The sequence below is a fragment of the Pelobates fuscus genome, chromosome 2 (assembly GCF_036172605.1).
Source record: "Pelobates fuscus isolate aPelFus1 chromosome 2, aPelFus1.pri, whole genome shotgun sequence".
Classification (NCBI taxonomy): domain Eukaryota; kingdom Metazoa; phylum Chordata; class Amphibia; order Anura; family Pelobatidae; genus Pelobates; species Pelobates fuscus.
In genome coordinates this window covers 137491051-137563139 of record NC_086318.1, presented here as the reverse complement: position 1 = coordinate 137563139, position 72089 = coordinate 137491051, and the positions used below count along the sequence as shown (strand labels likewise).

General features: G+C 43.6%; 1 protein-coding gene across 1 annotated transcript; it reads right to left on the bottom strand.

Moving 5' to 3' along the window:
* Positions 1–40376: 40376 nt before the first annotated feature.
* On the bottom strand, positions 40377–65655 carry PPP1R2 (protein phosphatase 1 regulatory inhibitor subunit 2). Its single transcript, XM_063442759.1, has 6 exons — positions 65384–65655; positions 50503–50610; positions 48903–48989; positions 48301–48395; positions 46495–46650; positions 40377–41834 (listed from the first exon to the last, which is right to left on the bottom strand). The coding sequence occupies exons 1-6, from the start codon at positions 65500–65502 to the stop codon at positions 41794–41796; spliced, it is 606 nt and encodes a 201-aa protein (XP_063298829.1). The 5' UTR covers positions 65503–65655; the 3' UTR covers positions 40377–41793.
* Between the last annotated feature and the right edge of the window lie 6434 nt (positions 65656–72089).

Here is a 72089-nt window from a genome sequence, read left to right as displayed (position 1 = left end):
GGGAGAATGGTGTTTGCAGTAGCTGCCTGTGCATCTAGAAAGGGGATTATCGCCTAAACTGGGTTTTACCCTCTTGTAAGTGAAACGGTCCGTTACAATTCCATTCAGGCCTTTTGCAGTAAACACTGTCTTTTCAGAGAAAATAACTCCACTGGACACTCCTTAGATGGCTGCTAGAGGTGCTTCCTGGGACAGTACTGCCTAGTGTGCAGCACTGTCATTCAGTGTCTCCACCCTCTGCATGCAGACACTGAACTTTCCTCATACAGATGCATTGATTCAATTTATCTTTATGAGGAGATGCTGATTGGCCAGGGCTTGTGCTGGCTCTGCCCCTGATCTGCCTAGTTGACAGTCTCAGCCAATCCTATGGGGAAGTATTGTAATTTGCTCAGACCACCACTTCTGATGATGTCAGCAGACAGTCAGTTCAGCGGCAGAGCCAGCAGCTGCAGACTTGAATTCAAGTTATATTTTACTATACTTAGGGAGGCAAGAAGGGGCCAGGGTGGTGGTTTTAACATAATAGGGTCAGAAATACATGATTGTGTTCCTGACCCTATAGTGCTCCTTTAAGCAAGAGTATGTGAAGAGTAGTTAGGGTTGCCACCTTTCTTGGAAAAAAATACCAGCCTTAATCATTTGTATAATCACAAAGAGTGACATCAGAGAAAATTCTGTAAAATCACCAACAAACTACTCACAGTTTGATTCTGCTGTATAGATGGATTGCTCCCAGTGTCTCAGTCTCGCAAGTCACCCAGTGTCTCAGTGTCCCTATGTATCACAGTGTCAGTGTCCCCATGTCGCCCAGTCCCCTAGTCTCCCAGTGTCTCAGTGTCCCCATTTCTCCCAGTGTCCCAATGTCTCAGTGTGTCCCCATGTCACTAGGATACTGGGGACACAGTGAGACATGGGGACACTGAGAGAAATGGGGACACTGAGAGACATGGGGACACTGAGAGACCGGGGGACACAGAGACATGGGGACACTGAAATATTTGGGGAAACTGGGAGAAATGGGGACACTGAGACACTAGGGACACAGACACTGGGAGATATGGGGATACTGAAACATTTGGGGACACTAAGACACTAGGGACACAGAGACATGGGAACACAGACACTGGTAGACTAGGGGACACTGGGGGCACTGGCTGGGAGACAGACACTTGGGGACACTGGGAGACATGGGGACAGTTGTGGACATAGACATGGGGACACTGGGACATATAGGGACACTGGGAGACATGGGGACACTGAAACATTTGGGGACACTAAGACACTAGGGACACAGAGACATGGGGACACTGGGAGACATGGGGACACTGGGAGACTAGGGGACACTGGGAGACTAGGGGACACTGGCTGGGAGACAGACACTTGGGGACACTGGGAGACATGGGGACAGTTGTGGACATATAAGGACACTGGGACACATGGGGACACTAGGCACACTGAGAGACATGGGACACAGACACTGGGAGACTTGGGGACACTGAGACACTAGCAACACTCGATGGTGGACATGGGGACACTGGGAGAAATGGGGACATAGTGTCTCTGTGTCCCAATGTCTCATTGTCTCCCGATGTCCCTATGTCTCACAGCATCCCCATGTGTCTCAGCATCCCCATGTGTCCCAGTGTCCCCTAGTGTCTCGGTGTCCCCATGTTTTCCAGTGTCCCCAAGTGTCTCAGTGTTTCCAGGTCTCCCAGTGTCTGTGTCCCCATGTGTCCTAGTGTCTCAGTGTCCCCTAGTGTCTGTGTCCCCATTTGTCCCCTAGTCCCTCAGTGTCCCCATATGTCACCTAGTGTCTCAGTGTCCCCTAGTGTCTCAGTGTCCACATGTGTCCCCTAGTGTCTCAGTGTCCCCATGTGTCCCTGCTGCCTTTCCCCCCATCCCTCTCTTACCTGAGCTGTAGAGCTGCTGTCTGGACTCTGTGCTGTGTTGCTGCTCCCCCATGGATCAGTAAGTAGTAGAGAGAGGCAGGGATATGCTGTAACTTCCTATCCCTGCCTCTCTCCACACACAGTGACCCCCTACTGGCCGGTGCTGGTATTGCAGAGTAATCTCCATTTATTCTGAGAAAAATACCTGCATTTGTATTGCCGGTATTACTGCAATACTGGCACGGCCAGGCAGCCTCAAATACCAGTCAGGTGGCAAACCAGTAAAATACCAGTCAGGTGGCAAACCTAAGAGTAGTGTGTAAAAAAAAAAATATATATATATATTTTTTTTTTTAAATGGGCCTATTCCATGGGCCTGGCCTGGAGCTGCAGCTCCTTCAGCCCCTATGTTAATCCGGCCCTGCACAAGGTGAGGATGAATATGTTACAGGTCTACCCTTTGATAACTTATCCTTGCATATGTGATGAAAACCATTTAAAATACAAATAAACAGAATCATTGGAGAACAAACACTTATAAGGAATGCATCAAATATACAGTCAAAATACAGTCACAACTTTCTAACCTATGAAAAAAAATTGATATACAGATCTAAATGGCTAATTGTTTGCAATTTGCTAATTTGAATAATGCATTATACAAATCATATAATTTTTCAATTTCACCAACAGATGGCACTGGAGAGTCATCACATTTACGTTTTCCCCTAATCCTACTCCTGATCCCACCTCAGAGGGATTCCTTCTCCTGACATCAGTATTGACATCAGCAGAGGGATTTCCCAGCTTACACACTACATATGCTTATGATTGTAGCGTAAGAGTGTGAGTGTTCCAAGCACTGATCATGCTGGACAGCTGTCATAACTCAGTACTGATCACTAAGCAGAGTCTTTTCAGATTTTGAGGGTCTCCCTGATCCTAGTGGCACACTCATAATAACACGGCTGAGCTCGATAGTGCAACAGCGGTATTTGAATTATTCTAAAAGTCCATGTGTGGTGCTCAATGTGGACCCAGCTGACAGAGGGAAACCTCAAGTATCCAATGGTATCTGGGGCTCCTTGGTACCAGCAGGGATTTTGTCATTCTATGTTTTTATTGAGGTAATGATAAAGCCTTGACATGCTTGAGAGAAGTTAAAATCAAGATATACATGCGTTTTTTTTAATAGATTACAAACGATTGCTCACACCTTATTTTCTGGAAAAAAATAACAGGCCACTTAAACATGCTAGCCATACATGTCTGAACGTTAAACAGAAGCTAAACTTGTAATCAAATCAGACTTGCTAGACATGAATATTTTAGGTAAATATATTGAGCATGCAGTGCTCAAGCTAAAGCATGAAGCCGCTGGTTCTAACCACTACTAAGAGTATAATGCAATAATGCAATATGGCTTCAAAATATATAGCTAGGTAAGGATGCAAGGCCTAAGCAGTATGCTGTCACATTATGTGGAGTAGAGAGTCACCCAACTTCTGTAGTTGGTAAGCATGAGGGACAAGACGGCCTCCCGCTGGCAGTGTCAGCACTCTGGCTCCAAGGTAAAGTATCTTGCCAGTCCCAGGCTTTGTGGATGCGAACCACTTCCATCTGCAGACTTGAGGATACATTGAGACCAAGTCCTTCCCCAATTGGGGACAGCAAAAACTCCCGCTTGACTGTAGCCTCCTGTTGCTGGCTGTCTGCGCTGATGTGGACTGAGTTGCAGGGTCAAACCCCTGAATGCCCTTGGCCCAGATGAACATGTGCTGTGTGGGAGAAAGCAGTGGGGTTGGATCCTTGCCCAGCGTTGGCTCTCTCATGCTCTGCCGCTCGTGCTCATAGTTAGACTTGCAACTTGTAATGCTGCCGCTGCTCTTTCCTCTAATTTTGCCCAAAAGCGATTGAAATATCCTCTAGGTACAGCAAGGAGTGCTCTATTGGTGCCTTTGGACACCTTGCCTTCACTCGAGGCTTTGCTTCTCTGCCATCTTGAGAAGCGTGACTGCTGTACAACGAGGGGTGGTAGCAGGCGTCTAGAGCTTAACTAGATAGGCAGGTCAGTCCAGTGGGGACCGGGATAACCCCCACGGGTCCTGAGGCGAATGTAGGCCGCAACTACTGCTGTGGTTCAGGTGCCTAAAGGCTTCAAGAAAGGTCTCAATAACAGTGTGGAGACGCCCCCCTCCCCCGAGTATTCAGCATCAATGATAATTTCAGCACTGTAGGCCGGGATATCCCCAGAGAAACAGCGCGGATCGCGGGAGCTTTAAGAAAGACACGTCGGTCAGCTAGAAAGTCAAGCTCTGCCCCCGCTACTTTTAATGCATGACTGTCTATGCCGTCAATGGACGTTAAAGTCCTGCACTGCATGACGGTATATAGACCTTCAGGTGATCCTTAAGGGGTTAAACAACTATGCATGGGATTACAAAAATAAATTAAGTAATTGATATCATGCGAATTCTGCATGCTATCAAGGAACACTTTTACCTTTCATTGCTCAACAGAAATCATAGTTCTGCAAAACCTGATGGATCTGGCAATCCCTGACTGTATGCAATTTGAGCTCGGTCTTTGAAATAAGGGTTTGCATGAGCTATACTTATTCAAAGTAAAGTCTAGAAGAAAAATGATAGTATTGCTGTTTACGAACTTTGTGGTGTTTTGCATTAATATTACATAGAATGGCTGAGTCTAGGAGCTCTAGCATGTGTTCCTGATTATTTGTAATGCAGGAAATCTGACTACAGAAGATTGCAAAGATCATTGTTATAAGTGGATAAATCCCTCACTCCAGGGCACATGGAAAGTAAGATACAAAGTCAGCAATCCTCTGCTCTATGGAAAATGTGGTAGGACAAGGGTCATTTAAAGAAAAGTGTATCCAAAGTGCAGATTCAGAATTAACTGTTAGAACAGATTTCAAGTACTATCATACTCTTACTAAAAAATGGTAACAATGTAAATGTTGTGTAGTGTACAAACTATTGCCTATAAAAATATACGTTATATACCGGTAATTATAAAATATTCTCTCTATAAATCACACCGATAATTAAATAAAACATAGAAAATTACCTATAATTCTTGTCTGCTTTTTTGTTTATGATTCGGCATGGATTAAAAAGTTAGTGTTTTTAACCCCTTAAGTACACATGACATGTGTGACATGTCACGATTCCCTTTTATTCCAGAAGTTTGGTCCTTAAGGGGTTAAAAAAAAAAGCTAAAGGGACGGGGCCGGACCGCCGAGCTGGCTGGCCGCAAGTGGGACCAGCTCCCGCAATCCAAGGCCTAACAGGCAATAAAACTCCAATATCTGGCACAAAACCGACCGGCAACGGTGGCCCTCAGCGGGCGGAGAGCCCTGGTTCCAGGGTGAGGCTGGCCGAACAGGCTTCAGTCCCCTGGAGGAGGAATCACTTTTGAGGCCTGCTCTGGAGGCGAGCGGGGCGGACGGACGCTGCCCTGCCGCACGCCATGCAGTACTCCGAGTCAGACCCGCGGGGAACCGGCCCCGTACCCCCCCCCCCTCTGGACCAGGGGGGTGATCCCGGTCCCCACTCTCGGGACCCGACAGCCGCAAGCTCGACAGGCGAAGCAACAGGGCCGCTAAGACCCACGCTCCAGGCACTGTCACTAAGGTGGCGGTGGCGAGGCGAGCCCAGAGCCTCCACAAGGTACCCAACGGTAGCAGTTAAATGAGCGGACTGAACATGCCAAAGGTACAGTCCCCGACTGCAACCACCCACTTGCACACATCCCAGAACCCCAGCAAGCCACCCACCTCCACTAACACTGCACCCTCGGAGGTCCCAAGCTGGGCTCCGGCATTTCCTCCCTCTGAACGGAGAAACAAGACGACCCACAGAGGCATCGGTAGCCTGCAACCACCGCCGCACTGGGAGACAAACCAGCATGTGGAAGCCGCACTGGGAGGCAAACCAGCATGCGGAAAAGCAAAGGAGCCATCACCCACATCCCTGAAAAGGAGATCCTCACATGCGACTAGAACATGGTAGAAACTCTACCCAACGACTGGCAGCAGACAGGGCTTCCTGATATAACACACCAGCAGCTGCGGAGGACGTCCCTTACTCACCTAACAAAGGACTTTTTCAACCAGAACTGTCCTGTCATTAAACTGTCACCGTCTCAACCAAAAACTTATTTTTGTGACTATAGTGTCCCTTTAAGGACTACAGGATATTATATATGACTCTTTGTCTTTCTGTTCCACAGGAAAGTGACTTTTGTTATGGTGTGCTAGATCCACATGCCAATTTTGTAGTGATATAAAAAATAACACCTGCACTATTGAGAACAAGAAAGCATAAATTGTAGATTCCTGTGATATAGGGGGACGTCGGCTCCGAAGAGGACCCGCCGGGTGAAGATGGCCACACCCACAAGGGACGGGCTCAGGTGAGTAAAGCTCATCTTTACCTGCCTACCCCGCCACTGGACCCCCAGTGGCGATATCATTGTCGGGGGCCTTTACGAATTCATCACGACAGTGCCTGATAATAGTGCCGCTTTTATGTATGTGTCCTGTAGCTGACAGATAAATCCCTTGTAATGTTTCATTTGGACAATTCCAAATAACTAAGTATTAAAACACTGCTGTGTGCACTTCCTTCTGTGAATGTTGTTTGTTTTATGTTTTTAGTGAAAGGTTCAGTGATTTTAATGTAATTACACACCCTTCCTCCCATAAATAGACCGTTATAGTAAAGTGTTCTATCCTGATCCTTTGCATTTCTTAGTCCCTCAACAGCCAATAGTCCAGCTAGCATATTGTTATCTCTGCCCCTCTTGGGTATAATTATCTCTTGTCCAACACAAATATTCCCTGTAATTTAGCAAAGTGCAAATTTATGGCCTTTTTGCAAGATATCCTAGAATTTCTCACGTAGAAGTGATTTGTTAAAACATTAATGAAACCACATTTGCAAACATGAAAAGCTGTGGGGGGGGGGGGGGGGGGATTTTGCAGAGCTATTCTTTGAATTATGAACTATCAGGAACTCAACACAAATTTTTAACAATATAGTGTCAGGTATACAAACATGTATTCCTGACACTATAGGGCTAATTGCAATGTTTACACCACCGGCTCCCCTGTCTGCTAGGTAAAATGTGATTTTACTCAACTTTTTTTCAGTGCCCTGCGACTCTGCCCCCGCTCTAACACCTTGACTGAGATCATCAATATCACATATGAAAGCATTGGGAGGCTATCGCGCATGGATGGCAAAATGGCACTCTGCGCCAATCAGCATCTCGTAGAGATGCATTGAATCAATATATCTCTATGAGCAGGGCCGGCCTTAGGGGTGTGCGAGCTGTGCGGCCGCACAGGGCGCCATGGAGCAGGGGGCGCCGTGGATTTAAAAAAAAAAAATTTTTTTTTTTTTTTTTTTTTTAAATTTGCAGCGGAGGCGGAGCTTACCGTGCGGCGGGGCGGAGCTAAAAGCGCCGGAAAACTGCTGCAGGGGAAGCAGGAAGGAGTCCCTGCTTCCCCACCAAACAGTCACCAGGAGCTGCACTGCCTCCACAATGAACTCCACAGGTAACTGTGGGATTGTCAGGTGAGTGTGACTCTCTGCCTGTGTTTATTACTGTCTGTGTGTGTATGACTGTCTGCCTGTGTGTGTCTGTGTCTGTGTGTGTGTGTGTGTGTGTATGACTGTCTGCCTGTGTGTGTCTGTGTGTATTACTGTCTGCCTCTGTGTGTGTGTCTGTGTGTATGACTGTCTGCCTCTGTGTGTATGACTGTCTGCCTCTGTGTGTATGACTGTCTGCCTCTGTGTGTGTCTGTGTGTATTACTGTCTGTGTCTGTGTGTATGACTGACTGTCTGCCTGTGTGTGTCTGTGTGTGTGAGACTGTCTGCCTGTGTGTGTCTGTGTGTATTACTGTCTGCCTCTGTGTGTGTGTCTGTGTGTATGACTGTCTGCCTCTGTGTGTATGACTGTCTGCCTCTGTGTGTATGACTGTCTGCCTCTGTGTGTGTGATTGTGTGTATGACTGCCTCTGTGTGTATGGCTGTCTGCCTCTGTGTGTCTGTGTGTATGGCTGTCTGCCTCTGTGTGTCTGTGTGTATGGCTGTCTGCCTGTGTGTTTCTGTGTGTATGACTGTCTGCGTGTTTGTCTGTGTGTATGACTGTCTGCGTGTGTGTGTCTGTGTGTATTACTGTCTGTGTCTGTGTGTATGACTGACTGTCTGCCTGTGTGTGTCTGTGTGTGTGTGTGAGACTGTCTGCCTTTGTGTGTCTGTGTGTGTGTGTGTATGACTGTCTGCCTGTGTGTGTGTGTGTGGATGTCTTCCTGTGTGTGTGTATGGCCGTCTGACTCTGTGTGTGTGTGTGTGTGTGTGTGTCACATACAACCAATACACGCATATCACACACTGTTAATACACCCATTACAAATATCACACATAGCATACATATCACACACAGTCATCACACCTACTATCACATACACAGACAACACAAACATTACAGCATACATGGATGACGGGGGGGGAGGGGGAGGGGGGGGCGCTGTGAAGATTTTTCGCACAGGGCGTCAAAATGCCTAAGGCCGGCCCTGTCTATGAGGAACGTTCAGTGTCTCCATGCAGAAACTCTAAATGTCAGTTCTGTTCATTGTGCAGCACTTATCAAGGAAGCACCTCTACTGGCTGCCTGAGTGACTGCCACTAGAAGTGTCCCTAGGCAGTGTTTTAATTAAAAACCTGCAGGGACAGGCTATGGACACCAAAACAATTACATTAAGCTGTACTGATTCTGGTGGCTATAGTGTCCTTTTAAGGCCAAGATAGATGAACTGGAGGAATTCTCCATTTTTTTTATGGTTTAATTTTTGCTTTGTAGGGCTGACATTTGAAATTCACTTTGAATTCCCTGAGGTGTTTATTCACTAAACTCTGCATTGTAGCAAATTAAAATCCAAACAACATAATTTAGGATAAAATAGCCCAGGTGTGACTATAACAGAGGTGTGACTATAACACTCATCATTCCAACTGTGAGAAAGCCGTGAAGATTTACTTATCTGATGTGCCTGAAAACCACTTCAATTTTGTGAGTGAAACATATTAACAAGGGGCAATTTATGTTTTGACGTTAATCCCCTATGAGCGCATTTTCTTTTGTTTTATAGGTTTAGGTATATCCTATTTTTTCTAAAGTTGTATTGAGGATTGAGAGGAATCCTTTGCTATACCTTCACCTAACAAACTTTGTATACTGCACCTGGGTGGTCTAAACTTGTATTTTCGTGACTATAACAGAGTTTGAGATATTTTTTCCAAATCAGCTCATTTAGCCGAAATGTTGTCATGTAAACGTCAATTCAATACAATTCGGAGTTTAGTGAATATATTGCCATATGTGTTTCCATGTGAGTCCTGAATCAAACCTTTTTAGATAATAGGATTTTGATAAATAGATTAGACTAACAAGGGCTTTCTCTTTAGTCTCCTAATAAACAACTGGGACTGAAACTAATAATGTGAAAATCAAATATCTGCTTCCATCAGTCTTGTTTTGTGATTTGTACTGATGTTTCTCAGAAGATTACTGCACTTCCTCTCAACAAAAACACTGGAAGCAGTAGTGGCTGTAAAGGCAATTGGGAAAATCAAGACAAAGAAAAAGGGAAAATACTCTCTAAAAAATAAACATTAAATGAAGAGTATACTGTTTTTTTTAATACAATGACTTGTTATATAATTGTAACTGGACATTAATCTCCTAATGATCCTCAATGCCTAGATAGTGGATTACATCTTGGTTCAGTGAAATCTCCCATGAGTCAATGCTTTCATATAGGGAGAGCCTAATGCGCACACGGCGCTCGCCACGCTTTAGATCCTCTCCCCATTAGATGACATTGAAGGAGGCGTAGCACCGGTCCAGCGCCGAGGGACATCAGTGTTGGAATTGGGTTAGTAAATAAAGGGTTTTTATAAAGTTTATATATAGATTCCCTTTAAGCTGCATATTTGACACTTTGTTTACCAATGTACAGTATTTTAACATGAGTATCATTACTGTTTATTAAGTGGAATTTTAGAATTTTGCTCATTTTCTTTTCTTTTTTTTTTTAATGAACAGTTAAAATACGGTATCAGAATAATGTGTTTAAATGACAGATTTGTTCCTTTGGGAAAGATTGCTGTACTTTTCAGAAGTTATATTTTGTAATTCAGAAGCATTTACTGTTTTGCTCAAGTCTTCCCATACTGAATGTATAGATGGAGCTCATGCCAGTGATATTTTGTGTACCCAGAGAGATAAAAGGGAATTGTACTTTGATCTACAAGAATAGACAGTCTAGTGTCACATTTGCTGTGGACTACAATTCCTATGATGCATGCACTGTAGTTTGACTTGAGATATAGTCAAATTAGAAGTGCAGATTGCCTACCCACAATCTACAGGAGCCCTGCACATTTTATTAGTGTGCTTACAGGGCAGTGTCAGGTTAACTTACTATCTCAATGGAACTCCTGACAAAAACAGAGCAGAACTTTAAATAATTATATTTAGAGTATGATATGTTTTAGTTCATACATCATCTTATCTTGAAAAAAAATGTTTATTTTGAAGTTCCTGCTGTAATCAATAAACGGTTTCATGTTTAAAAAATAAAAATAAAATACGGTATCAGTAGAGATGTTTTGCCCCTTTGTAGATCCATTAGCTTTGTAAATGTGTCAGTTAGTGTTTCCTTGTAGTGTTACTCGGCTTGTCTCTTTATTACTTTGATCTCTGAAACCCTGTGTGACGGAGCTCCCTGTACACTAAATGATCATCCAAGCTCGCTTCCTAGCTGGAACCAGGAAACCTTCTGGAGTTTTTCCGCCCGATTAGGCATCAGCTCTCCTTCCAGGAAAGTATCGCCCTCTCTGCCTATTCCTCTGCAGCCTTTCTTCCAGGCAGGTATAGCCCCATCTGCCTATTCCGCTGTAGCTCTGCTTACAGTGATTGCTATTGATTTATCCAAGGGCTAGAGGGATTGTGCTGCCAGCCAACAGTTCCGAAGACTCTGTCACTGGGATCCCTAAAAATCCCCACAGGACACTTCTAAGAAGTGGTAATAAGTCAATTCACCCCTCTCTCTCTCATGATTGCCGATCTACTTACCTGTCCCAGATTTCTTTGGATGCCTTGGAGGCTGATCCACACAGTCTTAACTCCAGTGGTTCCTGCTGGCTGGCCAGCTATGGAACTACCGGCAGCTGCTCCATTTTAACAAGATGCGGGGAGCCCAGCAGGGGATGGAGAGGGAGGGGGGTTGACTGGAGTCCCACACTTTGAGTTATAGACCCATGGTAACCCCACTGCAGGAAAAACTGAATAATGTAATCTAGTAGCCCTTTCAATCCGGTGCACACCCTTCAGCAAGTGCTTGCTTAGTTGTATTGAAGCCTGTTTCTAGACTCCTAAAGTTATTATTCTTTATTCTATTTTGATGACTTGCTGAACTGTGTTTTTTTTTTTTTTTTAACCTTTGGGCTACCCTGACCTATGGAGTCTGGACCACCTGACTCTTCCTTCTGCCATACCCTCATTTGGATACATTGCCATGGATTCCATAACAAATCTGTATTTACTACATTTCTATTCGATGATTAGGACTGTAGCTATAAGAATGAAATGTTGTGGTCTCATTTGAATCATACAGGGAGTTAAAATTCATGTAACCACTACGCAATCAGGACCTCATTCTACAGTTGAATGTAGGCTCTGTATGTACAGACAAAGCGCAAAATTGTCCCAACATTTTTTGGGGAAATATCTGTTTATATCAACAAGAGGTTCTGTCGTCATACATTTGAAAAAACTTTTTTTTTTGAGTCAAGCATAACATAGAACGTCAAAGTACACGACACGCAGGTCTGTGTCAATTAAGCGTAAAACCATGGAACTTGCAGGTTCTGTGAACATTTAAGCAGCTTGTGAGACACGCAGGTCTCCATTATTATTGGGTTAGTTGCATGCCAGTTGGTTGCTAGTTAGTGAACAGTTGCAATTACTGTCTAACATCAAAAGAAAACAGTGTTTCAATAACAGTGTTTGAAATTAACATTTAGGTAAGGTTACGTAATGTCCTCTATACAATCTTCTCCTATACTATCTGTTTATACAATCTTCTCCTATACAGTACTGTAATATCTGTTTATATAATCTTATCATTTACTGTAATGTCTGCTATATAATCTTGTCTTATATAGTCCAGTATAGCTATATAGTCTTCTAATATACAGTTATGTCCTCTATACGTTCTCATTCTATACTGTAATGTTCATTATTCTGTCTGATCCTATATGGAGATGTTTGCTAAGCAGTCTTGTCCTTCCTCATTGCAATGCTTGCAATTGCTATATAGTACAGTATTGTCATTTACTGCAAGGTCTTCTATACTATAATGCACAGAAGCAGGAAAAACCATAGACTGGGGAAGACTAAATGTTGGTCTTCAAACACTGTCTGACCCAAGGTCCATGCATATTGCTGAAGAATCCTGTCATATACTAAAGGTAGGGATGAGATTTTCTCATTTTAAATTTTTTTTTTTTTTTTTTTTTTTACATATACCGTACTTCATTAAAAATCTATTTCCTTTCAACGCTTAATGAAATAGTTTTAATTTATTTAATTTTTGTTTGTTTGTTTTTGTGGGGTTTTTTTTCTTCAATTTTTTATTTTTGCAGTGCATATAGGTCTTACAAGCAGGCATGAGGTGACCCGAAAGCAGTCCTCAGGCATTTTCCTTGCAAAACATGCGGGACAAGGATTAACAGGCACATTTTCATATTTATAGTTAGCTTATGTAGTCAAATTTAAGAGTAAGTTTAAACTGTAGTTAGGCTTGAACAAAGGTTAAGCTAGTCTATGGGCAACACAGCTATGCATATAAATGACAGTAGTTATACAGACAGGCTAGTGTAGTTGAATTATAAATGGTAGTTTCATGCAGCAGTGGGTGAGTGTCCACCAGAGCAGGCAGCTGATCACAGTCCAACTGTGCCGCTCTCAGAGCTTCTCGACGGTTTCCCTGGGGCCGCAGCTGTGGTACGGAATGCTTGGTCCTCTGAGGGCCGGTGTCAGCCGCGATGGGGGCTTGATGTCATCCGTATGTGGTCGACGTTTCACAGGTCGTGTTGGTGCAGGCTGTGTGGGAGGTGATTAGAAGGTCTGTCTCGCTGCTGTGGTATCCCACTTGGTGACAGACTCGGCCCCTCCATGCGGCAACGGCTGGTCTTTTTTGAAGCTCCATCCCCCCATGGCAGCTGCAGTCATGGCTGGCTTGAGTTGCTGCGGTGGTGAGTATGAGTAGTCTCGCTTCCCTGTATGGCAGGGTCTGGAGGTAGGGGTTGCTGTGATGGCTATGAGCACGGGGAGTAAGCTGGTCTTCTTCATGACTCCCGCGCACATGGCGCCCGCCATCTTGGACGTAGCTGGTTTTTGTGTTTTTTTATTTTTTTTATTTTATTCTTTATTTATTACAAGGTCAAACACCATATTTAACAGAAACGATAATATATGCAAGCCAAAATGGACAGAATCATACACCAACATATATAGGAAGCTCATAAAATTGAACGTCATAAAATCCTTTGTCAGCCTCGTAGATAACGATTGCAAGTTGGCCATGAAAGTCCATACAAAATTATGGTGTCCCACCTAATTTTAAGATATACGTAAAACTAAGAAACATGAATGACTGTAGCACATGAGTTATTCTAACAAAAAATTCAAATGCACGAAGTCGTATAACTCACGTACCACTTTGTTACATCACCCATCCCCAGCCCTGTGGACGAGTTCGCCTATTAGGATGGTTTTACGAATCTAAGATAATCTCTAGGCGCTCGCAACTCACTACAATTAGGGTGAGGATGTTGCTGTTAAATTAGTAAAGAAGAATGAGAAGCCAGTCGGAGTGAAAAGAGACGATACAAAGAGAAAGTAGGAGTGACAGAGGAAAGCAGAAACGGAAAAGAGTAAAAGGACGGGACCGGGGGGGGGGGGGGGGGAGGAGGGAGGGTAAATGGGAGGAGATGCTGTTTTTTGAGGTAACAGTTGGCCTCTATCAAAGTCCCATTGTAAAAATAACATTGAAGGCTCACTACAAATGCTTGTGAAGAGTAGACTGGAAGCTGGAACTTACAAGTGTTTGTAATGAGCTTTTGGGCAGAACGTGCAAATATTTTATATTGCGGAATATAAGAGAAGTCTTCAGTGGATCTAACCCCTCTCAGTTCTTATGCTGTGCATACCCAGAGCTGATTTGAAGTGGCTCTGGGATCTGTGGTTGTAATTTATTTGACTATTTGGGTTGGGGGTGCTACACTCAACATATATTATGCAAGATAAAGTTTTGTTTTGCATTTTAAAGCTATATATTATAATCTTTTAAGATATATCTCTGCTGGATGTTTATGTATTTACGTAGAAGTGCACTTGTGTAAACGTTGTGTGACTAAGTAGTGCAGGCACTGTTTGTGGTGGTTCTGTTAATATTCCATTTCAGTTTCTAAGCTTATTTACCCACACTCAATCAGTCAAAAGATCCCACAGAAGGGCAAACTGCAGACTTGGACAGAGAGAATGTACTATGTTTGTGTAAGGGCTTGAGAGAGAATGGGTGGGTGGGCACGGGAAAATTTAGTGCATTTGTGTGTAGGGGATGCAATATGTGTAGAGGTGTGTTTTATTATAAAAAATTCAAAGATATAATTTTTACTATGAACATAAAAATAAAACCTTGGCAGGGGAGAAGGGACAAACGTATCCATGTTGGTCCAGTGTAGAGAGATTCTGGTCTACACCATCTACCAGACCTGAGGTAATGGCTCTTGCATTCTCCGGACTCATAGTATCAGACTGATGCCATGGAAACTAATGGCAAAGCTCTGGACGGCCCAGGCTTGCAGGTCCCTTACACCATGTGTGCACCAATAAAGCACCTCTCTGCTTGGGCCAGCCGGGGGTTCCCTAAATCAGCCATTTGTGATGCCTTAAAGTAGCGCCAGTCACTCCTGGACTTGGTTTTATTGTACTTAAACACAAATATATTTTAATGTACTAACTATATAATGTAATAGAAAATAATTATTTAGTTTGGAGGTTACTGTTAAAGGGACACTATAGTCACCAGAACACCTATAGCTTAATGTAGTTGTTCTGGTAAATATAACCTGTCCCTGCAGGATTTGTAATGTAAACACTGCCTTTATAGTGAAAAGGCAGTGTTTACATTGCTCCCTAGGGACACCGCCAGTGGCCACTCTTCAGATTGCTCTGCATGGAGGCGCTGATTCAATGCAACTCTATGAGGCGATGCTGATTGGCCAAGCCAGCGTATGACCTTGCCCCACCTCCTTGATGATCTCAGCCAATCTAATACTTTTCCTAATTCTGATTATGTCAGCCAAGGAGGCGGATCATGGGTGGGGCCACTGCCAGCGGACCTTTGAGGCGCCGGAAATAAAGTGAGTTTTCTTACCTTTTATTTATCTTATATTTATCTTGACTTCTGTATTAGTGAATACCAAATATCATTATAATAATTTTTTCAACCTATTATAATTTTTTCTGTGGATATTTTTTGCAGATATGCTGCACATTTAGGATCAGACGTTTTAATTATTTATTAAAAGCTAAGTTTTATTTGATTACTTTGGGGTTACTCCTGGTAATTTAGGGTTTACCTTCTAAACGGTTTCCCTAGGTGCTTTTTTCTTCTTTCTTACTGCTGCCAGAGATATGACATTCTCATTCTGGGCCAATAATGGCCACACACCTTAATCCAGAAAAACAGGATCATTTGTAAACAGCCACTACCAGTACAATCTCACGTTTATGCACGTGGATTCTCTTTACTACAAACAACAAAACCTAGATAATCCTATAAAGAATGAAAAACAAGTTTGAACTTAAATTGCTGCTTATCAGGACTTACTATTTGGACTGAAATCAAATATGCCATGTATAGATTAGATTAGAAGATGGAAACTAAAAGTGACAGGATCCTTCGAATGGATGGTCTTAATTTCCAAATGACCGCCAGGGGGGCATCGTTACTTTCCCAACAAGACTCCAGTGGTGTTTACTACCCTGCTTTTCCGTTGACGAGTTGTCACTAAGCCTGTCTTATTCCAAAGCATTGCCTAACATGAGATTTGCTTTTCATTTATCTAAGCTATGTCTCTCGTAACTAAACTGCCAGTCTGAACACCCTGTTTTATTGCTATGAGTATTGCTTTGTGCATTGGACCTGCTGCTTCTGGTGGGTACCACTATTTATTAGACATGGGCACGGCCAAAAATTTAATTTCAGATGAAAAACATTTTTGGTTTGTTCAAACTAAATTTTGATTGTTTGTTCATAGATTTTCAGATAGAATTTGCCCATTATTTTTGTTTCTGAATTTCATCCAGACATATAGTAGATAACTCCCTTAACCCCTTAAGGACATAACTGCTGGAATAAAAGGGAATCATGACGGAATATATCCGTCATGTGTCCTTAAAGGACCACTATAGTGCCAGGAAAACATACTCGTTTTCCTGGCACTACAGGGAGTGCAGAATTATTAGGCAAATGAGTATTTTGACCACATCATCCTCTTTATGCATGTTGTCTTACTCCAAGCTGTATAGGCTCGAAAGCCTACTACCAATTAAGCATATTAGGTGATGTGCATCTCTGTAATGAGAAGGGGTGTGGTCTAATGACATCAACACCCTATATCAGGTGTGCATAATTATTAGGCAACTTCCTTTCCTTTGGCAAAATGGGTCAAAAGAAGGACTTGACAGGCTCAGAAAAGTCAAAAATAGTGAGATATCTTGCAGAGGGATGCAGCACTCTTAAAATTGCAAAGCTTCTGAAGCGTGATCATCGAACAATCAAGTGTTTCATTCAAAATAGTCAACAGGGTCGCAAGAAGCGTGTGGAAAAACCAAGGCGCAAAATAACTGCCCATGAACTGAGAAAAGTCAAGCGTGCAGCTGCCAAGATGCCACTTGCCACCAGTTTGGCCATATTTCAGAGCTGCAACATCACTGGAGTGCCCAAAAGCACAAGGTGTGCAATACTCAGAGACATGGCCAAGGTAAGAAAGGCTGAAAGACGACCACCACTGAACAAGACACACAAGCTGAAACGTCAAGACTGGGCCAAGAAATATCTCAAGACTGATTTTTCTAAGGTTTTATGGACTGATGAAATGAGAGTGAGTCTTGATGGGCCAGATGGATGCATTGGTAAAGGGCAGAGAGCTCCAGTCCGACTCAGACGCCAGCAAGGTGGAGGTGGAGTACTGGTTTGGGCTGGTATCATCAAAGATGAGCTTGTGGGGCCTTTTTGGGTTGAGGATGGAGTCAAGCTCAACTCCCAGTCCTACTGCCAGTTTCTGGAAGACACCTTCTTCAAGCAGTGGTACAGGAAGAAGTCTGCATCCTTCAGGAAACATGATTTTCATGCAGGACAATTCTCCATCACACGCGTCCAAGTACTCCACAGCGTGGCTGGCAAGAAAGGGTATAAAAGAAGAAAATCTAATGACATGGCCTCCTTGTTCACCTGATCTGAACCCCATTGAGAACCTGTGGTCCATCATCAAATGTGATATTTACAAGGAGGGAAAACAGTACACCTCTCTGAACAGTGTCTGGGAGGCTGTGGTTGCTGCTGCACGCAATGTTGATGGTGAACAGATCAAAACACTGACAGAATCCATGGATGGCAGGCTTTTGAGTATCCTTGCAAAGAAAGGTGGCTATATTGGTCACTGATTTGTTTTTGTTATGTTTTTGAATGTCAGAAATGTATATTTGTGAATGTTGAGATGTTATATTGGTTTCACTGGTAAAAATAAATAATTGAAATGGGTATATACGTATTTGTTTTTTGTTAAGTTGCCTAATAATTATGCACAGTAATAGTCACCTGCACACACAGATATCCCCCTAAAATAGCTATAACTAAAAACAAACTAAAAACTACTTCCAAAAATATTCAGCTTTGATATTAAATTTTAAGTTTTAATATTAAGTTTTTTGGGTTCATTGAGAACATGGTTGTTGTTCAATAATAAAATTAATCCTCAAAAATACAACTTGCCTAATAATTCTGCACTCCCTGTATAGTGCCCTGAGGGTGCCCCCACCCTCAGGGACCCCCTCCCGCCGGGCTCTGGAGAGAGGAAGGGGTTAAACACTTACCTTTCTCCAGCGCCGGGCGGGGAGCTTTCCTCCTCCTCTCCTCCTTCCTCGTGACGTCATTGGCTGAATGCGCATGCGTTTTCACAGTGAGAAGCACGCAAGCGCCTCTAGCGGCTGTCAATGAGACAGCCACTAGAGGCTCTGGAGGCTGGATTAACCCTCAGTATAAACATAGCAGTTTCTCTGAATACAATTTCAAATAAAAAGTATACAAACATAGACAGGATTCAGCTGTAAGCATTTGCAACACTTACAACAATCAAGTAACATACATTCATATAAAATGTAAGTTACTAAGCCAGGAATGAAAATGTAAGTTACTAATGACAGGAATGAATAAGTAGATAACTCCCTAATTCCCACGGTATTAGGGAGCTATCTACTACAAGGCTGAAAGACCTAAATTGGTCTTTCAGCCAAATTTAGTAATACTAAGTAAAGATTCAATAGGTCCTCCCCCCCTTTTTTTTACTTTAGGGCCCCCACAAGCCGCTCAGGGGTGGGGGCCGGTGGGGAGGACAATAGGTCCTCCCCCCTTTTTTAACTTTAGGGCCCCCACCCGCTCAGGGAGGGGGGACCCTTTTTTATTTATTTTTTTAACAGTGAGCAGCCACAGGCTGCTCACTGTTTAATAGACATGCCCCTATTCACGGTATTGCGAGTAGGGGCACAATTTACTAATACTAAGTAATGTTTACTTAGTATTAGTAAATTTGACTGAAAGACCAATTTAGGTCTTTCAGCCTTTTGGTAGATAACTCCCTAATACCGTGGGAATTAGGGAGTTATCTACCAAGCAGCTGCAACAAAAGTCCCAAAATGCCGGAGTTCCGAAGTTGCCAAAGTTCCCTAGTTTCCGAAGTTCTGAAGTGCCGAAGTTGCCAAAGTGTCTAAGATCCGAAGTTTCCGAAGTGGCCGAAGTCCCGAATTTCTGAATGCCGATCCGAGCCGCATATTTTCCCCATGCACATGCCTATTATTTACATTTAATTGCATTCTCCATTCAGCTTGCATCAAGTATTCTGCCCAACATTTAGTATTTTTTTCTAACTTCTTCATTGTGTATAGAAATCTTTCCATGAAAACCTGCTGTATATATTTCAATAAATTTCGTGTAGATCAAAAACACTATAGTCACCTAAATTACTTTAGCTAAGTAAAGCAGTTTTAGTGTATAGATCATTCCCCTGCAATTTCACAGCTCAATTCACTGTCATTTAGGAGTTAAATCACTTTGTTTCTGTTTATGCAGCCCTAGCCACACCTACCCTGGCTATGATTGACAGAGCCTGCATGAAAAAAAAAACTGGTTGCACTTTCAAACAGATGTAATTTACCTTAAATAATTGTATCTCAATCTCTAAATTGAACTTTAATCACATACAGAAGGCTCTTGCAGGGTCTAGCAAGCTATTAACATAGCAGGGGATAAGAAAATCTTAATTAAACAGAACTTGCAATAAAGAAAGCCTAAATAGGGCTCTCTTTACAGGAAGTGTTTATGGAAGGCTGTGCAAGTCACATGCAGGGAGGTGTGACTAGGGTTCATAAACAAAGGGATTTAACTCCTAAATGGCAGAGGATTGAGCAGTGAGGCTGCAGGGGCATGTTCTATACACCAAAACTGCTTCATTAAGCTAAAGTTGTTCAGGTGACTATAGTGTCCCTTTAACCCCTTAAGGACCAAACTTCTGGAATAAAAGGGAATCATGACGTGTCACACACGTCATGTGTCCTTAAGGGGTTAAGGGCGTGATTGTCATTTTCAAGATATTAAATAATTTAACTAGGGAGGATACATTGGCCTTTTCTTATATTCAAGTGTGTTGTGTTATTTGATAACTCAGTGGTTCTCGTTTGATAAAACCTCCAAACGTTAGTGTTAATCCTCCTGGGTTCCAATCCTGTAACACTGAAGTATGAATGAACACTAATAAAAAGACCTGTGGTTAGTTCTTCAAATTTATTTATTTTAAACATATAGTAACCCAATGGAAGAATCGGGCAATTGTTTGCATAAAATGGAAAGAAAAAGGGCAAACATGCCAACCCCCTCACCCCCCTCCTCAAAATAAACAACCACTGTACAATTATTCTGTAGTTTTCTCTTTTTATTGAACTTGAAAAATGCTGTAGAATAGATAGTACCAAATCACTTGCTAAACTCTACTGCCACCTTCTGACCATCTCTGTCCTTGAGGCTTTTTGTCAAACCCAGAACGTCTCATTCACATACCAGATTCTTAAAGGGACTCTATAGTCACCATATAAAAGCAAGAAAGACAGGTCCCCCAGCCTTCCTTCTTGCTTTTATATGAACTTTCATTCATTAAAAAAAAAAAAATCGGTGTTTTTATATTAAAAACTTACCTCCGTTCCAGCGCCGAGCTCCCCGCTAGGCCGCGCCCCCTTTTTCGTCAAAATGACGAAATCGCGGGGCCCAATGGGACGGCTTCGCGCTGGACCAATCGCGTTCTTCATAGAGCGGCATTGAATGCCGCCCTATGAAGAACCTGAGCGCTTTACCGCGCATGTGCGCGGAATGCGCGTTCGCGAGCTGAGCTGTCTGACTGACAGCTCAGCTCGCTTTCTAAAATTATCAATAATAATTTAGGGCCCCCACCCGCCCTGTGCGGCGGGTGGGGGCCCTAAAATTATAAATGAGGGGGGGACCTACTGTCCCCCCCCCGGCCCCCACCCCTGTGCGGCGGGTGGGGGCCCTAAAATTATCAATGAGGGGGGGGACCTACTGTCCCCCCCCCGGCCCCCACCCCTGAGCGGCGGGTGGGGGCCCTAAAATGATCAATAAGGGGGGGGACCTACTGTCCCCCCCCCGGCCCCCACCCCTGAGCGGCGGGTGGGGGCCCTAAAATTATCAATAAGGGGGGGGGACCTATTGTCCCCCCCCGGCCCCCACCCCTGAGCGGTGGGTGGGGGCCCTAAATACAAAGGGGGGGGGGACCCTAGTTAACCCTCCCCCCCCCAAAAAAAAATATCTCCCTACCTACCCCCCTCACCCTAAAAATAATGAGGGGGGACCATTAACTAAAAACCTGTAAAAAAATGAGATAAAATCAACTTACCATTCGATGTTTTCTTTCTTCTAAAATCTTCTTTCTTCAGCCCCAAAAAAGGCCAAATAAAAATCCATAATAACCGACGCAATTAAAAAAAAAAAAAAAAAAAACCGAGCGCAAAAAAAAATAATCCATCTTCACCCATGGAGGGCTCCGCGCAGACTGAGCTCCGCAGGGCGGGGGAAGGCTTATAAAGCCTTGCCCCGCCCTGCAATTAGGCTAAGAACACTCTGATTGGTGGGTTTAAGCCAATCAGAGTGCTCTTTGTCATTTTACAAGCGTGGGAAAGTTCTTTGGAATTTTCCCACGCTTGTAAAATGACACAGAGCACTGTGATTGGATGGATTTCAAGCCATCCAATCACAGTGCTCTGTGTCATTTTACAAGCGTGGGAAAGTTCTTTGGAATTTTCCCACGCTTGTAAAATGACACAGAGCAATGTGATTGGATGGCTTGAAATCCATCCAATCACAGTGCTCTGTGTCATTTTACAAGCGTGGGAAAATTCCAAAGAACTTTCCCACGCTTGTAAAATGACAAAGAGCACTGTGATTGGATGGATTTCAAGCCATCCAATCACATTGCTCTGTGTCATTTTACAAGCGTGGGAAAATTCCAAAGAACTTTCCCACGCTTGTAAAATGACAAAGAGCACTCTGATTGGCTTAAACCCACCAATCAGAGTGTTCTTAGCCTAATTGCAGGGCGGGGCAAGGCTTTATAAGCCTTCCCCCGCCCTGCGGAGCTCAGTCTGCGCGGAGCCCTCCATGGGTGAAGATGGATTATTTTTTTTGCGCTCGGGTTTTTTTTTTTTTTTTTTTATTGCGTCGGTTATTATGGATTTTTATTTGGCCTTTTTTGGGGCTGAAGAAAGAAGATTTTAGAAGAAAGAAAACATCAAATGGTAAGTTGATTTTATCTCATTTTTTTAACAGGTTTTTAGTTAATGGTCCCCCCTCATTATTTTTAGGGTGAGGGGGGTAGGTAGGGAGATAAGTTTTTTTTTTTGTGGGGGGGGGGGGGGTTAACTAGGGTCCCCACCCCCTTTGTATTTAGGGCCCCCACCCGCCGCACAGGGGTGGGGTCCGGGGGGGGACAGTAGGTCCCCCCCCTTATTGTGAATTTTAGGGCCCCCACCCACCGCTCAGGGGTGGGGGCCGGGGGGGGGGGGCAGTAGGTCCCCCCCCTTATTGTGAATTTTAGGGCCCCCACCCGCCGCACAGGGGTGGGGGCCGGGGGGGGACAGTAGGTCCCCCCCTTATTGTGAATTTTAGGGCCCCCACCCGCCGCACAGGGGTGGGGGCCGGGGGGGGACAGTAGGTCCCCCCCCTATTGTGAATTTTAGGGCCCCCACCCACCGCTCAGGGGTGGGGGCCGGGGGGGGGGGGCAGTAGGTCCCCCCCCTTATTGTGAATTTTAGGGCCCCCACCCGCCGCACAGGGGTGGGGGCCGGGGGGGGACAGTAGGTCCCCCCCTTATTGTGAATTTTAGGGCCCCCACCCGCCGCACAGGGGTGGGGGTCGGGGGGGGGGGCAGTATGTCCCCCCCTTATTTTTTATTTTAAGGCCCCCACCCACCGCACAGGGGTGGGGGCCGGGGGGGGACAATAGGTCCCCCCTTATTGATAATTTTAGTGCCCCCACCGGCCGCACAGGGGTGGGGGCCGGGGGGGCAGTATGTGCCACCCTTATTTTTAGGGCCCCCACTCACCGCTCAGGGGTGGGGGCCGGGGGGAGGAGAGTAGGTCCGTCCCCCCCCCCCCTTCAACCACTATTGTGGCCAGACAGCATCCCTGTGGGTTCGGGCTTCAGCTGTCAGCTGAAGCCACGCCCACAGCAGTGCTGACAGGCTGTCAGCACACAAAGCGCGTTCACAGTGCTTTGTGTGCTGATAGCCCGTCTGATGCATTCACCCAGAATGCATCGGACGAGAGGCCTTTTTAGGGCCTCTGAACTCGGAAGTCCCTCTGGTGGCCGTCTGATTGACTGCAACAAGAGGTGTTCCAAGCTTCCAATGTAAACACTGCATTTTCTCAGAAAATACAGTGCTTACAAGAAAAAGGCTCCGGGTAGCTGTAGCACTCACCTAAACAACCTCATTAAGCTGAAGTTGTTCAGGTGACTATAGTGTCCCTTTAAATTATAACAAAAAGTTGAAAATCTCTGTTCTGTGAATAAAATTTAGCGAACCAGTGTGAATCAGGCTTGACATGTTTCCAGTGTGATGCCAAAGCAATACGCGTTTGGCTATAACTTTGGATAAGTGATTTAGGAAAACTTAGTTATCCTCTATCATGCAGAGAAAGTAGCATAGGATTAAATTATAATCTTTCATCATGTATTACCGGTATGACCTCAACGTGAATTTTCAAAACTTCAAATTTCGAGAGAGAACATAGTTTATTAAGGGGCTGCTGGGATAGATAGAGAATATAATACACTTACTCTCAAACTAGCTTTAAAACCCCAAAGTTTTTTTTATAAACCACTTACTTGGGTGAAATATTAGGGATTTAGATACAAGATATGATCATGTGACAAGTCACCAAAACCTAATAACTCTTCACCTCATCTTTTCAAAGCTTTGATCGACTTGTAACCTATCACAATTTTTACTCTTTTCTCATCATCGTCTCCTAACTATTGCTTCACACACCACAGCAGAAACGTAACATATCTCGGCCTATCGGAAACCTAAGCTCACTGAGATGCTTCAATTTTCCTCAGCTCCCCAGTCTCCATTTTTAGCTCTCACCTTTATCCTGTGCCTCTCAAGCATTTCCATATGCTCTCTTGTTCTGGATACGGCTGCACCAATTAAAACCCGCTTTCAGCCGCAATCAGGCTTTCAACCCTGTCACGGTAAGCTTGCCCACTATCTCCAAAATGTTCCTGTACTGCAGTATGCTGATGGAGGAAGTTTTGCACATCACCCGATTTCCTCAATTACAAATCTATGCTACATTCTTACGGCAGTGCCATGTTTTTTTTTTTCCAAACTAGAGTAATTTACCTCCATCACCCCCAAAATGCCTATTTAACACATTTAACTCCTTCCCCAACCCAGTAGCACCCCTCCCAACAATACCCTCACAGCCAGAAATTTTACATGTCACTTTACTGGCAACATAGACCAGATTAGGAATGATATCTACTTTTCTAGCCTACCCTTACCGTTTGTGTCACTTTACCCCACTACATCTACAATTTAAGCTCGTTTGAGCAGAGTCCTCAACCTCATCTGTTCCTGTTTGTCCAACTCATCTGGTTACAAAGACTTTTTCTGTTAGTCCATCCATTGTACAGCATTGCGGAATGCGTTAGTGCTTTATAACTATTAATAATAATATATCCTGTCTTTCTTCCCCAACCCCCTCAAATTAACAGAAACTCTGTTTCTTCTTCCACTCTAAATCCTTGTGTTTAACGCTCTCCAGTCTGAATTCCACTCTCTTCGTTCTACTCAAACAACCCTAACTAAAGTGACTAATTGTTTACTTCCTGATAAATATTAACGTCATGACTCTCTTTTAATTCTCCTAAAAAAAAAATAACCCCTCTGCTGCTTTTCACAGTCGAAGACTCACATTTTACTTTTACAGCCTTAACCTCTGTGACTCTATACTTTCCTGATTCTCAACCTATCTTTCTCAATGCTCATTTAGTATCTCCTTCACTGGTACCACCTCCTCCCTACTAACCGTCTTGGTTAATGTCCCCCAAGGCTTAGTTCCTGGCCCATTTTGTTCTCTACTTCCATTGTCATGTTCAGCAAGCATAATACATTGTTGCACTATATAGAAATATTGCTATTAAATGTGAGGTGCGTAGTGTATACATGAAATGGTAACCTAATAGAGGAAATATTGCTGATTTCAGCATATAGGTTAATTTAGTTATATAGTAATTAATGCAGGGGAAGGTTTGCAAAGTTAATTCTTCCTTTTAAATCTGACCTCCAATGTGCCCCTTTGTCAGGTGTGACTTGTACACCCAAATTTATAACTCACAATTCCAGCTTCCTGAGAATTAGGACACTGATGTGAGGGAGGTAAAGGGGGTGGGTCAGTGATGCAATGATGTCACTAGCTCCACATACTAAAGGGGAAGATCTCTCCATAAAGGGGGCAGGTCCACCTCGTGTGCATAAATACCAGACTGCCTGTCCATCACTGAGGCCGGCCCACTGAGAGCACAGATGCAGTGCTCCCTGCAGGGTCCTTGTGCCCTGAACATAGTGTGAGCAGATCATATGATGCACTCGTGCTATGAGTGTTTTGGAAAGTCTCCTGTTGTCCCCAAAAGCAGGGCACCATGCAATTAAGGCTGGACAGGACCCGAAAATCGAGATGGTTCAGAGCCTTGCATCTTTAACTAGATCTATCTATCCATCTATACATATATAATACACAGTTGTGCTCAAAAGTTTGCATATCCTTGGAGAATTGGTAATATATGTACCATTTTTTTTTAAAGAAAACATGAGTAAGCAGGCAAAACACATTTATTTTATTTCTTATGGGATTCATATTCAATGCTTGGTAATAACAGAATGACACAATCATAAAACAAAACATGGCAAAAAAGAAAAAAAATTAAATGACCCCTGTTCAAAAGTCTGCATACCCTTCCTGTTCAAAAGACTGCATACCCATAGTTCTTAAAACTGTGTATTGCCCCCTTTAGCGTGCAGTCTTTTGTAATAGTTGTCTGAGAGGCCCCTAATTCGTACAGGTGGTATCAGGGCTGCCATCAGAAATTTTGGGGCCCCTGACAAAGTTCAAGGTCTGGGCCCCAGAGCCCACTCACGAGTCCGCCCACAGGGCCGTCCTTGAATCTGCCCACAAGGATGCTGTATGTGTGTAGAGTGAAAGCAGAGTCTCTGTGTGTGTGTGTGTGTAGTCAATGCACAGTGTGTGTTTAGTGGATGCAGTGTGTGTAAAGTGGCCAAATGTAGTTCTGAATCTGTTGTAATTCCCAGAATGCTTTGCTAGCTGAGGATCTACAATTTGCAGGGCTGTATTTAGCACTCAGCTGTGTATGTGTGTTTGAATATAAACATGGTATTGAATGGAGCATGTGTGTATTTGAATATTGGTGTTTGAATGCAAGCGTGCATTTGTCTGTAGTGTATACACACACACACACACACACACACACACATACATACATACAGATACACACCCTGACATACATGCAAATACACAGACACACAGTTACACATATTGGCACATAGTTACACACATATATACACTCAGGTTCACACTGACACAGATACATAGACATATACACAGACACATTCAGGTGCAAACTGACACACAGACACATACACACACTGATATACATACATGCACACACATAGGAGATACAGGCACATGCATTGACATACATGGAAATATACAGACACGGTGACACCCAGATACAGACACACAGATACACGCACACAGAGATACAAAAGTGCAATCTGGCACCCATATATACACAGATACACACATGCACACACTAACACTCTGATACATACATACACACACACACACACACACTGAAAGATACAGACACACACACTCAGGTGCACATTGGCACAGATACATACAGACACATAAACAGATACACGTAAAAACTAAATATAAATAAAATATATGTGTAAAAATGTAGAGAAACAATAATAAAGTAATCAATTCTATGGGCAGATTAACACCAAATAAACACAGCTTTAGTTGAGAATCTCAGAAAACAAAAAGCGTGAGCACTCCAGCAATATATATATATATATATATATATATATATATATATATATATATATATATATTAAAAAAAAAATGATGTATTGCACTAATTAACACACTTTAAAAAATAAATGCAAACGACCGAAAATGGGCCATGCACATAATAAAATATAAGACAGGCTATGCAAGATAAAAACGTACACAACATGGACAGGCAGCGCCAATTAGAAAAGATATACATTACAACAAAGTTACCAAAACAAACTAACAATCTGTTTAAACATTTAAATAGAGCCACAACTAAAACTAAAATAAATGGGGCATATCAACTAAGTAGTGAAAATGATTGTGGACAAAAAGTGTACAAAAAAAATCAAAAGCACAGACACTAGAAAACCATGAACATAAAAGCTGCAGCACAGCTATATAAAAAAAAATCACAGAATAAAACAATAACAAAAACATACACTCAGGTGCACACTACCAACCAGATACAAACAAACACATAGATACACACCCTGATAGATACACAGATACAGACAGACACCCACACATTTAGGTACACATAGATACACACACTGATAGATACACAGATACAGACAGACACACATTTAGGTACACATAGATACAGACAGACACACACACACACACACACAAACACTCAGGTACACATATACAGACAGACACACACACACTCACTCAGGTACACATAGATACAAACACTGATGGATACACAGATACAGACACACACACATTTAGGTACACATAGATACAGACAGACAGACAGACACACACAAACACTCAGGTACACATATACAGACACACACACACACACAAACACTTAGGTACACATAGATACACACACTGACACACTTTTTTTAACCACCCTCCTGTTTCTTACCTGCAGGAGGGTGGACTCTGCTGGCTGGGGCTGATGTGAGTGTGGGTCTGACTCTGTCCTCCTCTTCACACTCCCCAATGCTTCCTCCCACCCTCCTGTTTCTTACCTTTAGGCTGCAGGAGGGTGGACTCTGCTGGCTGGGGGCCTGGGGCTGATGTGGGTGTGGGTGTGGGTCTGACTGTCCTCCTCTCCTCTTCACACTCTCCGGTGCTTCCTCCCGCGCGGGTGTTAGCTGGGAGGAAGTGAGCTCACTTCCTCCCAGCACTGCCAGTGCCAGGATCCTTAAAGGGGCCCGGACTAGCTATTAAAAATCCACGGCACTGATCGGGCCCCTTCAGAGATATGCCCATCGGGTGGCCCTAAGTGCATGGGCCACCCGATGGGCCCCCTCAGGTAGTTCTGCCACTGCCAAAACACATGTATATAGCGATAACTGCTATATATATGTATGCACATTGGGAATGGGGGGCCTGGGTGCCTGGGCCCCCCAGGACCGCCGGGCCCATGACAACAGTCATGGTTGTCACCCCCTGATGGCGGCCCTGGGTGGTATAGCTGTCCATTCGTCTTGGCAAAATGCCCCCAGGTCAGGCAAAGTCTTTGGTCGTCTTGCATGAACTGCACGTTTGAGATCTCTCTCCAGAGTGGCTCGATGATATTAAGGTCAGGAGACTGTGATGGCCACTCCAGAACCTTCACATGTTTCTGCTGTAACCACTGGACGGTCAACTTGGCCTTGTGTTTAGGGTCATTGTCATGCTGGAAAGTCCAAGAGCGTCCCATGCACAGCCTTTGTGCAGAAGAATGCAAATTGTCTGACAGTATTTTCTCATAACATGCTGCATTCATCTTGCCATCAATTTTCACAAGATTGCCCATGCCTTTAGAGCCACCACCATGCTTCACAGTGGCGATGGTATTCTTTTCACTATAGGCCTTGTTGACCCCTCTCCAAACATAGCACTTATGATTGTGGCAATAAAGCTCTATTTTGGTCTCATCACTCCAAATTATTGTGTATCAGAAGCTGTGAAGCGTATCAAGTTGTTGGGCATATTGTAACCGGGCTTTTTTATGGCATTGGCACAGTAAAGGCTTTGTTCTAGCAACTTGACCATGCAGCTCATTTTTGTTGAAATATCGTTGTATTGTGCTCCTTGAAACAACCACACCATCTTTTTCCAGAGCAGCCTGTATTTCTCCTGAGGTTACGTGTGGGTTTTTCTTTGTATCCCAAACAATTCTTCCTGCAGTTGTGGCTGAAATCTTTCTTGGTCTACTTGACTGTGGCTTAGTATCAAGAGATCCCTGAATTTTCCACTTCTTAATAAGTGGTTGAACAGTACTGACTTTGGATGTGTTTTTTTTTATATCCTTTTCCATCTTTTATAAAGTTCCATTACCTTGTTACACAGGTCTTTTGACAGTTCTGTTCTGCTCCCCATGGCTCGGTATCTAGCCTGCTCAGTGCATCCACGTGAGAGCTAACAAACTCATTGACTATTTATACACATACGATAATTGCAATTTAAAAAGCTATAGGTGTGGGAAATTAACCTTTAATTGCCATTTTAACCATTGTTTGTCACCTAGTGTGTCTGTAACAAGGCCAAACATTCAATGGTATGTAAATCAGGGCCATTTGGGTGATTTTTGTTATCATTACGATTTAAAAAGACAACTATATGATAATACATGGCTTCATATGAGCACTATCCTTCAATAAAATAAATTTTTTGCACATTCATATTTTCAAAATCTAAAATTTCACAATTTCTGCCAGAGTGTGCAAACTTTTGAGCACAACTGTGTGTGTGTGTGTGTGTGTGTGTATATATATATATATATATATATATATATAGTGATCACATGGCCCTGGAGTGCCGGAAGGACGGAGCTGCTGCAGCGGGACTGCTGGGGTCTCAGGCAATGCCCCCGACCGGGATTGCCAGTCCAGATAAGTACATGGGTCATTTTAGCCGCGGACGTGCAGGTATGTCTGCGGTCGTTAACAGCTGTTTTCTGTTGGATGCACCCTGCACGTCCGCGGTCGGAAATGGGTTAATATAGCCACTGGAGTCCCTTATTCCTAGGCCTCTGCTGGGCCTTTTTATAGCCCCTGAATTCACTTGTTCCTAGGCCTCTGTTAAGCCTTTTAATCTTGCAGCTGGTTCACCTAAGTGTGGTTTCTGTTCAACCCTTGGGGCTTGCAGGTTCAATTCCCAGCATGGCTGACTCAGCCCTTTGAGGTAGATAAAATGAGTGCCATTAAATTAAGTAAAAGTAACATCCCCAGGATGCACTTGGAAACCAGAAAATATCTGAATGTCTCTTTCCTGGTTAGACATTTCGTTATAATTTTTCCTAGTGCCTTTTAATACAGCTGCTGGGTTCACTTATTCTATGTGCCTTTTAATATGCGTTTGCCACTTTATTCACTTTTTCTTGGCCTCTGTGATTTTAATACCTGGAATTCTGCTTCAAGGAAGTTCAGCCTCTCTTCCTTAGGAAGTCTTCAGTACATGGCCCTTTGCAAAGGTAACCCCCTGAAGATACCCCTTTAGTGACCAGGGTTTTTACTTGCTGTGACCCTAGGGGTAGCAAGATCATGCCATCACCATGATTCCTGCAGTGACCAAGGTGTAGCAGGCTGGACGTGCACATACAGAGCACATGGATTGCAAGATTTAATATGACAATAAGTTTTTCATTTCCAATGTCCTTATGTGGTGTGTGTTGTCAATTTGCATTCATATTTTGGAAGTCTTGTGTACTACTTTCCCTCCCTTGGTTATTGCTTGGGTATTACCCATTGTTGTGCTGCCATGGATATGGCCAGGAAAAATTAATACTTATTCCTACTTCCCGTTATTTTATTTTCCTGGTCATAGGCCATGGCAGCACAAAGATCCCGCCCTGGGATATTACTGGAAACAAGACTGAGGGTGGGAGGAATAGGAGGGGTTACTTATAACTTCTGTTTTAATTAGTTTCTGTCTAATTAGGGATAGGGAGGAGCTAGCCATTGTTGTGCTGCCATGGCCTATAACCAGAAAAAGAAAATTACGGTAAGTAGGAATACATTTCCTTTATATCCCTGCTATGCTGAAAACAGGTGTCAGATGGAGTAACATCTCACTTTCTACCGTTTTAACTTAGAATTCCTTTATCAGTATGAATATTAGCAGAGAAACTCTTGGGGTACATTTAAGGATTAATATTAGGGTTAGGATTAAAATTAGATTCACAATTAGCTTTAGGATTAGAATTCAGATTAGGGCCAGCATGTGACTCATTCAAACTGCTAGGGTTAGGATTAGTTTATGATTAGGAATTAGTTTAGAATAAGGGATAGGTAGGGCCGGCACTACCATTAGGCGAATAAGGCATTTCTGTCTCAGAGATATCTTTGCCAGAAGAAGGTGAAAGGTTAGTGTAGGGCCCACCTAAGAGCTTTGCCTTGGCAGGTGGGCTAAAGTCTCTCATGGCCATTGGAGAAACTAAATAACCTCCATTTGTTTAAATATGCATAGGGTTTTGGAAAGAGCACGGATAACTTTTTTCTTTGGTTTTTACTGTATGTATTGGGGCTGATGTGTACTATGGTCATTGCTGCTGCCCAGCAGTTATGGGAGTTTGAGCGCAGGACTTGTTCTTTTTAATAAGGCATTCCCTAGGGCACCGGCTTGTTGGGGGCGCCCCCAGGAGGCTGCCCTGTTGCTTTCTGAGCTGGTGTATTGGGTGAGCAGCTCCTTGGCCAACCCCCAGCGCACCCATCCAGGTGCTGGGCTCCCTCTGCAGCCCATTACCTGCTCAGGGAGCTGGGTTTACTGTAACCCCAGCACTTGAGCAGAGCACGCTGCTTTCAGCGGACAGGAGAAGCCGGGACATGACTTCCCGGCTGCCCCCTGCCTGTGAACACCGGAAGCACTCTGATGGGAACAGGAAGCAGCTTGTGCTCACAGTGCACGGCTCTCCTGCTCCCCCACCAGGAACAAAAAGGCTTCCTGCAGGCTGGAGGCTGCTCCTCTTTCCTTCATTCACATCACCTAGGTGTGGCCCATCTGCAGGTAAGGGGAATTGAATATTTTGTAGATGATTGTAAATTGGTGTGAGTTTGTGTTTGAGTGACAGTGTGTATGTGTGCAAGTGACACTGTGTGTGTTAGTGACGTGTGTGTGACACTGTCTTAGTGATAGTATGTGACATTGTGTGTGTTAGTGAGTGTGTAAGTGACACTATGTCAGTGAGCGTGTGTAAGTGACACTGTGTGTATGTCAGTGAGAGTGTGTGTGTTAAAAGTGTGTATGTGACACTGTAGGTAAGTGGGAGTACAAGTAACACTGTCTGAGATTGTGTAAGTGACACTGTGCATGCCAGTGAGTGTGTGTTACTGAGTGTGTAAGGGACACTGTGTATAAGTCAGTGAAAGTGTGTTACACTGTGTAAGTCAGTGAGTGTGTGTGTTAGTGAGAGTGTGTAAGTGACACTGTATGTCAGTGAGAGTGTGTAAGTGACACTGTATGTCAGTGGGAGTGTCTAAGTGACACTGTATGTCAGTGAGAGTGTCTAAGTGACACTGTATGTCAGTGTCACTTACACACTCACTGTATGTATTAGGCTGCACGTGTGTATGGATATATGTATTAGGAAGTGTGTGTATGGTTGATTGTATGCAATTGTATTATGTATGCATGGATAGATGTATTAGGCAACGTGTGTATATAGATGTATATACTAGATGATGTGTTTATATTGGGTATTGTGTCTGTTTCCCTAAATGTCTGCTCACTGTGTCTCTTTCTTAAAGTCTCCCGAAGCCTTTTCTGTTCTCTATATTTCACACTTAAAGGGATACTATAGTGCCAGGAATGCAAAGCTGTGTTCCTGGCACTATAGCTACCTCTGCATCCCCCCTCCATCGCGCCTTCCCCCACTGCAATGAATAAAGGGTTAAAGACCCTTGGCGCTGGGTTGTTTTACTTTGCAGCGCTAAGTGCAATAGGGACACAGCACCCAGACCACTTCAATGACCTGAAGTGGTCTGGGTGCCTACAGTGTACCTTTAACATCTTATGCGTCTCTTTTCCTAAATATCACTTCTTTGCAATTCAGCATTTAGTGAATACACCTCTGAAAGAATGTAGTTGCATTCATGAGGAGGCGGTGAAGTGGATTGTTGCCTAGGGCGGCAAGAATCCTTGCACCGGCCCTGGGGTAGGATTAAAATTGTTACTTTGCAAAAGGTATACGTGTGAGGTATTGTTGTACTCAGGTGATGTTGCTGAGTATAGTTAAGGAAATTTGGCAGGTTATAACTTCAGCCTTGTATTTCATTTGATAAAAACTTGACAATGCAATTCACTGACTTGACAATGGTATGCAAATAGACTCATTCATTCTGTTCTCAGGAGTTGTACCCAAGTGCCATTTATTATTTTGAATTTGTATTTTTTGTAGTAACACACATACAGTTTAAGTAATAAACCCCTAAATTGCAATGTGCATTTTTTTATTTTTATTAAAAAGCAAACTATAAAATACCAGCTAAAATGGCTGTACAACAATGACATACCCAATGGTGTTAAGCCTATAAATACATACCATTTATGAAAGTAATTTGAACTGTCAAACAGCTATAATGCCCCAATACACAGAATAGTCCATCTATCAAAATTCTAATAGTAAAAACTGAAATAATTAGGTCATCATTGTGGCATGTATCAAATATGCAATATGCCTAGCCAAATTTATGTATATACAAAAATGCATACACACAAAAACCACAATTTGTAATATAAACTGGGAAAACAAATGGCAGCACATATACACATTGCCCCAAAATGATATACAGGCCCATCAATTCCATCTGTCAAATGTAAAATCTGAAATGATCGATTATATACCACTGCTTCACAGGATAGTGGCAAAGGCTTAAATTTGGAGGTATTGTTGCCCTCAGAAGATGCAGCTCAACTAAATATTGGGTTTGGTAACGGAATACCACACGAGAGGTGTATGAAATTAATAAAATAAAAAAATAAAAATGTGAAAAAAACCTTGTTTTAAGAGTGTATGTTAAAAATTTGAAAAAACAAAATTTTACTACAATAATTAGCAGATATTTGCAGTTTAATGTATAAATAAGAAGTGTCAAAATACCAATAGGTAATTAGCATGTGATGTCCACTTTATATGAATATATACTTTTGTGTCGCAATTTAGTTTTCTGTGATGGCTATTAAACATAGAAGACAAACATACCAAATTCTAAAATTGCTCCACATTGAAATTGTATTTTGCACTTTGTATTTTAAGACCTGTAACTGTGTAAAAAAAAACAAATTCTAGATTTGTCCTCTGTAAATCACGATAATTAATACTTTTCTAAAGCTGCATTAAAAATCATTAAAATAAACAATCATTATTTCCAAAACTGTGAAATATATGTTACATCAAATGAAAGCCCCATTAGCATTTTGAAAAACTGTATATTTATTTGAAAATAATAAAGAACAAGTTATAAAAACAAAACAAAACTGTATATAATATGTGTTGGTGCAACAAATGAGAAAGATGGAAATTGCGGTTGAACACACACTTTGAAAAAATGCATAAATTGCTTTGGACCTTAAAGGAACACAAATGTCTATTACTATATTATTAAACACTATTTAGGTGGCTAGACCCCGTTAAATAGGATAACAACTCACCTTTATTCAAACATAATTTGTCCTGTGAGTGTAATTCAGTCTGTGCAGTGCATTTATCTGATATATATTGGTAGAAATCTCACCATGCCTGCTGACTAACCAGTGACTGTCTTCTGTGACTCCTACATGCATTGATCTATTAGTTGAGAGGCCAGTGGCAGATATACATTAGCTATTCCTGTGCTTTTTTTTTTTCTTATTTACATTTTTATGAAAATTGAAGCAGCACAAGGAACATGTACCACAATCACAAATACTGAGCAATCACTCTAGCCACAAAAGTGTGACAAAAGTGTGAGTGGATAGACCGGTCTAATGCACTTTTGCTACTTTGCAAGCTTGCTTAGACTCACCCAGAACACCACCCTAACAGCTTTAACCCCTTAAGGACACATGACCTGTGTGACATGTCATGATTCCCTTTTAGTCCAAAAGTTTGGTTCTTAAGGGGTTAACCAACTTCTCTCCACTGGCATATGCAGTTTGCATATACAACAAACCATCAGGTTTCCTTTCATTTTATTGTAATGCTTTGCAACACCAAGTGGCATTTGCACCCTTGTCTAGTCCATCTCTTGACAGCCCATTGCTGGCTAATAGGGCTTACCTTCACCAAATGAGTGGAATGGTGTGAATTTACAACTTCGATTCTGAGGGATTTCAGAAAGTCTATTCATATATTCCATATTTCCTGGTTTTACCATTTAATATGGTCTTTAAAACTCCTTACATACGGGGGGCGGGGCCTGACAGCTAAGATGGCCGGACGTGCTCCGTGTGAGCTTGTGCACCTGAGGGATCAAAAACGAGAATCCTGCAGAATTTACCCAAGCCAATAGCCCGTGGTGCCAAGAGAACGATACTGGATCACACCAGGATCACAACTGAACCAAACACGCACCGCCACGACACACGAGCATACGATCCGGCCACGCGGCCTACACTGAGGCGGAACCTGAAGCCTGAAGGAGGCGGCCTATCGCCCGGCACAGGACCCGCTTATATGCAAGAAACGTACGGAGCCCTGCTATCCCCCCCTATGGACCGGCGGGGATATCACAGTACTCGTGGGGGACGAATACCCCCAAAGCAAGTCATGATCAAGCAATATCACCGACGGGAAAACGAGGCTATCAAGGCCCACACAAGAAGGCGCCACAAGCACAACCCGCGACTAAACGCCTCCTGGTTAAACCACCCAACTGCACCGGCCTGTGGACCAAGCTCTGCACCAAGAGATGGCTCTACAAATAGGCGATAAAAGAAGCGGCGGTGTGGATTCACCCAGCCACCCGGCGCCAATTGAGCGGAGACCCGCCCCGAGCCCCTAGAGAGGCCCTCAGACGGAGGAGAGGTGAAAGACCAGGATGGCAAGAGACGAAGACATACCCGCTGGGCACTAATACTAGCCCTCCTACTCACGCCGACAGCAAAGAAAACAATCGTCCGTTAGAGCAGGTACACAAAGGGATCCGAACCGGGCGGAGAGCCTACTTGAGAGATGGAACCCCATCAAGCCACCTACCCTGCCACCGTACCAAACCCACATGCCAAATCCTTCGAGCCAGCATCGGCTGACTGAGGTGGACTGACCCAGGGGTAGACTGTGTCCCTACAGGACTAAACGTAGTGACATTGCAAGAATCCACCACACAGCCTATGCCAAAGTGCGGTAAACAGTAGCACCTGGGTCTGCAGCTATAAGGACTCTCTCCGCCACAGTTGCGTTTAACACATAAGAACAGCATTGTAATTCCCTGGTGCTCTGTCTTGACTAACAGCTATCTTATGTCAGCAGTCTTTTATATGCATTGCCAGTTGTTTAGAGAGGGAAATGCAGTTTAGTATCATTACTAACTCAAAATGCATGTGTATTAGCCTGCTCATCCACAACCCATTTATTCACATGTTCTATCTTAAATGCATCCATCTTTGCTCTCCCTCCCCGAATATTAATAACTTGCTTGGGCAGCGCCGACTAGGCAACAGCTCAGATAGCCTTGAACTAGCTCATCTCATAACGACATACCTGATACGGTAGAATTAACCCAACATAATGTGTCAACCTATACTAACTACTGGAGTTAACTTAAAGCGCCTGAACCAAGCTTGCTATTTTCCCATCTATAAAAACATAAGCGCAATTTTAGATGCTATAGTTATGTTAATATGTGAATTTAATCTTCTCACACCAGCTGTTATGGCGGTGCAGATTCGCATGTCCACTACGAGCACGAAAAATAAAGAATTATATAAAAAAGTTAAGCAGACATAGCTAGGAGATAATCTCTTGTATTCTACTACTTAATCCCATATCTAGAGGACCATCCATACATTGACTGTAGTTGCCATAATCTCCATCTAGAGAGATCTTTTAAAAAAAGCATGTTTATAATCCTGTTATACCTACTTAAACAAAAAAAATTGTGCATCTTAAACGATATGCCTTCATGCATGTAAACTATGTATCCTAACTCTCTTGTTAATTGCTATTGGGGCATGACAAGCTGTATGTTCGTATCTGCCAGGGCCGGCGCCACCTGTAAGGCGACCTAGGCAACCGCCTAGGGCGCAACTTATCAGGGGGCGCCGGATCCCTGTCCCCGCTGCGCCTCCTCATGCTGCGCCGCCTGAGCGCTTTTACAAGCGCTCAGGCGGCGCAGCACTGCTGCATGGAGGGCGGCCGGGTTTGAGTGACCGGCCGCCGGCCTGTACCCGGCCGCCGGCGGAATGACAGCAAGTGCTCACTCAGTGAGCACTTCCTGTCATTCCACCGGCGGCCAGCGGGGGGATAAGGACTACTAGGGGAGGGGGGGATAAGGACCACTAGGGGAGGGGAGGGGGGAGTAAGGACCACTAGGGGAGGGGAAGGTAAGGACCAGTAGGGGAGGGGAGGGGGGAGCAAGGACTACTAGGGGAGGGGAAGGTAAGGACCACTAGGGGAGGGGGAAGTAAGGACCACTAGGGGAGGGGAGGGTAAGGACCACTAGGGGAGGGGAGGGTAAGGACCACTAGGGGAGGGGTGAGTCAGGACCACTGGGGGAGGGGGTTGAAGGAACACAGGGGGAGGACTACTAAGGAGGGAGGACTACTAAGGAGAGGGGAGGAGGGTAAGGACCACTAAGGGGGGGGGGGAGATTACCACTAAGGGGGTGGGGGAGTAGGGGAAGGTCTACTAAGGGGTTTGGGAGAGGGATGACCACTAAGGGGGGGAGGGGGGAGTGAGAAGACCACCAAGGGGGGACTGCAGAGGGACAGGGGGCCAAGGGAGAGCACTAAGTGACAGAAGGGGAGAACACGGAGGGACAGAAGGGAAGGGGAAATCAATAATTGACCGGAGGGGAGAGCACTATGAATTTAAAAAAATAAAAATAAAGAGCTGTTCCCCTCTCAGTCCCTATCCTACCCCACAAACCCTCTCTTTTACACTACACACATACACAATGCATCCCCCCCCCACACACACACACACAGAAACATACAATGCATTCCTACTCACACACAGACACACCCGAAACACACAATGCATCCCTTACGTTCTCTTACATAATTAATGCACCCCTTACAGACACACACTGCATTTAATTACATACACAGAAACAAACCTTGCACCCCTTACACACACACACACACACAGAAACATACAATGCATTCCTTACACGCAAACACACACTACATCCCTTACACAAATTGCACACATAAAACATCCCCAACTCATGGATGGGCCATGTAGGTGGATTTATGGGTGGGCATTGTAGGCGTATGCCCCCTGGGGGCCCAGACCTTGAGCTGTGTAAGGGGCCCTAAAAAATGGAGCTGCTTCCTGTTCGTTAATTGTTGTGAGCACTGTTAAAAACAGTCTCCAGAGAGCCTCTTCTACACCAGACCTGTGGAGCCAGACTGAGCCCATCATCAGCCTCTTGTCCTCATCTGGTGGTAAGTAGGCAATCCAATATATTATTAGTGGCACTAATCTCTAATTTACCTCCCATTAAATGGATACTATAGTCACCAGAAGCACTACAGCATAATGTAGTGGTTCTGGTGTCTATAGCCTGTGCCTGTAGGCTTTTCAATGTAAACACACTGTCTTTTCAGATAAAAGACACTTTGTGAAGACTGGCGTTGGCCCATATGGCAGAGCATATGGGCGGGGCATTGTGATGTCACATGGTGGGCAGAACATATGGGGGGGGCGGCAAATTTTTTTTTGCCTAGGGCGGCAAAATCCTTGCACCGGCCCTGGTATCTGCACTACAAAAATAAAGAATTTAAAAAACAAAAACAAAAAAAAACTCCTTACAGACTCTACATTGTGTGTTAACAGTTAACCTGTTCTAGCGCCATCTTGGCTCATCAACTCAGCCCATGGATTTTATTACATTTAGACTGGTTTAATTTGTTGGTAATTCTCCCAACCCCCGTTTTACCTTGGTTGTTTAATAATATTGTATATGATTGGCAACGAGATTAAAGTGTGAGAGTCCATCTCTGCTCATAAGTCCAAAAAACAGTTGTTTTGTATTATGTCTAGTTTCCAGTACCATGGTAAGTAAAATACATTATATTATTTTTATATTATTAGAAGTAGATCTTTGAGTTCCATCACTAAAGAGACACTATAGTCACCAAACAACTTTATCTCAATGAAACGGTTTTGGTGTATGGATCATGCCCCTGCAGTCTCACTAGTTACCGTATTTATCGGTGTATAACACGCACCTCATTTTAAGAAGGAAATTCCAGGAAATTTCCCCCCCTCCCATAGTATTCCCCCCCCCCTCATCCCATAGTGTTCCCCCCCCCATCCCCTTTCCATAGTATTCTCCACCCCCTCCCATAGTATTCTCCACCCCCTCCCATAGTGTTCCCCCCCCTTTCCATAGTATTCTCCTCCCCCCTCCCATAGTATTCTCCACCCCCTCCGATAGTGTCCCCTAGTGCACTTTCCCTCCCCTTGTCCCATAATTACTTACCTGTCTTGAAGCATGGGCCGGCTTCACAGCGCGCACCGCGGTACTGGAACTTCATTTTCAGGTTCCGGTTTCCGGCGGGACTAAAAGGAAGTGTGCACACTTCCTTTCAGTCCCGCCGGAAACCGGAACCTGAAATTGAAGTTCCAGTACCACGGGGCGCGCTGAACACCGGCCCACGCTTCAAGACAGGTAAGTAAATATGGTATATCGGCGTATAACACGCACCCGTCATTTTCCCCCTATTTTCAGGGAGAAAAGGTGCGTGTTATACGCCGATAAATACGGTAGTTCTCTTGGATTTAGGTGTTAAATTACTTTGTTTATGCAGCCCTGATGTGACTTACATAGCCTTACTAAACACTTCCTGTAAAGAGTCATCTAATGTTTACACTTCCTTTATTACAAATTATGTTTAATTTAGAATTTCTTATCCCCTGCTCTGTCTATAGCTTGGTAGAGCCTACAGGAGCCTCCCCTGTGTGATTAAAGTTTAATTCACAAAGCAGAAGATAAAAGCTTAAACAAATTTTTATTTCATGCAGGCTGGTTCAGTCTCAGCCAGGGAGGAGTGGCTAGGGCTGCATGGACAGAAACAAATGTGATATTACTCCTAAATTAAAGAATTCAGCATTGAGACTACAGCTGCATAATCTATTATAAAGCTAAAGTTGTTTTGGTGACTATAGTGTCCCTTTAATAGGTGGCTAATTTTATTATACACATGTTTAACAGAAGATGAAGAAAGGAACACCCTCCCCCCTCCCACCAAAAAACAAAACACAGAAATCCATGTATTTATCCAGAAGAATAATAGTTGATCTGAGGCATAAATTCACACATAATCCCTTATTTGAATTTATTGACATCACATGGCAGACAAGAAGGAATCCCAGAAAGGGTCAGTAGTTTAGCAGCACATTATCTTCCATTTATTTCCCAAAGCAGAGAGACCTACAATACATTATCTATCAGACGATTGAGAATCTGTTCGAGAAATGGGGAAAATCTAAACAATCTTTGGGAGGATGTCTTTAGGATAACTGACTAAAAGAAGACACTATTTTGCGTGTATTACACTGGTATAAGTGTATTTCCTAATACATTAACAGTCAAGGCAGAAGCCTTATAAAGGCAAAAAATCTTTACAAACTCATGCTCCGAATTGTCCATTGCACAAATTCAAGTCAGCCCTTTTTATCATTTATTCCTGAACATAGATAATAGGTTTATGAATAAAGGTAACACAGACAACATGAATACAGCCGGATTGTACTTTGCAAAAAATGTTGGTACATAGTAAAGATTTCCTACTATAACATGGCTAAATGTAATATCACTGTAAACCTCAGTGTAGTGTGTATCACAAATGGTCACTAAGGTAGCAGAATATTTCTGTTGGATTTATGTAGCAATTATTACCAACAGCTGAATTCTAAATACATTTGATTTACGCCATTCTGTTTTTGTGTACTGTATCATTTTAGATCAATTTGTTAGTTCTCTTTAAATAAAAGTGCCTCTCGAATACATAGAAATAGCTCTAAATAAAATCTAAAAAAATTATATATATGCCAAAAACAAAACAAAAAACTCAAGCAATGTACTAAATGTGCTTTTTAACTCCAGACGGTGTACTTTCAGTACAAAATCATTGTAACATTTAGGAAATTTAACTATCCAAGGACACATATGCAGATGTTACAGGGTTGTCCTGATACGTTGGTTATGATTTGCAAATCATAATGAATGGACATCATACTTTTTTTTTTTTTTAATGCTACAAATAAACAATTTTTCCTATAACTCAAAAAAAACACTTTTTTTTTTTTTTCTTCAAAGCAGTAGAAGAATTACTTTTTATATCAATGATACATTTTCTTTAACAGAATATTTTACACGTGAAAAAGCACACTTGGGAAGCCTATAACCAACATGCATGAGTTCATAAAACCATGATAGTGTGTTATGAATGGCAAACTAATATTGCATGTAATGACTGGTTAAAAAGATCTCTCTGAACTAATACTTGCATACTTGGCTACCGATATCAAACTGTATATGTCAGACAGACCTACCAGTCAGTAGCGTAATAAAAAAAATGGCTGCTTAATTAAGGAGTCTGAAACATTATATTGGCAACGGAGAAGAATTATTTTTATACTCCTCAATGTAGTCCATTCACGATCAGGTCAGTGCATTGGTGTGGCAATAAATAGGCCTTCATCTAGCAGTACAGCACAAGCATAATCTAGAGAGCTTGTTCGTTGATCTGCAGCTGGTCAGGATGAGCTGGAGAAAGAAAGATCAATAAAAGCTTTCAGAAAATATTTAAAAGATTCACTATTAAAAAAAATAAACTTTAGATGTGTGCCCCCCATTAAAAAAAAATATAGATGTTTAAAATCATGCCTAAACTTACTTGTAATCCACTGCTGAAACAGCCTCTTCTTTTTTTTTTTTTTTTTTAATTCTTTATTTTTGCGTGCATTAAAGTAACATTGATGCATTCATGGCCACAACGGCTCATATTCAACATGTCAAACAATTATAACATAGATGGCTGTCATATCATAGCACTGTTTTATAATATAGGGTTAACTCTAGAGGAGAAGGTCTGTGTTGGTAACATTAATGCCCTTGGTGAGGGTGAGGTGTGCCCGATGCTACTCTACTACTGCTTTAATAGCAAAGTTTAAGCCTTTTTTCCCCCTTTCTTTCATATATATGCCTACCACAAATGCCGATTTACACAACCTTTTAATGCTGATCATACGTAAATATCCTATTTGTACACCCTATTGGATGGAAAAATAAAGAATAAAAAAAAATTAATACAGTGCCATTTCTCAGAAATGACATTGGTCTCAGTCATAAACCTGCAGTGACAGGATATATGCACCATAACCACTAGGATTACGTGACTGTGGTGCATAGACTATACAGTTAACCAGTGTATTGTGATCTATTTATAAGTCCTCAACTCCAAGCCAAATGTATGGCTTTGAGATGCCAAATGTCATGACCGAGCAGAGTTAATTCATAAACAGTTTTCCTTTACTGGCAGGGACCCAATTTCATTAATGCAATATACACATTTGTAGTGAATGATATAACTGCCGATTATATCCTCTTCTTAAACCAAGAACCTATTTCCATTAGAGTAGGACATCAAACTATTTACATTGAAAATCTCAGGGTACTAGGAACCAATGTGATTACTTTCTCTCACACACGCTCAAACACTTCCAGCTATATCACAGTCAGTGAGTTCTGTTTTACAAGGCACTTAACTCTCCAATATCCAAAAAGCACTTTCCTATGAGCTTTATGGAACATTTGTCCAGAACAAAATAAAGCAAACAAATTATCCCCACAATGCTGAAGGGCTTTTTGTGTGAAGAGTCTGTCCTTTTTATTTCATTTTACAGAAAGGAGCAGCTTTCAATTAAATAGTTCCTAGAACCCTTTTGCGAGAGGGAACAATTCCAACATATTATGCCCTACTGGACTCTATAAAGGTCCTCCCCGCTTTCAATAAAACATTTCACTTACCTGAAATCCAGCATCAGACGAAGTTCCCGGTGCGGTTTTTCCGTGCCACACCAAGTACCAATCACAGGCTTCACTTAAGAAGCCTGTGATTGGACCATTTCGCCGGCTCAGAATGCATGCGCATGTTCTGGGCTGGCAAAGGTAGGGAGGTTTTTTTAAAAAAAATAAAAAATAATGAGCACAGAGGGAGGGAGGAACCAGAGCAGAATGGGAGGGGAGAGCTAGCTTCCCCTTGCAGGCGCTCTGCCTGAAAAGGGAATAATTTGATGCACAGAATTGAGAGAGTTCTGGGCTGCCTAAGTCATGTGTGCTGGTAGTGCAACTTGCCCCAGGCACATAATTACCAATATCAATGGATGTGTAGCGTTTCAAGATTTAACACTGCACATCCAGGCTCCTACCACCATGACCACTTCAAATCAATGAAGTGGTCATGATGGTTGGAGCAACCCTTTAAGCTTCAAACATCACCTGGTCAATCAGGTCGGTTTTGTTTCTTCTGGTATTTTAGGTCAGTGTAGCTAAGCTGCCTTGCAAAGACTTGTCAATCAGCCACATTTGGGAAAACTGATCTGTGATTGGACAGCTACATAAAAGTTTACAATCTAGATAGGGTCCTCGCTGCCAGTCCCGTTTTTCTTAGGCTAAGATCAATCTTGATAATCTCAACTAATTGATAGGGAAGCATTGGGAGACTAGTGTGCATGCGTAGTAAACTGCTCTATGCAGCAGCATTTGATTGAGAACTAAGTTTGACTCAGTTCTCAAGGTGGAAGCGCCTTTAGTGGCTGTTTGGAATACAGTCAATAGACGTGTGTTAACCCTGCAATGGGAAACGGTTTTCGATAAGAGTCTTTATGATTTTAACCTGATGCTGACTGCATTAAAAACGTATGCCTGGGGGGGCGGGGCTGTACCGCTGAGCCGATCGGTCGCACGCCTACAGAGCTCCTGCAACATTAAGCTTGAAACCCGACTAAAATCACTAAAATACACGGCAAACTGACTCATATCCTGGAAACGGGACGCTGTAGGAGAGGCAGACCTGCTCCGCTAACGGCATCCTGAAGCAACGGTAGAATCAGAGACACTCCGTGGATTGCGGCCTAGTAGAGCGGAGGACGGGGTGGACGGCCGCCGCCCTGTCTTACTGCCACAGACCGAACTCTCGCTTGCCAGAGAAAGCTACTGCAAGACCTGATCTCTCCCCCCCCCCCCCCCTTTTGGACCGGTGGGGGTTATCCCGGTCCCCCCCGGCTGCCCTGCCTACCCTTGACACCAACAAGAGGCGACCGCTGAGAGGGCATAAACAGCCATGCGCTTCAATAAAATGGCCGACGCACACCTCGAGCCAAAGCTAACTGAGCAGCCTACAGCACAAGCGACACACACAAGCCTGGAGCAGCGGCTGGATGAGCTCTTTGCCCGCTTCTGGGCACAGCTGGAATCTCGAGCAGAGGCCGCCCAAGCTCGGAGCTGGAGGAGACCACGACGGGGAAAGGAGCAAGTAACACAGGTACACCCTCAGGGCACTCACACCAAAAAAGCCACAAACACAAGCAAACACAGCCCTCCTGGGCCGAGGGCCAAAACTCGGAACCCAGCGCATCGCCCGCCACGACAGGCAACCCCCCGCCACAAGCGACGTGAAAACACCCGGTGCCACTGCCATACCCCACACGGGGAGAACTTAGGCTCAGACAAGTGCCCCCGAGTCGGTGGCCACTCAAGGCGGGCCCCTCGCAAGGTCTGGAGGATTGATCCATGGTACACTGGCCCGACATCACCACAGGAACACGCATATCGATTCCCGAGCATCGGCGTGGGGTGAGCAGACTAACCCAAGCCCAGGACTGATGGACTGTTGCCAGCCGCCACCGTTAACTGCTACTATGACCCGCATATATAATTGCTGCCTCCTTAGTCCTAGATGTCCAGGACTCTCGATCCCAGACTAAATGCAGGGAAAGCTGGGTCTTTTCACCTTTGGACATTGGCTAGATACTATGTCAGATCAAATCGGCGGCCTACTGGTTATTTAATAAAAAAAAAAAAAAGCTTGCTGCAAACCTAACGTAAAAAATGCTACCTAGTAGTTACCCTACCTTATAGTCCCACATGAATGTGCAAAATGTCTGCCATCACTGGCTACTTGATATACCTTGCTCTTAGTGTGTCCCACTTTATTACTTACCAGGCAGTCTCCCTCCTGGTGCCCACAGCAATGTTTAGCAAGCCTACTGTATACAATCGCATAGTATAAGCTACTACATTGTACCTATCATCTAACGGAGCTCCATGTTAACATTTTATGCTACCCATGCTTATCTTATGCCTAGCGGAACTCTCCAGTTGCAACTAAATGGTTAAAACCTGTTATATATATAAAAATGTGCATGATCCTCAAATGTCACTTCACGTTTAAACATATTGAACTGAAGCTTGTCCATGATGCTGTGACCTATAGAAAGCTTGTTTGTAATTTTCATAACTGCACGACCAAAATAAAGAATTTAAAAAAAACCAAAAAAAAACGTATGCCTGCGTAGCTTTCGACATGTTTTAATGTTGTATAAAGCCTAGCATACCGATGATACATGTTTATTTAGCCTGCTAGACACTGTTGATTCACCCGTTTCAAATTATTTTTACTTACTTAAAAATGTGCATCGTCTATACCTGCCATGCCTTTATTTTACTATGTATGACATTAAATTACTTGTCTATGCTTTGTGGCATCGAAAGTATGCATGTTCCTACTTATATGCACTACAAAATAAAGATTGAAAATTTAAATAGAAAATAAATTAAGCACACTGTACCACAAAGTAAGTTTAAAAAATATCTCTCTCTTTAAAGGAAGTATATAGGAAGGCTGTGTAAATCACAGGCAGATGAGTCAACTTTTTTCAAATAATTGCAATGTGTGAATTTGTAAAGGGACCATTCAGACACTATACTATATCATCATCTCAGTGAAGTGATTCTAGTGTTTGGCAGTGCTCTTTCATTTAACATTACACCGCTTTTAGTGATTTAATGGTAAACAAGAGTCCCCAGCATCCAATCTCCTCTATGCTGCTTGGGCTACTGAGGAAGCATTAGCCTGAGCAGCAAAGGGTGGCTGTGATAAGCTAAATTTGGTCAGTTGGCACTCTTAGCCAATCACAGTGGCTAAAAAGAAGTGTGTAATCTCTGCCTTAGCCACACCTTTAGAGGATGCAGGCCTATAGGAAGCTACATTTAGTGTCAAACTGCTCAAAAATGGTTTAACACTGAATTTTAGGCCCACTAAAACAGTTTATTATTTTTTTTTTAAAGTTTATTTCAAACAGACTCTAAAGCAAGTCTAAAGTAAAAAAAAAAAAAAAAAGCTGTGTAAGGTTTATATTCTAACCTTCTGTGTCTGTGATATCTTGCATCTCTTCATCTTCATCCTCCTCATCATCTGGTTCTCCGGCCAACTCTTTTGCAATCAGCTGCCGAGCCAGTTTAATATTCATGGCTTCATTGTAATGATGCTTTCTTTTCATTTCAAATTCCTTTTTTTTTTCTATGAGATGTGAAGATAAGAAACAAAACATCAGTCTCAACTATGTCTGCCAAGGAGGTGCAATCTTAAACTACTTAAGTAGGTCAGAAAACCACCAATCTACAATCATAGCACATATTTGAATTACATTAGCTAACCCCATGTGAACAGGGATTTGCTATAGGAACTGAAAGGCAGCTATAAAGGTCAGACCTCGACATATAGAACAGCAGCCCATCAGTGAAGCAAAATAAATAAAATAATTAGATTAAAGAATTAATAAATAAAATCTTTAAATTAAGTTGTGGCTGCTCTTCCCTCTAATGCTGGTCATATATATATATTTTTTATTTTTTATATACAGTCGCATGCGTTACACAGAGTCATAAATTAAAAACAATATGGTTTAATTCTAAAACACATTTAACTCTTACTTTACTGGAGTAAAAATGTGCCACATTAAAAATATACAACAAATATGTTTTTGTAATGCTATAATGCAATAGTCACCGGTTAGGTGAACTGGGTCAACGCAGTCAGGGTTACCCCTTTCCCCTCACGGGTTTCCCCCCTCAAGCTCCACATATTTTATTTGGTGGAGATGGATGATCTCAGCCAATCTAATTTTTTATTTTTTAAATAGAAAAGGCATTGGCAGGTTAGTGTACATGTGTGGCAGTCTCTAAGAAGATCTCTGAGACCAACTGAATAAAATGCAGAACGGCAATTTTTTTCAACTACTGCGTTAAAAGGGGGCACTAGGCACTATTTGTGTTTCACACTGCACACAAACAATACTAACCACTATAAGAGTGTATCGATGGGAAGCTCCTTTAAGAGCTTTATATATAGTGCACTATACATAAAGTACTTTTATTTATCGCTTCTGCACTTTAAGAAGTTTCACAGTGATACATTTTGATAGTGGTTAATATGTGCCACATTAAGCCGAACTGAATACAAGGGTCTATGTACATGCAGTGTCACTTGGTGTGTATGAATGCAGGGATGTACCAGGAGTTAAACACAAATGCTCACTATTATAAAAGAAAATAACTATTTTCCTGGACCATAAAATATGTATTGAAAGTTGAAGTGGTCACTTCTCTGATTTGGGTATGACCCATGAGATAACTGAAAGTCATATATATATATATATATATATATGATAAACAATACACAAGATCCAGCGCACTCTCCTATCTACTAAACAGCAACTTCAATGTTTACAGATTGTATAAGTTTTTAAAAACTTTTTTTTAAAAAAAACACCTAATCTAGGCAAAAAATAATGGGGATTTAGTTACATTATATGATCATACATTGCATAAGCCTGCCACAACGTCAATGCCACAACCTTTTAAAAACTTATACAATCTGTAAACATTGAAGTTGCTGTTTAGTAGATAGGAGAGTGCGCTGGATCGTATATGGCCCCCAGCAGCACCCCATTTAAGCATGTTCAGGTGAGTGCAACCACCCCCCCATGTTATATATATATATATATATATAGTTTTACATATTTGTTCATAGCAGCAGGGCACACACAAAATACAGATAACTTTAAACCCTGTATTGCCATTAGAGCACATGCACAGGTGCACGGAGCACGGAGGATCTGTCAATCTCAGAGAAGTGCCAGTTACTTTTAAAAGCCAAACATGCCAGCACCTCTCTCTTCTGGAGTCAGCTCTTCATCTTCTTCCTCTTCACTGCTATCTTCTTGAACCAAGAATTTAGGCTCCGTTCCCTCTGCTGCTGCTAACCTGCAACCATATTAACACAATAAACACATGACATATTTAAGAACTTAAATATTAAAACCATTTGCACAGTGGAGGAGCAAATAGAGAAAATATAAACAAATAGCATGCAAGGAATTGAAAGTAAAGAGGAACAGAAGGAAATGAGATTTCAGGTTGGAAGAAGGGTTAGAACAAGAATTTTATCTTTTAATGGTGGAAACATTTTTATGCAAAAATAAACAAATATGTGAAATAGCCCAAAAGATTAAGCTGCATATGTTTTACGCCTCCTAGGCTCTGGACTAATCAGAAGTTTGAGGTAGCTCTCCAGCTGTAGTGGAGTTAAAAGTCTAGTGGTGGTCAGTAATCATCCTAGAATTGTGTGTGTGCCTGGGTGTATTACAGGAGTTATATTCCAAAACAACAGAAGACCTAGGTTTGCCATTGCTCATCAACAGAACTTTCAATTATTCTAAACTTGCAACCTTTGCTTTACGGTCAAGCTGTACAATTAGCACTGTGACTTACTTTCTAGCCAACACATCTGCAGTCATTGCTTCATTGGACTCTGAATCACTCATGGCTCCTTCATCATCATCTCCATCACCAACCATCCTGAGAAAGAAATAAAATGTAAAAAATATATTACACGAATCACAGCACCATCTCAACAGAGCCTTAAGAAACAGCATATATCAATGACTTTACCAGCTAATACACACAGGCAAATAATTCAAACACATCGAATTTCTTTAGGGCATTCTTACAGAGTGAGTTCGTACCTTACCACTATTTTTTTATTGAAAGTACAGTATCAATGTGATGTTTAAAACATTTGTTCCCTTGATGGTCTAGCTATGGTGGCTATTATTTCCTAGAACTGTGAGGAGCTCTGGTGCTGAACTATATTTTGTTTTTCTGTCTGGACTATGTGGCAGCAAAGTGTATGCGCCTTTCTTTGGATATTGTCAAAGAATATTTGTAATAATGTAGTCTGTGGAGTATGAGGGAGTGTGAAGAACGTAAAGTGACTGACTAGGGTGAAGGCCTTTAACCAGAATGGAATGATCAGTGGACACAACCAAAAGGTAGAAGACATTAAATGCTACGGGAATATGCTTTCTGGGACCAGTTTCTGGAAACCAACAGTCTCTCTGGTCTTCCCAGCTTCATTCAATGCACAGCAGCAGGGTATACCACAGGGATTAACTGACTGCTTCAAACACCGTCTAAGGTACATGTTTATGGCTGAAGGATCTTGTCATATACGAAAGGTAGGGATAGGGTTTTCTATTTGTTTTTTTCATGTATTTATTAAAATAAACAATTTCTTTAGGTCCTGCCTTGCATAGGCTTCTCATTGATCTGAATTGGTAAGTATGTAGACTGGACAACAACAGAAAGTCTGGTCGGGGTTAGAAGGGGAGGGCTTGCAGAGGCTTCAGACAAGAGAACTGCAGCTTTTACATGCAGTTTGTTTTGGGGTACATATACTTTATAGTGTATTTTATTTGGGCAATTAGGTGCCCCTTTAACCTTTTTAATATATCAAATGAGGCGTTTCATTCCTCCTCTCTGTTTTTTGCACAGGTTTCACTCCAATCTCAGTTTACGTTTTGTGTCTATGTTAAGAAGTGTTAGGTATTGGAAATTTGAACAAAATTTGAGCGTTTTACTTTGTTAGGGGAAGAGGAATAATGTAGACACAAAGTAGAATGTTTTTAAACTTTTTTTGTCTAAACTCCTTCTGAGAGGGGGAGAAGGAGTGATGTGTACCACGTAAGAGTATCCACGTACAAAAACTAAATGCCAAATGACTGGCCTGTGATGGCAATATGACCCATGATATGCAACTGGTTGGGAGATGTGAAACATTCACCTTGATGTCCTACATGGTAACTTCTAATTGCAATCAAACTACTAGACATCAAGGGTTCAACTAACTGAAATACAGATGAAAGCCTGTTTGTATTTTACGGCTTGTCCAAGAGCACATAGCATGAAGGGAGTAATTATTTGACATACTGCCTGTTTCCACAGCACGGATATTTAATGGAGCACACATGCGGGTTTGGGACATGGGGATGTTCCTATATAGATTCCACAACTACTCTGAAATTATGTTTACCTGTGATATGGTGTGCTAGGTTCATCAATTTTCATTAAACCGTAGTCTTTATCAGAAGGATGATACGTAGCTAGGATATTCATTTCATCCCATTTCTGGGACTTTTTACTAAAACAAAGAATATTTATAAAATGTTAGAAACTTGCCAATTCCTTAAAATTTCAATAAACAATGCAAATAGAATATTGTGGCATTTTGAAGATTATTGTATAAATGTAATTTAGCAATTGTTTTAGTATAATATGAACAATAAATGTCACACCTAGAACAGGTCTATCAATTAATGTTTGTAGATGCCATGTGCAAACTAAGAGAAATGCTTTGATTCTGGAGGTGAAGTCATACGATTTACAAATAATCTCATCACCAAATCTATACACCAAAACGTGAAGAATAATCCAAGCACCATAATCACTACAGTGTGTTTTAGTAGTTATGGTGCCAGGAGTGCCTTTGCACCACTTACTGTAAGTAGTCAAACCATTTTAGAACGGATTGACATCTTATCTGGTGATCAATGGGTACAGCTCCCCTCCACTAAAGCTAAATGAGAGCCAGAAGGTGAAAACGATGAGATATGGGAGAATTGTAATTCAGAAACACTTCAAGGATCATTGTTTCTTGTCCATCATATAGTTACATAGCTGAAAAGAGACTTGCGTCCATCAAGTTCAGCCTTCCTCACATATGTTGTTGCTGTTGATCCACAAAGCAGCAATAAAACCCAGTCTGAAGCGCTTCCAATTTTGCAACAAACTAGGAAAAAAATGTCTTCTTGACCCCAAAATAGCAGTCAGATGTCTCCTTGGATCAAGCAGCTATTACCCCACTAATTAGAAATGATATCCCTGTATGTTATGTTTTTGCAAGTATTTATCCAATTGCAGTTTAAACATCTGTATAGACTCTGACAAAACCACCTCTTCAGGCAAAGAATTCCATATCCTTATTGCTCTTACTGTAAAAAAAACAAACTTTTCTTTGCCTTAAATGAAATTTCCTTTCTTCAAGCCTAAATGTGTGACCTCGTGTCCTACGTATAGCCCTGTTTATGAATAGATTTCCAGATAATGGTTTGTACTGGCCCCGAATATATTTGTATAATGTTATATTATCCCCTCTCAGGCGCCGTTTTTCCAAACTAAAGAGATTTCATTTTTTTAACCTTTCTTCATAACTAAAATGCTCCATTCCTTTTATCAATTTTGTAGCTCGTCTCTGCACTTTTTCTAGTGCCATGATATCTCTTTCTTTAAAACAGGTGCACAAAATTGCACAGCATATTCAAGGTGTGGTCTTACCAGCGATTTATAAAGAAGCAAAATTATATTTTCATCTCGAGAATTTATGCCCCTGTTTATACATGTCAAAACCTTACTGGCCTTAGCAACGGCAGATTGACATTGCATATTGCTGCCTAATTTTTTGTCTATAACAATTCCCAAATACTTCTTGTGTGGTTATCCCTAGTTCACTACCATTTAGGGTGTAAATTGCTTGTGCATTCTTAACCCTCGAAGTGCATAACTTTGCATTTCTCGTGTTAAATTTCATCTGCCATTTTAGTGCCCATTCCACCAATCTATCCAAATCCCTCTGCAGCAAAGCAATATCCTGCTCCCATTTTATTACTTTACAAAGTTTTGTGTCATCTGCAAACACTGATACATGGCTTTCAATGCCCATTTCAAGATAATTTATAAATATGTTAAATAGAAGCGGTCCCAAAACAGAACCCTGAGGGACACCGCTTACCAATTTTGTCCAGCTTGAAAATTTACCATTAATGACAACTCGTTGTACTCTATCCTTAAGCCAATGTTCTACCCAAGAACAAGAATATTCGTGTAGACCAATTTCTTTTAGTTTGAAGACTAACCTATTGTGAGGAACCATATCAAATGCCTTGGCAAAATCCAATTAGGTCACATCCACTGCAACACCCGGATCTACACTTCTACTTACTTCTTCGTAGAATGCAATTAGGTTAGTTTGACATAACCTATGTTTCCTAAAACCATGCTGATTATTGCTAATAACACAGTTCTTCCCAATGAACTCCTGAATATTATCCCTTAATAGCCGTTCAAATAATTTCTCAGTCACAGAAGTTAAGCTCACAGGTCTATAATTTCCAGGTAAGGATTTTGAACCCTTTTTAGGAACAACATCTGCCTTCCTCCAATACAATACCTGAAACAAAAGAATCTTGAAAAATTAAATACAGAGGTTCACTTTTTTCCCCACTGAGCTCCTTAAGTACTTGTGGGTGGATACGGTCAGGCCCCGGAGCTTTATTTACATTAATTTTCTTTAATAGCTGTAGCACCTTGTTTCGAGTTATCCAATCACAAGTTATCTGCAAGTTTGTTGCAGCAATCATTTGCTTATCTCTTGCCATATGACCCTCATTAATATATACTGAAGAAAAATGGTGATTTAAAATGTCTGCCTTTTCCTGGTCTTCATTGACTAACAGACCTATCAAATTTAAAGGGACACTCTAGGTACCAGAACCATTTTCATGTCCATCATACACCAGGCAACAGCCCGTAATATATAATTTGCTGTAGCAACATAACTTATCATTGGAATGAGAACATTTTGATACTGGGAAGTTTTGCAACATTTGTTTTACTATTACTGGTATTGCTTGACGAAATGGTAACTTGAATTTATTGAACTAATAACATCTGGGTCCATTTCAAAGGTGGTTAAGAACTTTACCCTTATCGCTATAAGGATACTAAAGTTATGTTTTTGTACATCCATGAAGCAAAGACATTCTGTTAAACATACTACCACCAGGCATTATATTCAGTTGTAACAACTAGAGAGCTATCAACAAAACACAAAAAGATCTGTAGCAGTACCCAGCATTAAAAGGTGCAATTTATTTAAAAAAATTAAATAAAATAAATAAACCCACACAAGCATTTTCAGATACTTATGTGAATTAAGCGATTTATTGCCAGTAGCCTGCAAAGAATCCTTGCAAGCAATGGGACTATGGGCAATCCTGACTGAGAACATTATTTTGTCTGAAGAAAAAAAAAAAAAACCCATAAGAAAATACACAGCCCCAAAACAGGAGGATACATTGTTGTAAAATGTGTTCTTGTTCCCCAACAATATAAAAACTAGTGTTCTACCTTTTTAACCAGATCTGTTAGTTACTTATTAGTTTTAATGATATAAAACCAAACACAAATACTGTACATAATTCTTAATTTTATTTCTATATTCTTACATCAAAATAATGTAACAGTCACACAGACAGCATAAAGGACAACATATGTATGCATGTAACTTTGCAATGTTAAGAGGTTTTTTGAATGGAAATAGTGTAGCTATTTTGAATAGAACACAGAAAAACAGGAGTCTGTGTTGCACAAAGAGGTGAATCACGAGAAAATACCAAAGCATTGGTGTACAATCAGCAAACACCCATCTGTGGGACCAGCTTCCTCCCAATAATGAGTTGCCCAGAGGCACGAGATATTCAGCATCCCATGAGGGCAGGAGATACCCAGACACAGTACAAACACTGGTAAATGGCTGCCTTTCTGAAGAGCTGGAATGAGGAGGCTTGCCGAACCGTTAGCTAAAATTTGGCTCCACTTTTTATCAAACCCATGCAGGAGGATGGTACAGCCAGTAGTCTGGTAAGGGCTGAAACCGTCTGCTAGTACGGAACAGAAAAGGAAGCTTTGCGCATTAAGTGCGCAGAAGCCACAACCCTGGTAAAGGCTTTTGGGAGATTGCCTGGGAAAGTAATCAATTTCACACTCTGGCAGCTTGGATGTCCACATGTTGCAATATCTGTCAAAGAAAATACACAAAAATGTATTCAAGTTTGCTAAAGGTAGCAGCGGTAATGCTGAGAGGGTAGAGTAGTCCACAAGTGCCACCATCTTGTCCACTGTGGAAATAGATGATTGCATGTTAGGATGTGTTTCCGTAGGACTCCCAGACCTGGGATAATCCCCACTGGTCCAAATGGGGTGAAACAGGGGCTCTGAATTTAACTGCAATCTCACTGAGGCTAAAGGAGAGTGGCGGCCTTTCCCACACTAATTCAGCAAGGAGGTTTCCAATATGTCATGGCTGTACAAAGATAAAAAAAAGGCTGCTTGAGATGTGCCAGCGTGGTCATCAGGGATTCCTAGATTAGACAGTGACTTATTTATGGAGTCAAATCGGTCTTATTAAAGGGGGGGAACAGAGCACTATAGAGGAGCTCTTGCACTGGGCTTCCACCAAGCCCCGCCCCACCCCCTCCTCTTTTTATAAAATATGGGTTTTTTTTCTACACAGTTTTCAACAAAAAAAACAACACCTAAATAACAGATGTTTAAGAATTATTAATGCGGAGGGCGTGGCCTGGAAGCCGAGGAAGATGGCAGCGTGATTCCTGAGCTCCCTTCCAGGCTCGACTATTTTCAGCGTTTATCCTCGCCAAAAGCACCTTTCTGCCCCGACAATGGGCAAATCTCACAAGGCAACACCGGCCACCAAGTCTGCTGACACTCCCAGAGGAAGCAGCCATCATTCCCTGAGGCAATACCTGATCGCCCCGGCGGACCCGGACACGCAGGCCTCCAACGACTCTGCGGCCTCCGAAGGGCCTTTCCCGCCATCACCACACAGGGGGGAGACTCTCACCGGGACCCCCCTAGGGGATACCCCAGCCACCCACCCTGACTGGATGGATATCCTGCGCAACTTGCCTACGAAGGAAGACCTGCGAGCGGCGAACAGCGAGCTCCGCTCCTCCATCACGTCGGAGCTGCAGGCCATGAGGGAAGAATTTTGCGGCCTACGCCAGAGGGTCTCTCAGCTTGAGGCGGACTGCGACCACATGTCATCGGCGCAGTCCGCAACCGCAGACTCCCTGCAACTCAGCACCCTCCAAATCCGACAAATGGCTTACCATCTAGAAGACCTCGATAACCGGGGCAGGCGGCAAAACCTAAGGATTCGTGGTGTGCCGGAAGAAGTAGACGACACAACCCCAGTACAACACACCCTTACGGGCCTATTCAATAACCTACTGGACAGACCACCACAGGCCCCACTCGAGATAGTGAGAGCCCACAGAGCCCTCAGACCGAGGGGACCGCCTGGGGGCATCCCCCGAGACATAATATGCTGCCTAGCCAATTTCCAACAAAAAGAGGAGATCCTCCGCAAAGCAAGAGAACTGGGCAAGGTACTACTAGACGGCACGGAGATCCAGCTATACCCGGATCTGTCACCCACTACGCTAGCATACCGCAGGGCTTTGCGCCCTTTCACCAGGCAGCTACAATCCAACAAAATTAAATACCGCTGGTGTTTCCCACACGGACTCCAAGTACAAACTCCGAAAGGCCCTTTCGAAATTCGAGAAAAGAACGACATGGAAGCTATTGCGAGAGAGCTGCAAATAACACCAGCTTCCTTAACCTGGCCTGACCCCCTGATGCTTTACACGCCCGCCCAGAGAACCGGGAGACAGGCCGCCGGATCCCAGATACCAAGGACCACACGCCAACAGGCAGCAGGCCCACGCGGCCTATAAACGGACATAACACCCGAACGGCACCTGTCCCAGGGACTTTGGGCCCGGCAACGGGACGCCCACTTCATCGAGCTCCACGCAGCCTCTACCGTGATGACTGCGGCCCAGACGGTCCATCTCGGACCTTACTACCCACACCTGGAACTGTTGACACCGCCACCCACCCCTACTCACAGACCCCCTCACCCAGCAGGGAACCACGACCCCGGGGCGCTGATCCAAGTAACGAAGAGCTCAAGGAGGCCCTAGAGACCGCCACAGAGCGGGACACACCAGCTACAGACTCTGTTGCACAACCACGGAACCGACTTGGGTTACCCCAGGCCTCAGGGCCGGACAGGACTGCATGGAGCAAGTGCTCTGGGGGACTCTATCTCACTGCCTGAGAACCGCAAGTACAAACCTAACACCGGCCTCGCGGCCCAGGGGCCTACCCACTCCTGAAGGGGGACCGGGGGGAGGGATAGGCTGGGGTTACAGCTAAACGGGAGCGGGATGGGGGGGATTCCCTATGTACGCTATGCAATTGTATACGGAGACCGGGGGCTGCGGGGCGGGCTGGGTCACCGTCTCCTCCTTAATAGACCCGTGACGACCTTATCAGGAGCGGGCCGGGGGGACGGGGACCCGGCGCGCCCGGGCCTCCGAGAGGGTGGGTGGGGGAGGGAGAAACCCGGAGATGGAACACTGTCTGAGGGGGAGACACAGGGCCTTAGGAACGAGGGCCGCAGACCGGACCGGGCAGCCGCACCCCCCGAGTTGACCTGCGATGACCTACCCAGGAGCAGGTGGGGGTGCGGGGCCCTGGCCCGCTCGGGCCCTCGGATGGCGAATGGATTACAATCATCGTGTCCCCGAGAGGACAACACGGAGGGGGGGGGGGGGGACAATATAGAGTAGCCCACTCGGGCCCCACGACACGGACCTCGAGAACACAACACTGGGCGGCCTGGGGGCTGGGCCATCACGACATGGGATAGGTGCCACCATATCCTAACGCCTGTATTCATATTTAAATGTAAATTTTAATACATGTTTACTGTTATTGTGTTTAACTGCTTTATATACTGTTGCTTGCTGTTGCCGAAATGCATCTGCCCCTCACACCTCAGGCGAGGACACGCATACTTATGCTATAGCTACTGACAGAGCCACGAAGGAGACATAAGGGACACCGACTGCGTAGGACGAACAGGGTTGACAAGAGATCACAAGGTGACTTGCCCACGACAGTCCGCACGCAGCGGGACCACGGTTTACCCAGAGGCCTAGGCCTTCCTCCTACTCCCCCAAGAGACAGGCGCCACGCAAAGGCGGCCGAGACACTGGGCCCCCTACTAGGCTCAGGTCTTAGGGACCGCCTGGACGCCACACTCTAACGCCTCTGACGCGGCGGAATCCCACAAACCTAACCCCTAACCCCCTCACACAGACGCTACATAGACCCCTTACTAACTGACGACCGACGGACTGACGGGTCCTAGAGATGTCACTCACACCGGCCAACCTTACGATCCTATCCCTGAATGCGAGAGGCCTGAACAAGCCTGAACGCAGAGCAGCTGCTCTACGGGACTTTCACGCGGCCAGTGCGTCCATAGTGTACATACAGGAGACACATTTCAGAGAAGGGTCCAGACCCAAACTACGGGACCACCGATACACTGCAGGGTATTTTAGTGATTACCACGGTGGCAAGGCAAGAGGTGCAGCAATACTCATACACAAAAGGGTACCCCTCCAGGAGACAGGAGTCCAAACGGACAGGGAAGGTAGATATGTGTTTATGAAGGGGACAATAGCGGGCCAGACGTACACGTTCGCCAACGTGTACGCCCCCAACCAGAGACACCATAGGTTTTTCTCACAGACTCTCCGCAAACTGGCAGCATTCACTGAGGGCATACTAGTCTTGGGCGGGGACTTCAATCTGACGCTAGACCCGAAATGGGATTCATCCACCGGCACCTCACAAGTCCCGACCCAACACCTATCCACAATCAAAACTCTCCTCGTTAAATACAAACTAGTAGATAGCTGGAGGGCCCTCCACCCGGACGAACGGGATTACACATTTTTCTCACACCCACACAACACATACACCAGGATAGATTACTTCTTCCTCCAACACTATCACCTACCACTGGTCCTACAAACTGACCATGGTACGGCGACGTGGTCAGACCACGCCCCGGTGACGCTCACACTGGCCTCACCACTATTCCGTCCCAGAGTGGCCAAGTGGAGACTCAATGAATACCTCCTGTCTGATCCCACTGTCAAAGCGGACATAGCATCGACCCTCAGGGAGTACTTCTCCATCAACACACCCGACCAAACGACCCCGACGATAGTATGGGAGGCACACAAAAGTGTAGTCAGGGGCCATTTCATCAGGCAGGGCGCCACACAGAAAACATTGAGGGAGAAGAGAATGACCACACTCCTAGCAGACATTCAGGCCATAGACACCCTCAACAAAACCCAACAGACACAAGCACAGCAGGAACAACTGCTTTCGTTACGAAGGGACCTGACCAAACTACTACAAACTAGATACCACAGAGACGCGCTGCGGCATAAGGCATTCTTCTCGTTACACGGCAACAAGAGTGGCAGACTCCTGGCACGGATGCTTGCTAAACGCAGACAACAGACATATATTGACCGCATCCGCGACAACAAGAACACACTACACAGACTCCCCGCCAGGATACTGGAAGTAATCAGGTCGTACTATGCCGACCTGTACGCACTCCCGAGCCCGACATCAACACAGGCAACCACGCGACTGTCGGAAGCAATTGATAATTACCTTGCCAACCACACTATACCCACACTAGACCGGGACACGGCAACCTTACTTGACGAAACAATCACACAAGAGGAGCTAGCCGCGGCTATCAAACGGACGGCACCAGGCAAAAGCCCGGGCCCTGACGGTCTCCCGCTGTGCTACTATAAGGCATATGCCGACATACTGTACGCCCCCCTGGTTGAGGCGTTTAATGCCATAAGGGAGGGACACTGCTTCCCCAAGCAAACACTGGCGGCCCATATCACCATCCTCCCTAAGGAGGGCAAAGATGTAGAACACTGCGGGAGTTATCGACCCATATCCCTCATAAACTGCGACCTTAAATTACTAGCTAAAATATTAGCCACAAGACTGCAGGCACACATACCCACACTGGTACACCCGGACCAGGTGGGATTCGTGACGGGGAGAGAGGCCAGGGATAACACTATACGCACCCTCACGCTGATACACGGAGACAAACGCAAAAGAAGCAACCTTCTCCTGCCGTCGACAGACGCGGAGAAGGCCTTCGACAGAGTCAACTGGAACTATCTGTTCCGGACACTGACACACGCCGGCCTAGGCCCGGGTATCATGGGGTGGATAACAGCTCTCTACTCACAACCCTCAGCCCAAGTGATAATCAACGGGGCGCTATCAGCGCCATTTGACATTCTCAATGGTACCCGACAGGGATGCCCTCTCTCCCCGTTACTCTTCGTCCTGGCTCTCGAACCACTCATGGTATCGATTAGGGATAACCCCGACATAATGGGAGTCCAGGCAGGGATGAACCACCATAAAGTAGCAGCGTATGCAGATGACCTGCTTTTCTATGTAACAAACCCGGAAGTATCCCTTCCCAATATTCTGAAAGCCTTTCGGGACTTTGGGAAGATCTCCAACTTCAAAATAAACCTTGCGAAATCATACATACTGAACATCGACATCCCGGAACACAGGGCGACACAGATGCGCCACCAATACACATTCCAGTGGGCTACACATAAAATTAAATACTTGGGTATTTGGCTCACACGAAAAGCAGGAGACATACTCAGGGAAAATTTCTACGCGATGCACACACGGTTCCGCACTGAACTACAGGAATGGGCACACCCCCACATCTCGTGGCTAGGTAGGATACAGGTAGTTAAAATGAATTTCCTCCCCCGCCTCCTATACCTCCTACAAACCATCCCCATCACGATCCCTCGCACGTTCTTTACCACACTCCGCACAGCCCTGGGCAGATACGTCTGGAACGGGAAGCGGCCGAGACTTAGACACACACTACTGACACAGCCGAAGGACAGAGGTGGCCTGGCCTTACCAGACTTCACCCTCTATTACAGAGCTTGCCACCTTCTTAGGATAATAGAATGGACCAAACCGGGGGTTCAGAAACAATGGAAACAGGCAGAGGAACACGACGCAGGTGCCCCAATCTCAACACTACCTTGGCTGCCCCCAGGGATAAGGAACGAGAACAAGAAATGCTCCCCATACATAAAAGCGACTCTGCAGGAGTGGCACAACTCTAAAGGGAAACACGACCTATCACCGTACCCATCGCCCCTACTCCCCCTGATACACAACCCGAGCTTCCCTCCTGGACTGGACCCTAGAGCGTTCAAATACCTCATACCTGACCCACTACCTAGACTCAAACACGTCTACAAGACGAGCGGACTAAAAACACTAAGGGACCTAGGAGGGGAAGGGGAACACAACCTCTTGACGCGCCTCAAGTATAAACAGATCCAGACATACACCGCGACGCTCCCGCAGGGGCCCGCACTGACAAGAGCCCCCACATACTTTGAAGACCATTGTCTGACCTCAGACCCGCTGACACACGGAGTATCCCTCATGTACACCTCACTCCTGACACGAACGCAGGCTGCACAGCCTAGCTTTATGGGAAAATGGGAGGCAGCACTGGGACGCACATTCAGTAACGCGGAATGGGAAAAAATATGCTACTTGACGCACCACTGCTCCACTTTTAGTAAGACCCAAGAAACAGCGTACAAACTGCTCACTCACTGGTACTGCACGCCCGCCGCATTGAGCATGCGTATCCCTGACTGTCCCCCAGAGTGCTGGAGATGCGGCACGGAAAGGGGCACGCTCCTGCACATCTGGTGGGAATGTAACAAGATAACCCAGTATTGGAAGACCATACACAAAATCATTAGGCAATTTTCAGACGACCCACCACCTTTCAGCCCAGCCGAAATGCTACTACATCACACTAAAACCACTCGATCCGCATACAAACGATCAATGACAATTCGTATCCTTAACATAGCCAAAACAGTCATCCCACAACACTGGAAAAAAGAGAACACACCCCCGTTGGGGGCGTGGTTCACTCAAATGGAGGAACTAAGATCTCTGGAAGAACTCCACGCCACTGCAAACAACACATACCAGACTTATCTCAACACATGGACGCACTGGCTGCTGAGAGCGACAACTCCAAATTTCTGGGCGGAACGCGAACCCGGGGAGGGGATTGCACCAGGACGATCTGAGGACCCAGACGCTGACTGACCTAGCTCACCTGACACCCCCCGCCATAACCCATAACCTTTGACTGGCCACTGGTCACCCGCGGCCCGCGACACCCGGGGGGGGCATACCCTGCCTGGGCCTCGGGGATCGCGGAGGACCGGGGTAGCCCATATATCACCTCCCCGTCATGCCGTGACGCACACGCAGGGGATCAGAACCGGAAATAGACTACCTACTAGGACACAGACTGGACGGACCACAGGGACGGTAGAGACTGATACGACACTGACCACGCACGACCAGGGGGTAACGACCCTTCATTGTACCGCACAGGGTCAAGGAGGGACCGGCGGGTCCACGTAGCACACGGGACCTGAGAACCCACATCCACTAACGACCACGCAAACGTTGTTGGCCACGACAACCGCTACTGACACCCTCTAGCACGGCCCAACCATCAAACGGAATCCACCACACGGGGGGCTTCGGACCTCAGTTGACGCTCTGTTACACAAGACCAACACCCCACATCCGTACAAACACATATTACACCCAGGGATGCACATTTAACAGGCTAATTTGAGGTTATGTACATGTCTACGCAATGAATATGCCAATGGAGATCTGCGTATCTCACAGTTCAAAGCTAATCTGAAGTAGTACGCATGACTACATACTGTATTTGCCAATGGAGACCTGCGTGTCTCACAGTTCATAGTTAAATGGATGATATATACTTGTATTACGTTCAGTGAGTCAATGGAGACCTGCGAGTCTCACAATTTACAGCCATAGTGATGTGGAACGTATATTTTTTGCGAATGAAACAATAAAAATATATTTACAAAAAAAAAAAAAAAGAATTATTAATGCAAATGGATAGATGATATAAAACCTATTTACCTTGAGATACAATTAGTTTGTTCTGACATGGTACAGATGACTCATTTTTTGAGGGCTGTTTTTCAAAACTAAAATGAGAGCCTGTCAGGATCGGGACAGGGATCCAACACGCAGAGTACTAACAGTAGAAAGGTACGTATACCGGGCCTTAGAATGGCCGGACTAACGTACAGAGAATAGTCAGAGACAAGCCGAGGTCGAGGGAACGAGAAGACAGGTAAGCGAGAGACAAGCCGGGTCAGAGGGATAACAGAGATAAGCAGAATAGTACAACAAGCCGGGTCAGAACCAAAGAGAATACTAGAATACAAGAGCACTGAGTGACTAGACAAGCTAGAACCACGACAGGGCAATGAGCTGACGAGTGAAGCAAGCTTAAATACCCTGAGTCCGAAGAGTAGACACGCCTCAGCTGAGTGCTGATAGGATAAAGCCAATAGAGTGGCAGGTCGCTCGGGATAGCGTCAAGACGTCACGTATCGAGCGTCATGTTAGAAAAGGAAGCGGATCCCTTGCGGCCAGCGTTAGAATGACTGGATGGACCGCGAGAACCGGGAGATATGGCGTGTCTAGACGGATAAACAACTAAGTCTCTACCCTTCTCAAAGGTAGAGACCTCAGGTACCCTGACAGAGCCATTCTCTAACGCTATAGTTCTAAAAATTTATTTTCCGCAAAGAAAGGGAAACTTCACGTGCTGGTTTACAACGCTGTATAAAACAAAGATTTATCGAAACCAGTTTAAATTGCACAAGTTTAGATAAAAGTTCACTAAACAGACTAACCACATTGACAGATTTTTATTTTATACCCACGTGGTTTTTACATGTTTTGGTACTTTACTATGGCTTGACCAAATTTGTGACTGTGGAGTTCTCTTTGCATTTGGCAGCCGAATTGCAGGCACAGAGCATCTTCACGGGTATTGTCCTTGTTGCTACTGAAAGTGGAGCTACAGTCTGACAGACATAAAGGATAGCAGACTAGCACAGCCTTTTGTACCTCTGATGGCCACACTGCATGAAGAGCATCTTTCTTACACTAAGAGTACAATGAATACAGTCCTAAAGAAGGTTGTGTGTTGGCTAGTCTGGCACATACAGTGCCTTGATTTAAATAGACAGCTTTATATTATTTAAGTTGCACATTTTTAAATAACCTGTGTAGACAATTTGCAACACCGTTTCTATTTGTGTGAACAATTGATTAGCCATATTGCATTTATTGCATCATTATTCAGAAAAGGTTAGATATGTATTACCCACAAATTGGATACTATTCGTTTGGTTTTTTTTTAAATTTGCATTTATGCATATAATACATTTAACAATTGGATGCTTTAGTTGTATTATTTTTTTGTAAAAGAAATCATAACTAGTGAAGTGACCTCGGTACATTTTTTTAAAATCTGTTTAACGGACATTCTAAAATGGTGTGGTGGTAGATATTGCAGTAAGCTTTCAGTAGCCCAGGGATTGAATGTGGGAGCAATGCACATACCTCAAAACTAACAATGACTTTGTACAAACTGATTTAACCAAAGTTAATGGCAACTGCAACTTTTATGAAAAATTCTGGCTCTACAAGCTCTCATAAGAAAAAGCTAGAAAGGAGCCTCAACATCCACTTAGGCTACGTCAATTACCTTCAGCAAAATGGATGGAGCCAGGGGCTTTTTCTCCATATAAAACTGTGGAAATAAAAGCTATATTTAGCCATTAGCGCTAATTAAGAAATAAAAATGAACTTTAGAAAGCTCGAAGACCAGCAACTTAGGCACCTACCACCAAGACAGCTTCCCACAAATGATAGAATAGAACTACAGAAAAGAAATGGTGGGGTATCATTCACATCAGCTGTAGTCACAATGGCTGCTAGTGTGTCAAGGTGACACTTTGCAGAAGAAATGGTATAACAGATTGCAAACTAAAAATCTTTTTGCCACATCAATGTACGGATTAAACACATACACTACAGAAGGTGAACTTTAAATATAACCAATCTTACATTATAGGTAGATAATATTGCACATCCTAAATGCCTGTACAATCCTTGCAATAACAGTCAACATAGCAAGGCATGCAGTGTTATTTTTATTTACATAAGGTGGTCAATAAAGAAACAAAAAATGTTTAAGGACAGGTAGCCTAGAAAGGATGTTTTGGGAATTAGACAACCAGTTTTCACTTTATAGGCCAAGTATTCCCCCATAAATTGTCCCATATTCTTCAATTCTCCTGTAAGGTCTCTAAAACTTATTTCAGTGATATTTTTCATATATAGTGAAAGAAAAAAGAATTTGGACAATCTGAAGTGCAAACAGAAGAAGATTGGAGGGCTCTTAAAGACCATAAAATAAAGTTGTATACAAGTCTTTTTACAGCTGTGGCAGGTACTGATGGATGTCTGTTGTTGACCAACACTAGTTTGGATTGAAGATAAAAAGCACCCTCTTAAACAATCACATTTAAGCACACTGTCAGCTTTCAATCTCAGTATAATACATAAACCAAACAGATTTACAAGTGATGATGTTTCCAACCTGATTGTTATTTATGGATTAAACTGTGTAACAATAGATGCAAAACTGCTCCAGCAATATTCATTTTGTAAATGTCAGAGACAATCCTGTCTATTATTACCATAAGTGGTCATGTCTGGGAGGACGTGCACAACCTACACACAATAAGTTAGGATGTGTTCTCAACCCTGGGAAGTCACACCCCACGAACCAGCTGACAATCCCTATGTACTACATACAGCAGACCCCACAGGTAACACTATAAGCACATCATTGGACTATTACTCTATAAGGACACATGTGTAGGAATGCAGTTTATGGGATCCCTGCTGGCTGAGGATAATAAGAGTTGAATCTGTGTATAGGAATGCAGTTTGTGCTGGCTGAGGATAATACGAGTTGCATGTGTGTATAGGAATGCAGTTTATGGGATCCCTGCTGGGATGTGCTGGCTGAGGATAATAAGAGTTGCATGTGTGTATAGGAATGCAGTTTGTGCTGGCTGAACATGATGAGAGTTGTGTGTCGGTGTCCCTGCAGGCCGTGTACCCCATGCAGCCCTCTATCCCACAACCTCTGATCGTCGTCCCCCTCTTGCTGCGGCTGTTGCCGGTTGGTGACCCGGCGCTCGGGGGGCTCAGACTCCTTGTTTTTCAGGATGCTTTTGATCGGTCTCGGTGTGTGCGCCGCCATGTGTCCGATCTGGGGGGAATCCGAAAACACCGCACCGACACACCAGCACAACCACACCGGCAACGCCCCCTGCCCGTCACCGCCCGCTACGTCATCGGCGGTAACTGACACTGCGTGACTTCCGGCATGGCCTAGCGGGCGCCCGCCGAGTGCTGAGCACTAGAGACGGCACGCGCAGTCATCCCCTGTCTAAACTGGACTGGTGTAGCCATACAGAGCGCGGTGTTCTCCCACTCTGGTGGATAGATCTCTACAGTTTGTTGTGAATCGCGCTGATGATGTAACGCGGTCGCCATGGGAACCCGGGGAGAAGGTGTCCGCGCGCAGTTTTCACACACAGCGTTTGAAGGAAGCAGGAGCTCTCTGATTGGGCGAACAAATAAGCGTCACGTGCTGCGATCATCACACCGCTACTGTATCTGGTGACGCAGGAGGAGGTTACCCTGCGGGTGTGTTTTTTAATAGCCCGTGTGCGTCGTATTCTTGGAGCAGATAGCCATTCATCAATGGGACACGCAGGAACGAGGCAAACCAATACGCAAACACCGCTAATTTAACATACCTACCAAGTGTCCCTGCCTGGGGTCCAAGTCCCTCTGTCTCTGTTTTCTATCCCCATGCCTCTCTTTCCCAGGAGCTCCATGTGTCTATAGTGTCTCTCTGCCCATGGCTAAATAACCATTTAAACACTCACAACCTCGCGCTGGCTCCAAACCGCCTTCTCAGTCGTTGTTGCAAGTGGAAACCTAATGTGCGACAAGCGGCACGCACACATTGAGCACAATGTTTTCCTATGGACATTTAGAAGACGCTGGACGTCCTCATGCAAAGTGTGCAGATGTCAAGCGTCATTTCATGTTAAAGGAACACTATAGTGCCAGGAAAACAAACTAGTTTTCCTGGCACTATAGGGTCTCTAGGGCCCCCCTCCTGCCGGGCTCTAGGTTGAGGAAGGGGTTAAACACATACCTTTTCTCCACCGCCGGGCTCCCTCGGCAGTGGGTACTCGCCACCTCTGTCATTGGCTGAATGCGCATACGCGACAAGAGCCTATGTTTACAGCAGAAAGGGTTAATCCTAGATGGACCTGGCACCCAGACCACTTCATTAATCTGAAGTGGTATGGGTGCCTATAGTGGTCCTTTAACTCTACACCCCTAAACACACTCTCTACAAACACTACATCACCTATACACACACACACACTATAGTCTGTATGCACACACTTACTACATCCCCTATACACACATTCTCCACAGCCCCTAGCCACATATGCATTACATTACACCACAAACACAATACGACTAAAACCGACCTTATTACACAATACCACACCACAATCATCTCACTCTATACACACACACAATCCCACAAGCAGGCTCCAAACACATGCACAATACTCTTTCCTTGCATGTTATTAAATTTGCTTGCGCTGTTCAGAACAAATACAGGGCTTTTTTCTCATGCTAGAGCTCTTTAGCAGAGCTCTGCGCATGGTCTGCCCTGGCCTGCACTTTGAGAGGGGGCGTGTTTGTCATTAGTGATGACAAAACACACCCTCTCTGCCCCGCCCCCTTCTAAGTGGGCCGCTGTGATAAAAAAAATGCCCGGGCCGAATTTTTATCCCAGTCCGGCCCTGGTGGCACCACAACCTGACTGGCCTACTGGTATCTGTGTCCAACAATATATATATATATATATATATATTTGGTTGCCTGGACTTACAAATATTAATTTCCAGTATGACAGCACCAGTTCCCACAGACCCAGGCTGTATTGGCTTTACATTTCTTAAAATTCTCTCATCCCCTTGTTCCAAAAACAGCGGGGTAGCTGTCAGCCAGAAGGATCTTCTTCCACGCCATATTAATTGGGGATCACAAGGTTTTATTTCTGGCTGCCAGGATCAGACCTTGACACTGTCTGCTTCATCCCAGCTTCTCCTGTAAGGAGGCACACCAGCTAATCTATTTGGTGAGTCGGGTTGGTGACACTGGCAGTGACGTTGGCAAGAGGAAAGAAACATTTTATAAATTGAGTTCCTCCCCTGCACTAGGAAAGAATTGGTAAATAAATAAATACAAATAAAAAAACTAAGTGGAAAAAACAAATAAAAATGAATAAGTAAAATCCTGTAGTTTTGATTGAATCAAAAGACGAACCCTTCTCATAATGCTCCTCGTTCTGGAACATAGAAAAAAGTAAAACAGGACATAAATAAATAATATGTATTTAAAAAAAACAAAATAACTGTTCATATACAATACATGAGCCACTTGGAACAATTCAGAGAGACACAGCATTAAAGCAGCGCTGTAACTGACAAGGGTCTTTGCATAATTTGAATGACCTTCAATGGTGATATCGCTGCTGGGGGTGCAGGGAAAGGTTAATTATTCATAACTGACCCAGTGACTTCTTGGACACCACCATGTTTTTCTATCTGGTCCTCTTCAGTTGCCAGGAGCCAATGTTAGCGAGTTAGTCAGAGCCTTTTCTCCTTAGCTGTCACAAGTGATGGCTAAGTACTTGACAAGGATTGGCTCCACCTTTTTGGCAAGTGGAGGAAAAATGCTAAGACAACGTAGTCCCTACTTTGTCTTAGTTTATCATTTGACTGGGTTGGAACTTCAGTGAAATTCCCGCAAAGTCAATATTTGTATTTCATAAAGATTGTATCTTTTTGAAGTACTCCTTTTGGATGAGGAAAGTGACAGAGCCAATTTAAAATATCGGTGCTAGACAGAGGATGTAACAAGTATCTAGGAGAGTTGCATGTTTATACACCAAAACTAGTCTGCATAATTTTTTTCACATGAAGTGATACAAAAAAAATAGCCACATACAATGTATCTTCTCAAGCAACTCCTCTCACTCCCTTGTAAACAATTGAAGATTATGCTAGCGCTAGTGTACTTATAATCTTAATTTTAATAATGACAGGAGGCGAGTATTTTGCATTACTCTCTTTACTAAACTCCACAGCAGTAAAGAAAGTGAAACATTTAAACCAATCAAAATGCAAACAGGGAGTATATTGTCCCAGTGAACAGGCTCCTCCCCCTCTTTCAGACGTGACATCGGAACAGGGAAGAAGGTTGGCGATAAAGTCTGTAACGAACATCAGAAATGGTATCTAACAGGAATGAGGAACTTCTTGGCTTGAGTAGAAACAGGCACCAACGGGTGAACGTCCGATAGGGTCTTTGGTCTTTATATGATGAACCGTAATCCTATGGTTATGCCGTAGATGTTACAAATTTTTACGAAATTAAACTGAAAAGAGAATATGAGAAGGTTAGGCACCGGTCTTGAAACTGTTTGTAGTCATGACAGTGATCCATCGGACAACATTGCGCTAGTATAATTTGCGTATTCAGTGTATAATCTACTAGTAGTTAAATAGGCTGATAACAGAGGATACATTATGCCTAACATATTAGTTCAAGGAGACAGGAGAAAAAACGGGAAATGGAAAGATGTAGACAACATATGAATAGAGTAGTTCCCCTCCTCTCCGGGTGGGAAGGGTGGGAAAATACTTGCTTCTGTCATTATTAAAATTAAGATTATAAGTACACTAGCGCTAGCATAATCTTCAATTTTATCACATGACAGGAGGCTTCCTATTTTGCATTTTTTAACGCTACGATAAGAGACATAGCCGCACCGGAGTTCGGTCGGAAATAGAAGGTGCGAAATGTAGACTCTCTAGACCAATCTGCGGAGCGTAGGATATCCGTTATGGAGGCACCCGCCATGAAGGCTGAGGATGCTGCTGCTCCGCGTACAGAGTGGGGTACGAACGTAGTGACAGTAAAGGTAGTGTATACCTAAGACCCAAGGTCTAGGTAACACAAGTGAGATACAGATCTCAGAAGTCTGCTAAAATTGATAATCTTTAATTAGGTATACTTAACCATGAACAAATAGAACAACATAAATGTGAATACTAAAAGTAAAAAATCACCCAAAACAGTGCAAGAGGAGATTGAAAGGGGCTCAGGGAGTAATGGATGAGGTATCAATTTAGGCAAAAGTGTTCTAGATGTATACTCATTGCTGGGGAATATAAATGGGAGGTACCAATGTACACTTAACTACCCGGCTGAATCGTAAACAGGACCAAACCCTTAAAACTGGAAAGGGAAGTAACCGCTAGTATGATCATAGAACCGCAGAAGTGTATATTCGTGTGGAGGTATAGATACAATGAGCTATTAACAATATAACACTTCAAGGTATTGCAACCGGTAATGTTACATACTTGCTTAGTGGCCACAAGTGGATCATGTGGCCATTACAAAGTCACACTAGAGGGTACTGCAACTTAAAATGGTACAGAAATATTCATATGGCCACACCTGAATAGCTAGATGCAGGACAGTAACATTAAGTACTTGGTAGATAGTATAGATTTGGGATACTTAGATGTTCCCCTATTAAATATCAACAGACTCAACACTACTTAGAACTAACCCCAGTGCTGTATGCACTGACTGGTAGATAGTGTAGATTTGGGATACTTAGATGTTCCCCTATTAAATATAAACGGACTCAATACTACTTGGAACTAGCCACAGTGCTGTATGCACTGACTGGTCAAAGCAAGGCTAATAAAGTCGTATTGCACACTTGGTCTATCTTAGCTGGAATAATAGTACAACTCCCTTATTCCCTGCCAAAAATCTCCAAACAGGCCCCAGTAGGCAGACATGCAGAGAATTTAGATGATTTTATAATCACGGTTTTCTCACGATTTTTCACTTCACTATGTTAGGGGTGTTGTATTAGGACAAGAGGAGCTGGGGCCTGTTTGGAGATTTTTTGGAGGGAATAAGGGAGTTGTACTATTATTACTACTATCTGTTGGATTCCAGCTAAGATAGACCAAGTGTGCAATACGACTTTATTAGCCTTGCTTTGACCAGTCAGTGCATACAGCACTGTGGCTAGTTCCAAGTAGTATTGAGTCCGTTTATATTTAATAGGGGAACATCTAAGTATCCCAAATCTACACTATCTACCAGTCAGTGCATACAGCACTGGGGTTAGTTCTAAGTAGTGTTGAGTCTGTTGATATTTAATAGGGGAACATCTAAGTATCCCAAATCTATACTATCTACCAAGTACTTAATGTTACTGTCCTGCATCTAGCTATTCAGGTGTGGCCATATGAATATTTCTGTACCATTTTAAGTTGCAGTACCCTCTAGTGTGACTTTGTAATGGCCACATGATCCACTTGTGGCCACTAAGCAAGTATGTAACATTACCGGTTGCAATACCTTGAAGTGTTATATTGTTAATAGCTCATTGTATCTATACCTCCACACGAATATACACTTCTGCGGTTCTATGCTGCACTCCACAGTTGGAGTATCATACTAGCGGTTACTTCCCTTTCCAGTTTTAAGGGTTTGGTCCTGTTTACGATTCAGCCGGGTAGTTAAGTGTACATTGGTACCTCCCATTTATATTCCCCAGCAATGAGTATACATCTAGAACACTTTTGCCTAAATTGATACCTCATCCATTACTCCCTGAGCCCCTTTCAATCTCCTCTTGCACTGTTTTGGGTGATTTTTTACTTTTAGTATTCACATTTATGTTGTTCTATTTGTTCATGGTTAAGTATACCTAATTAAAGATGATCAATTTTAGCAGACTTCTGAGATCTGTATCTCACTTGTGTTACCTAGACCTTGGGTCTTAGGTATACACTACCTTTACTGTCTTACTGTATATAATACAAGGGTTACCCCCTATTGAGATACGATCTGGACACACTTACCTTATCCCCGCAAGGAGGTACTTTCTTTTTCTTAAGGGTCCGAACGTAGTGTCAACGCCGGCTAGCGATAGTAGCCAGCGAACCCATCTCGCTAAGGTGGTGGTAGTGATGGGGACATGTGGTCTAACATATGATACTAGGAGTTGACCTGATGGTGTAGACCGGAGTGGTAGGGTAGTTTCCACGTATTGTTGTAGAGTGGAGACGACGCAGAGTTGTGGATCTGTGGGGAAGAAAGGATAAAACACAGATGTGGAGTCCGTCTTAGTGCGACGAGATATCCGGAATGTAACTCCTTCTGGGGAGATTGAGAAAGCGTCTATGTCCAGTGCTCGAATGTCTGACACCCTGCGGAAGGAGACCAGGCAAAGCAAGATTGTGAGTTTTGCTGATAGTTGACGGAGGGAGAGTCTGTCGTTAGTTGGCCAGTCTCTCAGGAATCGGAGGATTACGTAGACGTCCCAGAATTGAGAATATTTTGGCCCTGGGGGGCGTTGTAATCGAATGCCTCTCAGGAGTCGACATACAAGTGGGTCCTTACCAACCGGGATCCCTTGAATGGGGACATGGGCCGCTTAAATAGCTGAACGAATTACGTTAAGTGATCTGTAAGACCGGCCTAATGAGAATAGGTGGGATAGGAAGTTCAAGATGGTTGAAATAGAGGCCGTAAATGGATCGAAGTTCCGTTCCAAACACCAAGTGGACCAGGAATTCCAAGCGGATAGGTAGCATCTTCTGGTTCCGGGGGCCCATGAGTCCCATAGTAGTTCCTTAGCAGTCTGCGATAGTT

Excerpts from the sequence above, each read along its gene's own strand:
- PPP1R2 (XM_063442759.1), bottom strand. The coding sequence starts at position 65,502 with ATGGCGGCGCACACACCGAGACCGATCAAAAGCATCCTGAAAAACAAG. Across the intron at positions 50,611-65,383 it reads GAGGGGGACGACGATCAGAG|TAAAAAGTCCCAGAAATGGG; the intron begins GTTGTGGGATAG and ends TCTTTGTTTTAG. Across the intron at positions 41,835-46,494 it reads AGATATCACAGACACAGAAG|CTCATCCTGACCAGCTGCAG; the intron begins GTTAGAATATAA and ends TTCTTTCTCCAG.